Source organism: Rhinatrema bivittatum, chromosome 3 (assembly GCF_901001135.1).
Source record: "Rhinatrema bivittatum chromosome 3, aRhiBiv1.1, whole genome shotgun sequence".
In the NCBI taxonomy this organism is placed as follows: domain Eukaryota; kingdom Metazoa; phylum Chordata; class Amphibia; order Gymnophiona; family Rhinatrematidae; genus Rhinatrema; species Rhinatrema bivittatum.
Genome location: NC_042617.1, coordinates 225922232 through 225994320, shown reverse-complemented (window position 1 = coordinate 225994320; position 72089 = coordinate 225922232). Strand labels below are relative to the sequence as shown.

Below are 72089 nucleotides of genomic sequence, written 5' to 3'. Positions count from 1 at the left end.
GCTCTGCTTCTATGGTGATCTTATTCCAGCCACTGGTGAGACTGCAATTTCGCTGACTGCAGCTCTTCCTGCTCATTCTCTACAGCCAGATGAGCCAGTCTCTGCAATAAGTCCACTCCAGAAGTACTCTGGTTCAGCAGCTCCATTCCAGATGAGACCCACTTCATCAGATCTGCTTCTGAGGGACTCTGGTCCACTAAGTTCTTTCCAGAAGGACTCCAGTCCAGTAGCTCTGTGCCAGAAGGAGTCCGGTTCATCCGATCCACTCCAGGAGTTACCCAGTCCACCAGCTCTGCATTTCAGAAACAGAGTGACCTGATCTAACATGCCAACTCCAGAAGGACCCTGGTTCAATATTTCAGTGCCAGAGAGGCTCTGGCCCAGAACTTCAGAACTAGAGAGAATCTGGTCCAACTTTTCAATGCCAGTGAGGCTCTGGCCTAGCATCCCAGTGCCAGAGAGTCTGACCCAGTGCTTCAGTGCCAGACCCTGATTCAGTACCTCAGCCCCAGAAGGACTCTGGTTCTGCACCTCTGTGCCAGCACCTTGACCCTAGAGAGAGCCTGGTCCAGCACTTCAGTTCCAAGTGGCCTTTTCTCCTTTCAGGCTTTGGACCAGGCTGCCTGAGACTCCAGAAAACCCAGTACCTGGAAAAGTGGCCACAGCCACCATGGCAAATAGAACCCAGGAGGAGGGGTCTTAAAAGGGAGGTACAGCCATGATTCTACCTGCTACACAGTCTCCCCACCAGCAGAGGTCATCAGCACCCTCACAGCCCGGTCCTACATCTCCACAAAGAAGGCTCAGCAAAAAGTTGAGAAGAAGGATTCCAGGTAAGAACTTCTGGGAAGTGCAGAACATTAAAGAGGGGAAAAGAGTCCAACAAACCTGGGACCAGGATACAGGAAGGTGCTGCCATGAAAGAATCACCAGAGTCAGATTCTGCTACAAGCAGCCCAAGACTGTAAGGAGAGTCAACATAAACTATGAGGTAAATATTTCAGCTTACATCTACTGGGTGGGCCCAGGTTGGAATTGATACCTGATTCAAAGAGCTGACCAGTATAGTGGGTTATAAGGTGACAAGGAAGTGCTTTAAAGTAGTTTCTGAGTTCATTCAGATACAATAGCAACACTATACAGAAATGTTTCATGGTTAAACATTCATTTCCCTGCCATCAGTCAGTAAAGTATTTTATTTTCTACAACAGCACAGGTGGAGTGATTAATGAGCAGGAAAATTCTCTGTGGGTAGAACATCATAATGGCACTGAAAATACTCTGGAACCCTAGGAGGACATGAAGCCTTGCATGGTCCATGGCCCTTATATAAATGTGTGGTACCAAACATAATTATAGTCATTACATACCTGCACGTTATATGCTTTCCTGTATAAACTTCTTACTTTGATGGCTGTCAGAATGCAAGGTGTTCAGCTCTCCCATTACTCTCACAGCTGCCTCAAAACTGGTGCTGAGCATCAGTTCTGCCACAGAGATTGTAATCTGGTGGCAGGCACTTCAGCTCTCATCCTGGCCTGCTTCTTCTTCACCAGATGTCAGCGGTCCCGCCACTTGTGGCTCAGGTCATTCACACTGTGGTTGTTGTGAAACACCTCATTGAGATGGTGATGAATCTTTTCCCACTTCCTCTCCTTCCTGTATGAGCCCATTCACCTAGACTCCAGCCCATACAGGATATTCTAGACCTTCATGACCTCACGAACAAGAAAGTCCACCTCCATTGGTAGAAAGTTAGGCTTCCTCAGTAGAATTCCACTCCGTCCAGACATAGTGCAAGTACAAAGGCCCTTTTTATTTGCATATGCACGTAAATGGCACATATTTGAGCATATAAAGGGGCAGAATTTGTACAAACAATTATTATTATACATTAATGGCAAATGTATGCATGTTTGTTATTATTTTTGTATATTGGTTTATTATATGTATGCATTGTAATGTAGTGGTATATGCATATGTTTTCTATTGGGAGTGTGCAGATTGCAGCAGAATCCATCTCATCAGGGACTTTCAAAGATGGTCCAGTATTATCCCTATAGCTTTCAATCTGGATAAGACCTGGACCTGCACTGCTTGTCCCAGATGAGATGGAGCCTGCAGCTATCCTACCTGCAGAAGTTATATCGTGAATAGGAAAGCAAGGCATGTGTGGATGATCTCATCCTCAGAATCCTGGGTGAAATGTATTTAGGACTTGGTTATTATTCTGTAAACTTGCTTTTTTCTCTTTAAGGAACAGAATCTTACATCAGCAGCAATCTAGCTCTTAGGAATTTTTATATGCCCTGTGTATTACTATGTATAAGGCAAATAGTTTCTACTGGGTGTCTTAGCTTCATCTACACTATTAACTCTTTGTGGTGTACTTATTTTGGGATGGGAAGCAGCTGATGAAGTGACAGTTGTGACCCCACTTCAGGTGATAGCCAAGCTCTGATGATTGGCAGCAATTAGTGCAGTTTGAGGGTCTTTATGGATTATAAGTAGTGGAGCTAGTTGACAGGGGCAAAATCATGGAACCAGCAAGGAGGCTTTGATAGCTCACAACTGGGATAATTTGTGTGAGAGCTCTCAAATAGCAAATTATTCTCCATGAATTGTAAAACACAGGGCATACCAGACTTCTTGCAGACAAATCTCCATTGAAGAGTGGATCTTTTTCAACTATAAGTGTGGGAAAGTTGATGAAGAGATTTGCAGATTGAAGCAAGGAGCCTTGTGGAGTTAAGCTGGCTCCTACCAGGGAAGATAGCTAGTGTGAGCTGGAAAAAGGTTTTGATTGTACTTCTAGATATATCAGACACCTGTAATCATCCAGGTAGGCCTTCATCTCTGTGGGGTAAATGTGAAGGAAATGAAAAATTATCATTTCCTTCACATGTACAGCTTTTGGGACATAGAATTGATTTAGTCAAACTTGCAGCAGCAGGCGGCTTCAGATGAATGCATCTCTTACCAGCACATCAATATGATACCTCTTTTATTATGTAAGTTGTAATGTAGTAGAGCGGGCCATGTGTGCTCCTTGTGCTGTGCTTTTAGTAATGAAGAAACATACACAAATTCTCTCTATAGACAAGATCTGTGTTTGCGGCTAGATTGCACTCATTTTTTTTAGCCCTTTAAAGAAATAAAATACCTCTTCCCAAACATGTTCTTAATGTTACCCCATTTTAGCATTTTCTAAATCACATGACCTCAGAGGAAAACCAAATTAAATAGCTGGGGTACCATCTCTTCCCATAAATCTCTCCACTCTGAGTCTCACCACTATCTAGCTATCCTTTCTCTTACTCTACCCTCTCTGAGCAATCCAATCCTTCCAGAGGAATTCCCCTTTCAGTATCCCTGCTCTCTGAACTTCTGTTCCTTCAGCTTAGAACTCTAACTTTCTGTATGCGGTGGTCAAATGATATATTTATATTATGTCATAGAGTACACAAACAATATTGAAAAAGAAAAACTTAGTTTACTAAATGTTGCTAATGGATAATTAATCAGCAAAGATAAGTAATATAAAAAATGAATACAGTATCACAATAAGCTGTGCATAAATCAATACAGGTAAATAGAATTCAATTACTATAGACAGAAATAAAGAAGATATTATTCAAAGGACACTTCCCTCATATGTCTTCCTTCTACAAGACAGTGTCCCTGAAAAACCTGGAAGACTGAGCCAGGGATCCCAAAAAGAACCAGCTGTTTCACTCTTTGCTCTTTTGGACCATCCAAAGAAAATTGGCAGATACAATGCCTTATATATCTTTTTTTAAATCTGACTTTTAGTCCAATGTCTGTAAGTTAGGAGTTTCAATTCCAACTTTAACAATAGGTTTACAACCAGCTCGTTTGGAAGGCATTTCAGTACTAGTCTTTGATGAGGCACCAGTTGTCTTATGAGGCTATCTTAATTCTTTATTGGCTCATTGTTGCCAGGAAGTCTCAGGAATGTGTTAGGATTCATGGGTTTCATGGACCATTGGCCCGAGGTGGAGGTTGATGCTACCTGAGGGGTAAAGCCCCACAGGGAGCAGGGAAGTGTAGAGTCAAAGTCTCTAGTGTGGTAAGGTAGAGACTGCCCCGAGGAGCGGGGAAGCATAGAGACAGGATCTCTGGTGAGGAGCGCAGGAGCCACCCCGAGGAGCAGGGGAGCCTGGAGACCAGGTCTCCCAAAGGAAGCGCAATCAGGACCCCAAGGAGCGGGTACCCAAACCAGAGTCCAGATTAGCAGGTGGAGATCCAAGGCAGGAACCATGGGTCCGGAGAGACAGGAACAAGCACCAGTGAGGCGAAGAAACTCATTGCCAAGTCAATTTTCATAGGCCAAGGGAGATGCTTAAATATCCCAAGGTAATGATGTCATTAATAGGGGACAGCCCAGGGATTCCTGCCATTGGCCCTATAAATAGAGAACAGATGGTGCACGCGCAGGCACCTAGGAAGACCCAAAGTCAGAGCATGGGCCGGCAGTGTCCCAGCCACTATGTGGAGTGAGGAGGGTCAGGACAGCATGGCAACAATGGCTGGCCAGAGCCGCGAGTTCCCTGGAGTGGAGGGCCAGGCATGGCAGGATGGGTTTGGGTTTTGAAGGATGTGTAGTATGAAATTATTTGATAAGGTCCTTATCCAGGATATTGGTGGCAAGCTCCCAACTATTTTCTTCTGGGCCAACACCCTCCCAAGACAGGAGGTACTCCCATTTCTTTCCACGTTTTCGTACATCAAGAATGTTTTGAACTTGGTAAATCACATCCACTTTGGTGGACAGAGGTTGAGGATCCGGAGCCTTCTTGAGAATCTTGACAGTACCAAAGGTTTTAGCAAAGATACATGAAAGGCGTTATGGATCTTGAGAGGCTGGGAGCCATAGTTTGTAAGTGACTGGACCCAAACAGTGGACCACCGGGAAGGGACTGATGTACCTGGGAGTGAAGCTTGAAGAAGGGAGTTTGAACCGAGTACTAAGCCACACCTTGTCACCTGGATCAAACTGGGTAGCTTCATGGTGACGAGTGTCAAAGAACCTTTGGCTGTGTGAGCCGCTTTCTGTAGCAACTGCTTCGTGCTGTTCCATAATTGGTGCAACTCCTGGGTGGTCAACTGGGCCGCTGGTGAAAGGACAGAGAACGGAAGCAGTAGAGGAGGGAGAGGCTGATGTCCATAGACTACTTGAAATGGTGATGAGCCCGTTGAAGAAGACAGGTGAGAGAGTTCAAAGCAAACTCAGCCCAGGGAAGTAGATCGGACCAATCATTTTGCTGAAGATTAACATAGGCCCGAAGAAACTGTTTAAGAGTCCTGCTAGTTCTCTCCATTTGCCCATTGTTTTGGGGGTGATAGGCAGAGGTGAAATCTAGAGAGACATTGAACTTCTTGCAGAGGGATCTCCAGAATCGGGCAGTGAATTGGACTCCTCGGTTTGAAAGTATGTGTTTAGGCAGTCCGTGGAGCCTGAATAATTGTGCAAGCTGGGGAGCCGATGGGAGGCCAAGCAGGGCCACAAAGTGAGCCATTTTAGAAAAGCTGTTGACGGTGACCCAAATGGTGTTTTTACCTCCAGAAGGGGGGAGGTCCACAATAAAATCCATCGTGATATGGGTCCATGGCTCACTTGGGACAGGCAGAGGTTGCAAGAGACCCCACGGGCGTCCCACTGGAGGCTTATGGCATGCACAAGTGGGGCATGACTCCACGTCCGCCTGTGCATCCTTCTTCATGGTAGGTCACCAATAGAACCAAAGAGTGGTTAAGGCCCTGGACTGACCTGGGTGTCCTGCGGTAAGGGAGTCATGAGCCCAGCAAAGAACCCTTTAAGTTCAGAGCCCCCGCGCGTGCCTAGGGGGTGGGGCCAGACGCAACGGATCGCCGGTGTCTCCCTCGAGGAGGGAGCGCCGCAGCTGAAGACAGGACAGGCCTTGTGTACATCTCAGCGGCCTGGGCCGGCCTCGAGGTAAGTGGAGGACCCAGGGCACGGCCCGGGGCCGTAACAAAGTGGCTGTCTTGGGTATTAAAAGCTGTCTTCCATTCATCTCCTTTGCAGATACGAACCAAATTGTAGGCTCCCCTGAGATCCAATTTGGAAAAACATTTTGCTCCCTGGAGCCGGAAAAAAACTTCAGAGATTAAAGGTAGAGGATAGCGGTCTTTCAGGGTGATCTCATTCAAACCCCAGTAATCGATGCAAGAGCAGAGAGATCCATCTTTTTCCCCTACAAAGAAAAAACCCGCACCAGCGGGAGATTTGGAGGGTCGAATGAACCCCTTGGCCAGGTTCTCATGGATGTATTCAGACATGGCCTGAGTTTCAGTGAGCGATAATGGGTAAATCCTTCCCCGAGGAGGCTCGGTGTTGGGTAGTAAGTTAATTGTTCAATTGTAAGCTTGATGCGGAGGCAGAATGTCTGTGGCCTTTTTGGAGAATACATCTGCATAGGATGAGTATTGTGAAGGAAGGCCAGGAGGCAATATCGAAGTACTCAGGCAGGGTAGAGGCGAGACAGGCTTTAGGCAATTGGCATGGCAAAAGGATTCCCAGCGAGAAAGCTGTAAGGTGGCCCAATCAAACTGGGGAGTATGTTGTTGTAGCCATGGTAGGCCTAGAACCACCGGATGTAATGCCTTGTCCAAAATGTGGAAGGAGAAGAACTCCACATGCAGGGAACCAGTGCGGAGAAGAATAGGAGCTGTGGTGTGAGTAAATTGACCAGGCAATGGCTCTCCATGAATGGACGAAAGAAGTAGAGGAACTGGGTGGATGGTGGGAATCTGGAGGTGTTCTGTCAGTTGTTTTAAGATAAAATGTCCATTAGCACCAGAGTCCACAAGAGCCAGGGTGTGGAACTCTTGGTTATCCAGCTTGATGGATACAGGCAAGGTCAATGAAGGAGAAGGTGAAGTTAGGCCTAGGAGCTGTCCTCCTGCTGAACCTAGGCCTGGGAGTTTCCCGGTCAGACAGGGTATGTGGCTAAGGCATGGCCATACTTGCCACAGTATAAACAGAGACCTGATTGTTGGCGGTAATGTTGTTTGTTAGGTGAAAGCTTGCTTCGACCCATTTTCATGGGTTCTTCCTCAGGTTTGTTTTGGGCCGAGTCTAACCTGGAGGAGGAAGAGCATCAATGGGACGAGCTGGACGTAGATCCTCTGGAGGACTGGATCTCCTTTGAATGTTCCTGGAGGCGGTCAATTCGCCCAGCTAGGTTGATTAAGGAGTCCAAGGATGAAGGGCAACTCTCGAACTGCCAGCTCATCTTTCATTCGAGAGCTCAGTCCTTCATAAAAAATGGAGCGGAAACAATCAAGGTACCAATGGAGTTCAGACGCCAGTGTCTGGAATTCTATGACGTAATCTGCCAAGGATCTGGTGCCCTGACAGAGATGAAGAAGCGTGGATCCGGATGCAGATTTTCTGCCTGGGTCATCAAAGACAGAGCGAAATAAGGCAAGAAACCTGGGCAAATCTCATAGGACCGGGTCGGCACGCTCCCATAGAGGAGAGGCCCAGGCCAAGGCCTTACCATACAGGAGAGAGAGGATGTAAGCGGTCTTGGTAATCACGTCTGGAAAATAAGCTGGATGCAGGCAAAAGTGCATGTTACATTGGTTCAGGAAACCTCTGCATATCAGGGGATTCCCAGAGAATTGTGGGGGTGCCAGCAGTGGACCAGCATGGAGGTAGAAGCGTGAGCTTGGAAGATGTCATGGTCACTGCGGAGTCCAAGCGGAGGCTTAGATTATCAATAGTTGCTGCTAGTGCTTCCAAGGTTTTTTGTTGCTCGATGATCTTTTCTGCCGGGCCAGGAATGGCCTGTATAGCTGAGGCCTGTGCCGGGTCCATGGACTTGGCAATCTGTTAGGATTTGTGGGTTTCGTGGACCCTTGGCCTGAGGTGGAGGTTGATACTACCTGAGGGGTAGGGCCCCACAGGTCCTCACCATGGGGAGGTGAGGTCAGCTGCAGCAGGGACACGACTACAGTTCAGTAGAGTGAGAATGTCCTGCAAAACTGACACATGATCGCAGGTACCTGCACTGAGATATACTGTGAGGCACCCTGAGGAGCGGAACGGAGAGGCACAGTTCAGAGGAATCAAAGGCAAGACTGAAGATATGAGGTACCAGAGGGGAAACCTCTAAGGCAGAGGCGTGCCAGGCAAGCCCCGGGGAGCAAAGAGCACGGAGACAGGATCCCTGAAGGAGTAATGCAGAGACTGTCCTGAGGACTGGGTCAGCGTAGCAACAGAGTCTCTGGTGTGATGACGTAGGGGCTGCCCCGAGGAGCGGGGAAGCGCAGAGTCAAGTCTCTGATGTAGTGACTTAGGCTGCCCCATGGAGCGGGAAAGTGTAGAGTCAAAGTCTCTAATGAAGTGTCGTAAAGGCTTCCCCGAGGAGCGGGGAAGTGCGGGGTCAGAGTGGTGAAATGACGTAGAGGCTGCCCCGAGATGCAGGGAAGCATAGAGAAAGTCTCCGGTGTGGTAAGGTAGAGACTGCCCTGAGGAGCGGGGAAGTGTAGATGGGATCTCTGGTGAGGAGCGCAGGAGCCACCCTGAGGAGCAGGGAAGCCTGGAGACGAGGTCTCCCAAAGGAAGTGTAAGCAGGCCCCCGAGGAGGGGTACCTGAGCCAGAGTCCAGATCAGCAAGTGGAGATCCAAGGCAGGAAGCACAGGTCCAGAGAGAGAGGAACAGGCACCAGTGAGGCGAAGGAACTCATTGCCAAGTCAGTTTGCATAGGCCAAGGGAGGTGCTTAAATATCCCAAAGTAATGATGTCATCAGTAGGTGACGGCCCAGGGATTCCCGCCATTGGCCCTTTAAATAGAGAACAGATGGCGTGCGTGCGCGCGCCTAGTGAGGCCCGGAGTCAGAGCGTGGGCCAACGGCATCTCAGCCACCATGTGGAGTGAGGAGGGCCAGGGACAGCACGGCAACAATGGCTGGCCAGAGCCACGAGTTCCCTGGAGTGGATGGCCAGGCATGGCAGGATGTGAGTTGGGTCAGCCACGGGCAGCCGCGGCCGACAATCATAACAGAATGAAGGAAATAGACGGTGATAGTTTCATGCCTTCACAATCCTTGTACATGAATCATTAGGGCCTGTTCTGATCTGGCACAAGGACTTCCAGGGTTCTAGCTAAGCTGCCTAAAATTATCTTCTTATACATTCCCCACCTCTACCTTCTCCAGCTCATTTCATCACTTTTCACATCCCATTGCGGAACCTTTCAACCTCAAAGTCTTCTTAGAACCCCTAATGGTCATAAGAACATGCCATACTGGATCAGACCAAGGGTCCATCAAGCCCAGCATCCTGTTTCCAACAGTGGCCAATCCAGGCCATAAGAACCTGGCAAGTACCCAAAAACTGTCTATTCCATGTTACTGTTGCTAGTAATAGCAGTGGTTATTATCTAAGTCAACTTAATTAATAGCAGATAATGGACTTCTCGTCCAAGAACTTATCAAATCCTTTTTTAAACACAGCTATACTAACTGCACTAACCACATCCTCTGGCAACAAATTCCAGAGTTTAATTGTGCGTTGAGTGAAAAAGAACTTTCTCCGATTAGTTTTAAATGTACCACATGCTAACTTCATGGAGTGCCCCCTAGTCTATTATCCAAAGAGTAAAAAAAAAAACGATTCACATCTACACTTTCTAGACCTCTCATGATTTTAAACACCTCTATCAATCCTCCCTCAGCCGTCTCTTCTCCAAGCTGAAAAGTCCTAACCTCTTTAGTCTTTCCTCATAGGGGAGCTGTTCCATTCCCCTTATCATTTTGGTAGACCTTCTCTGTACCTTCTCCATCGCAATTATATCTTTTTTGAGATGCGGCGACCTGAATTGTACACAATATTCAATGTGTGGTCTCACCATGGAGCAATACAGAGGCATTTTGACATTTTCCGTTTTATTCACCATTCCCTTTCTAATAATTCCCAAAATTCTGTTTGCTTTTTTGACTGCCGCAGCACACTGAACCGATGATTTCAATGTGTTATCCACTATGACGCCTAGTTCTCTTTCTTGGGTAGTAGCACCTAATATGGAACCTAACATTGTGTAACTATAGCATGGGTTATTTTACCCTATATGCATCACCTTGCACTTGTCCACATTAAATTTCATCTGCCATTTGGATGCCCAATTTTCCAGTCTCACAAGGTCTTCCTGCAATTTATCACAATCTGTTTGTGATTTAACTACTCTGAACAATTTTGTATCATCTGCAAATTTGATTACCTCACTCGTCGTATTTCTTTCCAGATCATTTATAAATATATTGAAAAGTAAGGGTCCCAGGCCAGTACAGATCCCTGAGGCACTCCACTGCTCACTCCCTTCCACTGAAAAAATTGTCCATTTAATTCTACTCTGTTTCCTGTCTTTTAGCCAGTTTGTAATCCACGAAAGGACATTACCACCTATCCCATGACTTTTTACTTTTCCTAGAAGCCTCTCATGAGGAACCTTGTCAAATGCCTTCTGAAAATCCAAGTACACTACATCTACTGGTTCACCTTTATCCACATGTTTAACTCCTTCATGTTTATTAACTCCTTCAAAAAAGCAGGTCCTCTCATCTCCTCCATCTCATCCTCCATTCCTTACCACCCCCTTCTTGTCCTCTAGCCCTTCTCTCACATCCCTAAGTAGGTCCCCACTCAGTTCCCTAGCTCATCTCATATCTCCTGTCATGCTTTCATTCTCCTTCTCTCAGTCTTCACAGACAATGTCTGCCAAGCTTACCCAACCCTCAAACCCCTTGAGCATGTGATCCCTCCCTTCAAATAGCCCCTTCTCTAAAAATCCCCCTCTCTATGGTCAGTGTACCAGTGGCTACATTTTACTTTGGGCCCCTGGCCACAGATGGATAACAACTGGTAAGAATAGAGGGCAGACTGAGATTAGGAACAACATGTATTTATTGAGTTGGTTCAATAGTGGATGAGAAGAGATGAATCACAGCAATCTTCATGAGTCCATGTACACTCAGCCAAACCTTCCCATCATGGCTGGTCATGAGCCTGACAGTGATCTGCTACTAATTTTGCTGGTGTCAAAACAGTGTGTGACGCTTTCACCTGGTCCGTACACCTTCTACTTGCATCCGTTCCTTGGTCCAAACCTTGACCAAGCTTCCCTGGACCCTTGGAAACTCAAATAGTAGTTTAAACATATTTATCTTAAAAGTCCCCAGGTGGGATTTGAACCCTCACCACCTGGATGAAAGGCAGATGCCTTCCCCACTGAGCCAGCAACTCACTTTCCATCCACTGGCTTCAGAAGTCCCTCTCAAAGTTCATAGTTCAAGAGTCCGGCCCCACTGGGCTTAACTGCCACCTCCCTCCGTACCTCTAGGACCTCAACCGTTCCCCAGAGGTGCAGCCACCCACTGGCAGTTCTCCAGGCAAAGTATCCTTGTCGTGCGTCCAACAGCAGAAGTCCCCGCGCTCACCTTCTCTGTGATAGTTGCGGCAGTCTTTCACACGGTTGGGGAATGTCCAGCCTCGAAGTCTCCCAGAGCAGTGGGTTTTATATGTGTAAATGGGCTTTTGGAAATTTCTACTTTTATGCACATAGGGCTGGATTTTAATAGGTATGCGCGGGCATAGATTTGTGCGCGCAACCCAGAGCGCACAAATCTACTCCCAATTTTATAACATGTGCGCACAGCCACGCACAGTAAAGTTCTGCTACCAAACATACATATTGTTGTGTTCCATGGCCGTGGACAGCCGTGGTCGCGGCCCCCTACCTGAACGCTGATGGCGGCCCGCCACGGCAGCGTCGAGGGAGGCCGCAGGATTCTGATGCCCGTCGTTCCCGCACACGGCGCGGGTCTCCGAGGTAGCCACCGGGCTGGGAGCCATCCCTGCTCCTCCCTTGCAGCATCGGGAAGCCTTCCTCCGCGGCCGGGGATCCAAGATGGCCACCGCCATCTTAGGCACGAGGCCGCGCCTCCTCACAGAATTTAAAGGGACCTCATCCCTTTAATTGCCTGCACCTGTTTCCAATGAGCCAGAGCAGAGGAAGTATATAATGTCTCCTCCATCAGATTAATGGCTTAAATTAATTAAATGACTATCATGTTCTTTCTCTTATGTTAAACTTTATTGGTTGATTATAGTTACAATAGTTATATTTTGGTATAGGGAAACCTGATTAATGTAAAGCTTAAAGCTGCTAATTGTTTACATATTCTTTAAAACGGTTAATTGTAAAATCGGTTACTAATTTATTTTTTTGACTGTTTAATTTTTGTATAAACGGTTTAATGTAAAGCCTGTTGCTAAAATTAATGTTGTCTGTAAACCGAGGTGATGTATTTCTATACGTACCACGGTATATAAGAATCTCGAAATAAATAAATAAATAAATAAATATAAGGAGACTTCCTCTGCTCACTCCTTGACTTGGCAACGTCTTCCTTCAGCGTTGTTTGCTTGCTTCGGTGAGTCTTCTTGTGCTTCGGACCCTTGCTTCCTGGTTCCTGCCTCATCTCATTGATTCCTTGGTACCTGACTTCGGATTGGCAAGCAGGGATTCTTGTTGTGTGACTTCAGACTGGCAAGCGGTGATTCCTGGTGTGTGACTTCGGACTGGCAAGCGGTGATTCCTGGTGTGTGACTTCGGAACCATGGACCCATCTTGCGACGGACTTCGTGGTCGATCTGCCGTCATCCAGTGGGAACACTGTCATAGGGGTGGTTATCGATCAGTTTAGCAAAATGGCACACTTCGTGCCCCTCCCAGAGTTGCTGTCCGCACCACAGTTGGCCCAGCTGTTCGTCCAGCACATTTTTAGACTGCATGGTCTACCCAGAAGCATCCTCTCAGATCGAGGCCCCCCAATTTACTGCCAGATTCTGGAGGGCCCTCTGTCAGACGTTCGACGTCACTCTGGACTATACTTCTGCTTACCACCCTCAGACCAACGGTCTAGCAGAGAGGACGAACTAAACCCTTAAGCAGTTCCTCCGTATCTACGTAAATGAGAAACAGGACGACTAGGCAAGCCTACTCCCATGGGCAGAATTTGCACTCAATTCACACCTTTCTACGGCCACAGGATCTTCGCCATTCCAGATAGTCCATGGGAAGCAGCCACATCCGCCGCTGCCGGTTCCCATTTCCGTCACGTCTCCTGTGGCCCAACTCTCAGTGGACGAACTGCACCATCTATGGGTCTCCACACGGCGAGCACTGATTAAAGCTAGTCAGGTGGCAAAAAGGTATGCCGATCAGTGACGGAGACCGTACCCGCCTCTGAGACCTGTTCAAAAGGTATGGCTGAGCACCCAGTTTATTCACCTGAAGCTGCCATCAGCGCGATTGGCCCCTCGATTTATTGGACCATTTCCCATCCTCCATCGGATTGGTGCAGTGTCATATCAGCTTTGATTACCGCCTTCACTCAAGATCCACAACACATTCCATGCCTCCCTTTTGAAGCCTCTGGTCCTTTCTTGGCCTTCCAGTATGCCTCCGACTCCCCAACCTATTGCCTCTGAAGACGACCTCCCCAATCAGGTCCGTGAAGTGTTGGACGTGCGAAAGCATAGAAAGAAGTGGGAGTATCTGCTAGCCTGGGAGGGGTTCGGCCCTGAAGAAAACACCTGGGAGCCATTGGCCAACATCCTAGACCGAGGCTTGCTTGATCAGTTCCACAGAAACCATCCATCTAGACCCAAGCCTCTGAGGAGGTGGCCTAAAGAGGGGGGTATTGTTGTGTTCCGCGGCCGCAGACGGTTGCGGTCGCGGCCCCCTACCTGAACGCTGATGGCGGCCCACCACGGCAGCGTCGGGGGAGGCCGCAGGATTCTGATGCCCGTTGTTCCCACATACCGGCGCGGGCCTCCGGGGTGCCCGCCGGGCTGGGAGCCATCCCTGCTCCTCCCTTGCGGCATCGGGCAGCCTTCCTCCGCAGCCGGGGATCCAAGATGGCCGCCGCCATCTTAGGCACGAGGCAGCGCCTCCTCGTCCCTTTAATTGCCTGCACCTGTTTCCAATGAGCCAGAGCAGAGGAAGTATATAAGGAGACTTCCTCTGCTCATTCCTTGACTTGGCAACGTCTTCCTTCAGCGTTGTTTGAGTCTGCTTGCTTCGGTGAGTCTTCTTGTGCTTTGAACCCTTGCTTCCTGGTTCCTGTCTCATCTCATTGATTCCTTGGTACCTGACTTCAGATTGGCAAGTGGGGATTCTTGGTGTGTGACTTCGGACTGGCAAGCAGTGATTCCTGGTATGTGACTTCGGACTGGTAAGCGACGACCCTCTGGCACTTGACCTTGGACTTCTTCTGGACCATAGTCTCCAAGGGCCCACCTAATTCCCAGTGGCCCGGGTCCCTATGGGCTCCTCCCGGGGGGACCGCGGGCTTCCAGTGGCGAAGACACAGTTGGCTTCTTCGACGTCACGATTCTTCCTCAGCCTCCACGGTCACCTCAGTCTCCAGTGCCGAGGGTCAGCCAGTCGCATCTTCTGTTCCGCCTCGCCACCCGACGGGAGAACCTAAGGATCCACCTCCTAAGGTATACCATCCTCCCGTTGGCCCAAGCGTTCACAAGCCTGAGCATAACACATATTAAGGTAAAAATTTACACTTCTAGCTTTTCCGGCAGTGTTCAATCTGTGGACAGTCTCGCCAGATGCTCCAACAATACTCAGCTATCATATGTACATCCCATCTTCCCTGATACCGTGCCTCCATGACCTTCAAATCTTGGTGGAATCATTCACCTTGCTCATCACTGACTGCACCAAGGTTTTTCGGGAAGTCAGCAAGATGGCTATGCAGAAAATGCACCTTGATGCTCATGTTGCAATGAAGCATTTTGAAGCTCTCCAAGAGTTTCTGGATAATTTCGGTGTAATTCTGTGCTCATGTATTTCCAAGAAAGTCCTTGACAAGGTTTTTGAATAACAACCAAGCATTCTTTTGGAGTTCTGACATTGTCCCGATGAAATGTTTGCGGTAATACCTATGCGATGCGCTAAGATAGCGCACTTTGCAATAAGCAGCCTATTACAAAAAAACACACCCCTTTTCCTATCGTATGTGATATTTAGTCCATTTTGATAAATCCAGGCCTAAGATAGGCTGTAGAGAAAAAACTTGACGTGATAGAAGAAAACTAATTGCAGTTTTGAAATCGGCATGCCTATTTAAGTCTATAACAGCTGAAAAATTGAACTCAACTGGAATTATGTTAAAAATTGTTCCCCAGTTATTATGTTAAAAATTGTTCCCCAGTTATTAAAAGATCCTAACTTGCCTGAGGCTGACCTAATGAAATTATGCTCTATTTCAAATTTACCATCTTTGGGCATAGAAACATAGAAACTTAGAAATGACTGTAGAAAAGGACCAAATGGTCCATCCAGTCAGCCAGCAAGCTTTTACCGTGCCGTGCAGATTACCTCCATGTTTCTCTTGAGGGTAGCAACTCCTGCTCCACGCAATTATCCCCAAGCCTTATGCTTGACATGCTTTGCTTATGGACTTGGCCATAGAAGCAGTCCTGTGTTTTTTCCCATCTGTTTGTGCTTCAGTACCCCAGATTATAAAAAAAAGTCAGGGCTTATGTTGATTGTCTCTGAATCCAATTTCTCTTTCCCAGCTTTGTTGAAGCAGAGAGTGATGTTATTGGAGAAGTGGATTTTAATGCAATTGAACATCTGGAATATCAGTTTTTGTTCAGAAGAGCAAGGGGGACAGAATTATTGTCTCTCTTACAGATTCTATACCATGGGAAATAGGTTATGGGTCCTTATTGTTATTTATTCAGTTAGACATAGTCACAGCATTTGATACAATTAATAATAAAATAATGCTGAATCATATGCAAAGATTAGGAATAACTTCTTCAGTGCTTGCATGGTTCGCTTCTTATTTATCAGGAAGAAAGCAGCAAGTGAGCATAGGCAATATTTGCTCAAGTTGTAAATTGTTAAATTTAGGAATACCTCAAGGTTCTGCATTATTCTCAGTGTTGTTTAATATATATGTTAATGTATTATATTTACATTTATATATTTCATTTATATTCTACCTTTCAGGCACTTCAAAGTGGATTTCATTCAGCTACTAAAGGTATTCCCCAGACCCCAGAAAGCTTAAAATCAGGGAGGATAACTTTCATACAACTACACGCAGCATCATATATGTGCATTTATGGCCATATAGGTCTACAATAGTATTTTATAACCCACATGTATCATAAAATATGCATATCTTTACCCTGGAACATATGAGTTTATGTATGCTTATGCATGAATACATGCAATGCATTGAAAGCACGTACATAAGAACATAAGATATGCCATAATGGGTCAGACCAAGGGTCCATTAAGCCCAGTATTCTGTTTCCAACAGTGGTCAATCCAAGTCACAAGTACTTGGCAAGTACCCAAACATTAGATAGATCATAAGCTACTATTGCTTATTAATTACCGTCATAGCAGTTTATGTATTTTTCCTCTAAGAACTTATCCAAACCTTTTTTAAACCCTGTTACACTAACTGCTGTAACCACATCCTCAGGCAGTGAATTCCAGAACTTAACTATGCACTGAGTGAAAAAGAATTTTCTTCAATTTGTTTTAAATGAGCTACTTGCTAACTTCGTGGAGTACCCTCTGGTCCTTCTATTATCTGAGAGAGTAAATAATCGATTTACATTAACTTGTTCAAGTCCTTTCATGATTTTTAGACTTTTATCATATCCCCCTTCAGTTGTCTCTTCTCCAAACTGAACAGCCCTAACTTCTTTAGCCTTTCCTCATAGGGCAGCCATTCCATCTCCCATATTATTTTGGTAGCTCTTCTCTGCACTTTCTCGAGTGCAGCTATATCCTTTTTTGAATGCGGTGACCAGAACTGCACAAATATTCAAGGTGTGGTCTCACCATGGAGAGATACAGAGACATTATGATATCCTCTGTTTTATTTTCCATTTCCTTCCTAATAATTCCTAACATTCTGTTGCTTTTTTGATTGCCACAGCACACTGGGCCGACTATTTCAATGTATTATTCACTATGACACCTAGATCTCTTTTCTGGGTGGTAATTCCTAACATTGTGTAACTTCAGCTAGGGTTATGTTTCCCTACATGCTTCACGTTGCACTTGTCCACATTAAATTTCATCTACCATTTAGAAGTCTAGTCTTCCAGTCTTGCAAGATCCTCCTTCAATTCATCACAATCTGTTTGAGATTTAACTACTCTGCATAATTTTGTGTCATCCACAAATTTGATCACATCATTCATTGTACCCCTTTCCAGATCTTTTATAAATATATTAAAAAGTACCGATCCAAGTACAGATCCCTGAGGCACTCCACTGTTTACCTTTTTCCATTGTGAAAACTGACCATTTAATCCTATTTTCTGTTTCCTGTCTTTTAACCAACTTGCAATCCACAACTTCCTACCTAGATAAAAAATATATGTGTGAATATTTTATGTGCAAAAATAAAGTAGGACTTACTTGCGCAAAATGCCATATTTTAAAATATGCATGTGTAATTGAAATTAACTAGGTTACCAATTATTCCATCAATTTGCCCAGTCCTTCTTCAGATCTTTGAGACCAACCTGAACTCCCCCACTTCACGCAGACCTCCCACCCAGTCAGTGCTACACAATAAACAAGTCTGATATCAATTACACTAGATAATTATCAGGTGTAAAACTGCATGAGCAAGTTGCCATATTTATGCATGTGTCTTTTAAAATAGCAACTTACACAGGTAACTGTTGACCTCACCTTGGAACACCCCTAGATGGCCCCTTTTTTACATGCATATATATGTGCATGAAATATAAAGTATTTTTGACTTTTATAAATATCAATTACATGAGTACAGGTTTCTTATGCACATACATGCTAGATATGTAAGAGTACTGTAAATGACCCAAAAAATAGCTTGAAAAGTTGAAATAAACCACAAAAATATCAACTCAGCTATATTATAAGAACTCTTTTTAGAAAGATGTCTAGCAACCGTCATATTTTTCCACAAAATGCTTTCTGGCTTATATTGTGAAGCCCGTGTAGCACTGGGCTTGTCTAATCATAGGTTGCGTAGATATCCAATATTCTCCCTTGGGGGCTATATTGCAAGAGCAGGCACTGTATGATATGAAACAACTAATGCATGCACTTATCTCAGTCCACAAGAAAATTAATGGCATGTGTAGTCCTGAAGTCCATCCTCTGACACAGCAGTGTTTCGGAGTGTATTACTCCTTTTCAGGGAGCTCCAGGAAACGACATACTGTCAATGCAATTCTATGTAGAAAACAAACACAGAGTTCTTGTAAGATGCCATATGGCTAATATGCTACAAATGGCTCTTGACTTGGAAGGCTAAACTTACCTAATAGCTGTGTATGATCAGTCCATAAACAGGTAGCAGCGTCTGCTTGAGCGCTAAAACAATAATAATTCAAAAATTTGAGATATATCTTTTTCTCTGAGAGAGCACAACAATGTGAGCTGCTGACCGATAATAGAAGTACTTACGTGCGCTTCCAGAGTGCAGCCTGCCAGCAATCTGCTCCGTGACTGTCAACTGGCGTGGCAAAAACGCCGTACTTAAAGGGAAATTCTCCGACTGCTGAAGGTAACAACAGGAAATGACGTGCACAACCCCAAATTTGGTGAATGCCATATATAGAAAGTGACGTTTGTGGGGAGTTCTTCCATTGTAATAAGATCCATATATAGGAAATAATGTCACGATTGCGGCCATTTTGAAGGTGCCGCTCAAATAAGGGTAAACCACTCAATTTTTTCATTCAGCCCTTGTGGTTCCATAGAATGCAGTCGAAATATCCATTGATTTTCTTTAAAATTCAGCAGCGCTGATCTGTCACCTCCTCTCCAATGTGGCGGAATGTGCTCGAGTATGATCCACTTAAAGTCTTCAAAAAAATGTGTGTATTTATTTGATACTGTGTTGTACCATAGGTGCTTTGACATCTTGGTTATTAATTCTACTTCGATGCTCGGTGAGCCATGTGCAAATTTTATGCCTCGTACGCCCTATATAAATTTTCTCACACAGACATTGTAATGCATATGTTGTGACCTTACCGCTGGTCAGGGTGGGTTATGCCAGGGCCCGGGTGGGTGGTTATTGTTCCGGCTCATCACTGCATCGTCCGGGAGGTTTGCTGGCGTTGCGTGCTGTGATGACCCGGGGCTGTTGACGTCTTGACGTCGGGAAATGTGCGTGCATGCGCGAGCATGCTCATACGTGGAGTGAGTGCGCATATCATCTCGGGGACACTTGTTGCTGCTCTGTTTAATTGTTATCCCAGCACATGCCTCTTTAATTTAAAAAAGGCTTAGAATGGGGGACTCGCGCTGCTGAACCATCAGATATGTTTACTGTTATGTGTTGCTTAGAATTCTCAGGGTTCGTGCTGTTTAGAATCTTTGTTTAACATTTGTTCCTTATATTCTCTGCAGTGAGGCGTTTTGGTTGTCTTGGCAACTGTCTACAACCGTGAATGCCTCGCTGCAGCTTGAGCTCTGCCTTATCTTGCTTGTTTGGATGTTACCTGCTTTTTCATGTATTTGCTCATTTAAAGTTTTCAAGTTATGTTCTGAACCATGATATTTTAGAATAAATACCTTAGGGGCGGATTTTAAAAGGAGCGCGAATAGCCTACTTTTGTTTGCGCTCCAGGCGCAAACAAAAGTACGCTGGATTTTAGTAGATACGCGCGGAGCCGCGCGTATCTGCTAAAAACCTGGATCAGCGCGCGCAAGGCTATGGATTTTGTATAGCCGGCGTGCGCCGAGCCGCGCAGCCTACCCCCGTTCCCTCCAAGGCCGCTCCGAAATCGGAGCGGCCTCGGAGGGAACTTTCCTTTGCCCTCCCCTCACCTTCCCCTCCCTTCCCCTACCTAACCCACCCGCCCGGCCCTGCCTAAACCCCCCCCCCTTACCTTTGTCGGGGGATTTACGCCTCCCAGAGGGAGGCGTAAATCCCTGCGCGTCAGCGGGCCTCCTGCGCGCCGGGACGCGACCTGGGGGCGGGTCCGGAGGGCGCGGCCATGCCCCCGGGCCGTAGCCACGCCCCCGGGCCTGCCCCCGGAACGCTCCCGACACGCCCCGAAAACGCCGCGCGGTTCGGGCCCGCCCCCGACACGCCCCCCCTACACGCCCCCTCCGAAAACCCCGGGACTTACGCGAGTCCCGGGGCTCTGCGCGCGCCGGTAGGCCTATGTAAAATAGGCTTACCGGCGCGCAGGGCCCTGCTCGCGTAAATCCGCCCGGTTTTGGGCGGATTTACGCGAACAGGGCTCTGAAAATCCGCCCCTTATTGAGAATGAATTACGTGATCAAATTCACAGCATCTTTAAGGTCAATTTTAAAGACTGTTTTTTTAATCCACCTACTGACTTATCTATCATAAGTCAGACTAAGAGTCCACATACTGAGAGTTAACAGATTGCCAAGACCATGGACTCGGTGGATTTATCTGGCCTTCAGGCTATTCCAGGTTTAGCTCAGCAGGTTCAACAACAACAACAAGGCTTAGATCTGTTAGCGGCTACTGTCGAACGTTTAGCGAATCATCAAGATTCTTCTTCTGCTGCAACAAGTTCCTCATTTACAGCAAATCCTGCTTCAAATTCTACAACGCCTATTTCTATGCCTCCTCTGCCCAGATATGCTGGTGATGTAAGACAGTGTCGAGGATTTTTGAATTTATGTTTCATGAGATTTGCCTTGCAACCTAGTCAATTTTGTTCAGATCAAATCAAGACAACATACATTATGTCATTGTTGGATGGCAGAGCTTTGGCTTGGGCATCTCCCTTGTGGGAGAGAGGAGATCCATTACTGGGAGATTTACAATTATTTGTTCGTACATTTAGACAGATTTTTGATGAACAGCACGTCAATCTACAGCTGCTACTGAGATTTTAAATTTGAAATAAGGTTCTCGTCCTTTAGTGGACTATGTAGTGGAATTTAGAACTTTAGCTACAGAATTGGGTTGGCGAGACGACAGCTTACGCAGCATTTTCTTAGAAGGTTTATCTTCTCGCGTAAAAGATGAATTGGCGGCTAGGGATCTACCTGATAATTTGGAAGAATTGATTGATCTCACGGGACGAATCGATCGGCGCATTCAACAAAGACTTTGTGAAATAAAACCTTTCAGAAAACAAGTTTCATTGGCTCCTTCCTTTTCTCGTCCTTTGCTTCCATCTACTGAGAATTCTACTGTTCAAGCTGAGGAACCAATGCAATTAGGACGAAGCTCTCTTACTCCTGAAGAAAGAAGAAGACGTCGTTCTTTGGGACTTTGTTTTTATTGTGGGAGTAAAGATCATATGTTAGCACAATGTAAAGAGAAGCCGGGAAACACTCAAGCCTAGGAATTTCAGGGGAGCTGTTCCTAGGCTGCACTACTTCTGCTCCTCTACTTATACTTCCAATAACTTTGGAAAAAGTTGGAAAAGATGAAGGTTCTTTTCCAACTCAAGCATTTGTAGATTCAGGATCTGGAGGTAATTTTATTTTAATGGATGTGGTTAAAAAATTGCAAATTCCATTGATACATCATTCGAATATCCTCTATTTATGGAACTCCATAAACGTCACTGTTCCAGTGACGTTACGTACTGGGATATTACATAAGGAGAAAATTTCTTTTTATGTTTTGGAAAAATCCATTCATCCAGTAGTTCTAGGATTACCTTGGCTGCAAAGACATTCACCATCCATCTCTTGGAATACTTTACAGATAACTGCTTGGAGCAAAAAATGTTTTAATACTAGTTTGCTTGAAAGACCTCAAGTAAATATTCAGTTATGTAATACGTTTTGGACTTTATCCTCACAGTATATGGACTTCGCTGATGTATTTTCAAAAGAAAAGGCAGATGTTCTTCCAGAACATAGAATTTTTTATTGTGCTATAGATCTATTTCCTGGTACCATTCCTCCTCATGGAAGAGTATATCCATTATCTCTACCAGAGACACAAGCAATGTCCAAATATATACAAGAAAATCTGGACAAGGGGTTTATTCGTCCATCTACATCTCCAGCAGGAGCTGGTTTTTTCTTTGTGGAAAAAAAAGATGGATCTCTTCGACCTTGTATTGACTATCGTGGACTCAATTCAATTACCCGAAAGGACAGATATCCTTTACCTTTAATTTCTGAACTTTTGGATCGTTTGCAAGGGGCTCAGATTTTTACTAAGCTTGATTTAAGAGGAGCTTATAACTTAGTTAGAATCAAATCGGGTGATGAATGGAAGACAGCTTTTAACACTCGAGATGGACATTATGAATATCTAGTAATGCCATTTGGATTATATAATGCTCCAGCAGTATTTCAGAATCTTATGAATAAAAATTTGAGAGATTTACTTCATTTTCAGTGATAGTTTATTTAGATGATGTACTTATTTATTCAAAAGATATTACTAAACATCGTTTCAATGTATGTCAAGTTTTGCAAAGACTTTGTGAACATTTTATTTATTTATTTAAAAGTTTTTGTATACCGACATTCGTTAAGAAAAACATCACCGGTTTCCATACAACATGAACATAGCCAACAGGGCTTTACAGTGTAACTAATAATAGAACTGGGGGGAGGGGAGGGGAGGAGGGGGCGGGGGGAGGGTAGTCAGGGTCTTTTGCTATACATACAGTAACGCGAAATACACTTAAGTATATATGTACAAATTATATACAATAAGAATACAAGGAAGGATGGGGGGCATTAATTACAGGAACTAAGGGTGATGGATCTGGAGGGTGAGGGAAAGGGCTGGGAAAGTAGGGAGAGGGTGTCTTTTCGAAAAAGAATCTTTGCCTTTTTTGGGATATATAGTTTCCACTACTGGTATTCACATGGACCCTGAAAAGGTATCTGCTATCCGAGATTGGCCTCAACTGTTGGGTCTTAAAGCCCTTCAACGTTTTTTGGGATTTGCTAATTTTTATCGCAGTTTTATCCCTCATTATTCTTTATGTGTGGCACCATTAACAGCTTTGACAAAGAAGGGAGCCAATGTTAAGGATTGGTCATCTGAGACTATCAAAGCATTTCAAGATCTAAAACAAGCATTTTTGGATGGTAGTTGTTTACGCCACCCAGATCCTACTAGACCATTTGTGGTAGAGGTGGATGCTTCCAATTTGGCTGTGGGAGCAGTTCTCAGTCAAGTATCCAACAAAGGAGTATCATTACCTTGTTCGTATTTTTCCAAAACGTTTTCTTCTTTAGAAAGGAATTATAGTATCGGAGATAAAGAATTTTAGCCATTAAAATGGCTTTTGAAGAATGGAGGCAATGGTTAGAAGGAGCTTTACATCAAGTAATAGTGTATACTGATCATAAGAACTTAGAATATCTATGTCATGCACAACGTTTGAATCCCCGACAAGCTCGATGGTCTTTATTTTTCAGTCAATTTAATTTTTTATTAAAATATCGTCCAGCTACAAAAAATATTAGAGCTGATGCTCTTTTGCGCAATTGTGTAATGGAAGATTCAGACAATATACCACAATATATTATTGATCCTGCTAAAGTTTTAATTGCAAACAATAACATTTCTTTTGATGGTAAGATGGTAGTATCTTCACGATTGCGAAAACAAGTTCTTTCATAGGCTCATGATTCTTTAACTGCTGGACATCCTGGTAGGCTTCGAACATTAGAGCTGATTTCTCGTTATTATTGGTGGCCAAATATTAAGTTGGATGTAAGAAGGTATGTTGAATCTTGCCCTACATGTGCTAAACAAAAACCATTGCCAGGACGACCATGGGGATTGTTACAACCTTTACCCATTCCAATAGAACCATGGACTCACATTTCCACTGATTTTATTGTGGATTTACCTTTATCTGAGGGAAAACAAGTTATATGGGTCACTGTGGATAGATTTTCCAAGATGGCTCATTTTGTGGCACTTAAGAAACTTCCATCTGCACCTGAATTGGCACAGCTTTTTACTGAACACATCTTTCGGTTACATGGTCTACCGCAACATATAAATTCAGATTGAGGAACGCAGTTCACTGCAAGATTTTGGAAGGCTTTATGTAAAAAATTTAACATCCAGTTGGATTTTACTACTGCGTATCACCCCCAAGGAAACGGACAAGTAGAAAGAGTTAACAGATCTTTGAAGACGTATTTGCAGTTATTTATAGGTGAAAGACAGGATAATTGGGTATCCTTGTTGCCTTGGGCGGAATTCTCTTACAATCATCACATCCACTCTGCTACTGGATTTTCACCTTTTCAAATTGTTTATGGAAAACAATTAAAACCTCCATTACCTCTCTCATTAACAGTTAATTCACCTGCAGCTCAAATTACGGCCCTTCAACTTAAATCAATTTGGGATTCTACACGAGTTAATTTACTTCTGGCTACTTCTATAGCAAAGAAAACAACTGATAAACATCGTAGGATAGCACCTGTTTTTCAACCAGGAGAAAAAGTATGGCTTAGTACCCGAAATATACGTCTTAAACTTCCATCGATGCGTTTACCTCCAAGATTTATTGGTCCATTTGCAGTTGTGGAGCGGATTGGAATTGTTTCTTATCGGCTAAAACTTCCATCCAATCTTCGGATACATAATGTATTCCATGTTTCATTACTCAAGCCATTTATAAAATCTAAATTTCATCGTAATTCATCAGAAACAATTGGTACATCAGCGGATGCAGATGTTATTTACCAAGTGCATGAGATTCTAGATGTTCGTTTTCATCAGCGACGCTGGGAATATTTGAATTCATGGGAAGGATTTGGACCAGAAGAGAACACGTGGGAACCAGCTTCCAATATATTGGACAAATCTTTGTTATATCAATATCATCAGGACAATCCAAATAAACCCAGACCTTCTGGGAGAGGACGTAAGAAAGGGGTTACTGTTGTGACCTTACCGCTGGTCAGGGTGGGTTATGCCAGGGCCCGGGTGGGTGGTTATTGTTCCTGTTCATCACTGCATCGTCCGGGATGTTTGCTGGCATTGCGTGCTGTGATGACCTGGGGTTTTCGACGTCTTGATGTCGGGAAGTGTGCGCACCTGCGCGAGCGTGCGCATGCGTGGAGTGAGTACGCATATCATCTCAGGGACACTTGTTGCTGCTCTGTTTATTGTTATCCCAGCGCATGCCTCTTTAATTTAAAAAAGGCTTAGAATGGGGGACTCGCGCTGCTGAACCGTCAGGTATGTTTACTGTTATGTGTTGCTTAGAATTCTCAGGGCTCGTGCTGTTTAGAATCTTTGTTTAACATTTGTTCCTTATATTCTCTGCAGTGAGGCATTTGGTTGTCTTGGCAACTGTCTACAACCGTGAACGCCTCGCTGCAGCTTGAGCTCTGCCTTATCTCGCTTGTTTGGATGTTACCTGCTTTTTCATGTATTTGCTCATTTAAAGTTTTCAAGTTATGTTCTGAACTATGATATTTTAGAATAAATACCTTATTGAGAATTAACTACGTGATCAAATTCATAACATCTTTAAGGTCAGTTTTAAAGACTGTTTTTTAATCCACCTACTGACTTATCTATCATAAGTCAGACTAAGAGTCCACATACTGAGAGCTAACAGCATAGATCACGAAGTCAGTGTTACAATTGACTGCATGTTTACTTATGACTTGAACTCCAGATTCTGGATCTTTCCATGTAGAGCCAATGTATGCTGAGGAACAAAATGAACAATTGCCTCATGGTGTCTGTCCAACTTGTACTGGAGTTGAATGAACCTGAGAAGCTGCCCTTACCATCCATTGTTTGATGTTTTGGCCTCGAGAGTACGCAAACATGGGAGGATCATGGAATATCGAATGTGGGCTTAATACATGCCAGTTTTTTTAAGATAGCTTCCTTAATTTGAGATGTAAGCTCTGTATACTGCAGAACACAAATTAAACTTGGGGCTTCATTTTTTTGTCTATATTGAAGAAGTTACTCCCTATCTGAAAATGTGGCCCTCTTATATGCTCTTTGAATGATACATGCAGGATACCCTCTTTCTAAAAATCTACCTCGTAAATGATCAGCTTGTTTGTGAAACTCACTAGTGTCAGAACAAAGCCTCCGAATGCGGAAGAATTGGCCCACTGGTAATCCTTCTTTAAACTGTCGAGGGTGGTGGCTCTCATAGCGGCGAAAATTATTTCTGTCGATGATTTTTCTAAAAAGGGTTGTACTAATACCCTGATTGTTCTTTGTAATTTGAATGTTGAGAAAAGATAACCAATTTTGATTGTAGGTGAGACTACATTTGAGATGAGAATTGATTTGATTGAGCCATTGATGAAACTGCAGAAGTTGTTCTTCCGTTTGGATCCAAATGAAAAATATGTTGTCTATGTAGCGTGACCACAATTTGACAAATTGGTAATAAGGTGACTTGTAAACATATTCTTCCTCAAATTTGGTGACGAAAAGGTTAGCAACATCTGGAGCGATGGGAGATCCCATGGCCACCCCATGGATCTGGAGATAAAATTATTGTTCGTACGAGAAGAAATTGTTGAATAATATCAACTCTGTGAGATTGATTAAGAACTCCAATGGAATACGTTGTGGCCTCACTCTGGATTGAATAATCTCTTTAACCAATTGAAGGGTGTCTATTTGTGGAACATTTGTATATAATGCCTCAACATCCAGGCTGACCAAAAAATGACTGCTGGAGACATCACTTACAGTGGAAAGCTTTTTGAGCATATCCAAAGTGTCTTGAATGAAAGACACAGCATCCTTGACAGCTGGCTGAAGAAATAAGTCCATAAACTTGGCTAGTGGTTCCAAGATGGAACCATTAGCAGAAACGATTGGTCGACATGGAGGTTTTACTAAAGTCTTATGGATTTTAGGGACACCGTATATGACCGGAGTCCATGGTGAAGAAATATTTTAAAAAATGTATTCTTTGATAGTTAGAAAACCTTGTACTTGTGCCTCATGTAATAAGACTTGGATCTTATTGTATAATACTGGAGTGGGATCTGTATCCAACAGTTGGTAATATTTCTGGTCTCCAAGTTGACGTAGCATTTCTATACGGTAATCTTTGTGATCCATAATGACAATGGCCCCACCTTTGTCGGCTGGCTTAATGACAGTTTCCTTATTGTTTGCTAATGTTCTTAACGCACTGTTTTCTGCCATAGAAAGATTATAAAATGTGCGATGTAATCTTGATTCAATATCGGTGATATCTTGGAGAACTAGCGTCTGGAATGCTTTAATCTGCTCATCTACTGCTCCTGGCGGAATCCAACAAGACCTTGTCTTTACGATTGATATGTCTTGTGACATCTCTGGAAATTTAGAAAAAAAATGTTTAATCATTAGAAGTCTGAAAAACTTATATAAGGATATCTGGCAGGAGAAGGGGTTGTGTTTATTGGTGGGAACAAAGGATAAGCCACGGGTCAAGACCTGTTCCTTATGTTTAGTGAGAATGTATGCAGATACATTGATTATCGACGACTATTTGTGTTCTGGGACCGAGTAAACAGCTTGTGCCATTGTGAATCCTCTTCGTTTATCTGTTGCTGATTGGTCTTTCTTCCGTAAGATCGAGGCGGTCGGGACGGGTATCGGCGTTTCTCTAAAAAAGCTGAAGGTCATTGTGAGCGTAGTTCCTGATGATCATCGGATCCGCTTGATGAATCATCAGACGAGGCGAATGAGGAGTAGCATATGTCATAGCAATTTTTAAAAGTCTATTTTTGCATGTAAATCCTTTTGAAAATTATCTTTTTAGTTTGTACCTGAGATAATGGAGGGTGAAGTGACATCACCAAGGTCATAACCAGTGGCAGTGGGATTTGAACCCTACTTTCCCTGGTTTATAGCCCACTGCTTTATGCAGAGGCTATGCCTCACTAGATCCACTAAGAATGAATAGGTTAGTTTTAAATGTTAAGAAAATTGTTTTAATGTAAGCTTTTTCAGTACTTGACCCAGTAATGTGGAACAGCTTGAATAATGATTTAAGAAGGGACACAGAATATTTACATTTTAGAAAGGATTAAGGCAGAGTTTTTAGGTGTGTCTATGTAACCCTTAGTTGGGGTTTCAAACCCAGGGCACACAAACTTATTTATTCCTCTTTGAGGCTGCTCTAGCTAGCAATGTACTCCCATGCTCAAACTCTTAATTGTGGGGTGATTCTTTTAATGGGGGGGAAGCTCTCACTTATGGCCCAGACCATGGTGTCTTGCTTTCGGTGTGTTTAGACTCTATGGGCATTCTATGAAGTGATATGCTGGGACAAATCAAACAGGACCAAAGTGTTAAAATAAAGTTTACTGATTTGTAATCACCTGGACCAGATGGTATACACCCCAGAGTTCTGAAGGAACTAAAAAATGAAATTTCAGACCTACTAGTAAAAATTTGTAACTTATCATTAAAATCATCCATTGTACCTGAAGACTGGAGGATAGCAAATGTAACCCCAATATTTAAAAAGGGTTCCAGGGGCGATCCAGGAAACTACAGACCGGTTAGCCTGACTTCAGTGCCAGGAAAAATTGTGGAAAGTGTTCTAAACATCAAAATCACAGAACATATAGAAAGACATGGTTTAATGGAACAAAGTCAGCATGGCTTTACCCAGGGCAAGTCTTGCCTCACAAATCTGCTTCACTTTTTTGAAGGAGTTAATAAACATGTGGATAAAGGTGAACCGGTAGATATAGTATACTTGCATTTTCAGAAGGCGTTTGACAAAGTTCCTCATGAGAGGCTTCTAGGAAATGTAAAAAGTCATGGGATAGGTGGCGATGTCCTTTCGTGGATTGCAAACTGGCTAAAAGACAGGAAACAGAGAGTAGGATTAAATGGGCAATTTTCTCAGTGGAAGGGAGTGGACAGTGGAGTGCCTCAGGGATCTGTATTGGGACCCTTACTTTTCAATATATTTATAAATGATCTGGAAAAAAATACGACGAGTGAGATAATCAAATTTGCAGATGACACAAAATTGTTCAGAGTTGTTAAATCACAAGCAGATTGTGATAAATTGCAGGAAGACCTTGTGAGACTGGAAAATTGGGCATCCAAATGGCAGATGAAATTTAATGTGGATAAGTGCAAGGTGATGCATATAGGGAAAAATAACCCATGCTATAATTACACAATGTTGGGTTCCATATTAGGTGCTACAACCCAAGAAAGAGATCTAGGTGTCATAGTGGATAACACATTGAAATCGTCGGTACAGTGTGCTGCGGCAGTCAAAAAAGCAAACAGAATGTTGGGAATTATTAGAAAGGGAATGGTGAATAAAACGGAAAATGTCATAATGCCTCTGTATCAATCCATGGTGAGACCGCACCTTGAATACTGTGTACAATTCTGGTCACCGCATCTCAAAAAAGATATAATTGCGATGGAGAAGGTACAGAGAAGGGCTACCAAAATGATAAGGGGAATGGAACAACTCCCCTATGAGGAAAGACTAAAGAGGTTAGGACCTTTCAGCTTGGAGAAGAGACGACTGAGGGGGGATATGATAGAGGTGTTTAAAATCATGAGAGGTCTAGAACAGGTAGATGTGAATCGGTTATTTACTCTTTCGGATAGTAGAAAGACTAGTGGGCACTCCATGAAGTTAGCATGGGACACATTTAAAACTAATCGGAGAAAGTTCTTTTTTACTCAATGCACAATTAAACTCTGGAATTTGTTGCCAGAGGATGTGGTTAGTGCAGTTAGTATAGCTGTGTTTAAAAAAGGATTGGATAAGTTCTTGGAGGAGAAGTCCATTACCTGCTATTAAGTTCACTTAGAGAATAGCCACTGCCATTAGCAATGGTAACATGGAATAGACTTAGTTCTTGGGTACTTGCCAGGTTCTTATGGCCTGGATTGGCCACTGTTGGAAACAGGATGCTGGGCTTGATGGACCCTTGGTCTGACCCAGTATGGCATTTTCTTATGTTCTTATGTAATAATTAAAGTCCATTTCTCAATAAGGTTGAAGTTACATCTGACTGCTGGTACATGAGTGTATTTCTCTGAAGGTACATGTCCTTTTATTTCAGGCATCTGTGTAGAGAACCTATGGTGATTTTAATTGTGCAAAGCTCACCCAGTGGCTAACTGGGAATTCTATTGGAGGAGTCCCTACATTCACAGCAAAAACAGTTCCACCTGACTTCATCTCTTTCCCTTACACAGGTTGGGGTCTCACAGTTTTGTTCTTTCATCCTTAATTGATATTTCTGGGGACTTCTCTTGGGGAAAAGTCAAAAGGGATCAGACTACATCAGCACTGCAATCCTTGTGGGGAGGGGGGAATCAAAAAACCTCCCCATACTGTCTGTGTCCAAAAGATACTTCTAAATACAAACACTAGATAGACATTCAGCCTTCACTGTCTCTCAAAGCAAGATCTGTCACTGATGCTTGCCCTTAGGGTTTAGAGTGGATTCACAGGTCTTTGGTCCTCTGGTTAAGAGTACTTTCTCCCCAAAAGGGAATCAGACATAAAAATCTATCTCATTTGTAAATTAATGGAAGAAGGACCCTCTGGCAAGGAGTGCACAGTGAATTATCACTTCTAACTGAGACTCCTTCTGAGTGAAGTTGGGAGGCCTCACCAAAGTGTAAAACTTAATAAACATCCTTACTGTTCCAAGGTATCTTAAAACTGATCCCAAAGAGTCCTAAAATGACTGAGCTAAATAGAAATGAGTCATCCAATCCAGACCCTCCAGGTTGGGAGGAGCTGTGTGGGATGGAAGGCTCCTTGATAGTGTGTTCTATACAGTGACATCTAGTGACCAACCCGGGGGGGGGGGGGTTGCCACATATATAAAGATCCTTAATTTTAAAATTAAATTATGTGTTTATATTTTGAGGGATTTTTAGAAAATACAATACATAAATACCTTTCATTCTATATATGTGAATTTGTGAGGGAGATTAAACAATGTGTTTGGTAGCTGACAGGTTCTGCTCCCTGTTTAGAAAGACAACTGCTGAGGTTTTATGTTTTTAAAAGCACCAGACCATTAAGAATTTACAATATGCAGCCAATAAGTGGCTTTCATCATGTTTGAAAGTAGTGAAAACTTTGAGTTGCAACCAACTTGGGCCTCCCCTTTGTAGGTTAGGTATGCCTTATCATGATTAAGCATTAAGCATTCTGAACTTATCTGTCTAGAAAAGTTAGCCAGATAAACATGGACTCTATAACAGGGAACCATCAAGCGAGGGTGAGATAACATAGTAGAAATTTCATTTTTGTGAGACTTTTCTCATTCCAAATGATGTCAAATCTTCACCAAGGTGTACTGTGCTGTTTGTACATCTTACTCTGCATGTGAAACTGGTCCCTAAACCCTAAACCACCACCAACACCTCACCTCGACTTATTAGATGGCCCTTCTATTGAGATATAAATCCTTCACTACTATGAGGGCCTTGGAGCTAGGTACTCTCTCTCTCTCTCTCTCTTTCTGCCAAAATGCAATATTGTCCCTCATTTTACTAAATCACGCCCTTCTCAAAAATTTGCATTTGCACTGTGCAATATTGTTCTTAACGCATGCATTATGGCATTAACGCATGTGTTAACGCGTTATCATGAACGCCGTAACGCATTTTGATGAATGAACCTATCAGCCGGATAAGTCTGAATATTGCCACTTATCTGGATAAGGCCTAGATTCATCAAAATGCAATAAATATAGCAGAAATAGCACCCACGATAAAAATGGGCATTGTTAGGCTGATTTCCTGTGTATCGCCTTGCAGAGCAAAATATCCCGTAGTGCATTGGTTCAGCGAGCTGTGTCAGCATGTCGCACGTCTTTTTAAGTGGCAGGTATTTTTTTTTTTTTAATATATACAGGCTTCCTGCAGCTTCCTCTTTGAGGGTATGTCAGGCATTATAGAGGGAGAAGAGGAGGTATGTTTTTGGATAGTGGTTAGAGTAGGAGTTTAGCTAGCGATTCTGCAGTGTCTTGTGTTCTGATGTCATCTGTTTCCCTGTACCTTGGTCTTTAGTCTTCTTTGTTGGAATGAAAGTTTTTGTCAGTTTGTCCTGTTTGTCTGTGTTTGTGTCAGGTGGAGGAGTGGTGAGGTGGAGGAGAGGGGTGAGGCATGGTGGTGAAGCAGAAGAGGAGTGGTGAGGCATGGTGTGAGGCGGAGGAGGAATGGTGAGGTGTGGTAGTGAAGCATAGTGGTGTTGAGTGGAGAGGATGGAGCATGAAAGGCAGGGGGAGAGAGGAGAGGCATGAGGAGGGTAGGAGGGAGGAGAGGAGGAGGAAGGATGAGGGCAGGAGTGCTAGGGAAAGGAGGAGGAGTAGGAGTAGGGACAGAGACAAGAGTAAGGAAAGGGAGGACACCTCTCCGGAAGTGGAAGTGGCAACCCCCTCAGGTTGCCAGGCAATAGGGCATGCTCGTCTCAGGGCCTTGAAGTTCAGCCCGGGGGACAATGACATGTTAATTGCTGGGGTCCTGGAACATTATGCCATGTTGTTTGGGAACTGTGTGCTCAAGACCTTGAACGCAGCCAAGGGCCAGATCTTTCGCACCATCACCCTAGGCAATCTCCAGACACAGCGGCGTGAGACACAGTGGGCAGCAGGTAGCCCACAGATACTGGGACATAAAGGCACAGTTAAAGACTAAGGTGGCAAGCCATAATAGTTACATCTGGTACACTGATGGAGGAGTCCTGTATCCAATAGTGCTGATGCCCATGGAGGAGCGCCACATCCAACGGCTGGGACAGGATGTGTTTGAGAGCATGGCTGAGCAGCTGAACACCACGTGAGCTGGAGCTAGTAAGTTCACCTCACCTGTAAATGGCAAGGCTGCTACAGTTGTGCATATCTTTTGGCACAAGAGTATTTATTTATTTATTTATCTATCTATTTATTTATTTCAATTTATATACCGGTTTACATTCTAAAACAATAAATAGAGATGATCATATTGATTGAAATCAAAGTGTGCAGCTCATGTCAAACGTATCTCTTGGCTTTGGTACTTATATGTTCTTCTTGTTTCCACAGCTCTCACCCATGTCTCCACTGGTCCCGGCTGGCCAGCTACAGGGACCAGTAGTGGAGAGCTAAGGACCAGCCATGAAGAGACAGGGACCAGCCATGCAGCAGCCTTTTTCTGAGCCCTTTTGCTCATGGATACTGAGACACAGTACAGTGAGGAGTAGGAGGAACAGCAACAGTATCAGTCTTCTCAGCACAGCCACATCCTGCAAGGCCTTGGCTTAACCAGCCCTCTGAATGTGAACCTAAATTTTTCCAGCTTCATGGAGGAACCCAGCCTGCAGTGGCATACCATTGACCCAGCACAATCTCACTCCAGCACACCATATGGCTAGCACAAGGTGGCACACATAGAGCCGCAGCCACCCACCTCACTCATGCCACTTCTAGAGCCTTAACCCTCCACTCTACCTACGACCAGCACTGCACCAGCTCCAGGACCATCTCCGGCACCAGCTCTGCTAGCAGCACCAGTACCGAACGAGTTGGATCGGCTGGAAATGAGCCATGGTGTTCACCTGTACCAGATATGGGCAGAGCTAGTGCACCTCAGGAGGGCAGTCAACAGGAAACCCAGGCCATGCATGACCAGATGGCAGCCCACACAAAAGATCTTACTACAGTGTCAATGTCAATAAATCATGTCAATAGTGACTTCATACAGATTCTTCAAAGAATGCCGGAGCCTGCACCAGTGCCTTCCTCAGCATCCCAAGACTCTATGCTTTGTAGCAGTCCCTGGCCTGACAGATGAACAAGGGGTAGACCCCCAAAGAAATGCCACCCTCAAATGGCAAGCCATAGTGTGGCAAAGGCCTATGAACATTTGCCACTGAGGGCCTGTTACGCTGAAAAACAAGACTTGTTGAACAGGCCTGGCTGGGCCTCTCAACAGAGTTCCTGTGCCAACTAGATGGAAAAAGACTCCTGGACCCATCCTCACTACAGAGTTCCTGTGCCGGCTAGATGAACGAATTGTCTACTTGTCTGCTACTGTGGTGCTGCTGCCTATCTCTAAAGCCCTCCTCAGTACTCTATCCATACTTGAGCCTCCTTGATGTGGTCTCCAATCATGGTCCAGCTGCTGTCTCTTCTCATCAAGTCTCATCTCCTGCTCCTGAACATGGTGTCTGACTTATCTACTACTACTACTGTTACTACTATTTAACATTTCTATAGTGCTACATGACATACGCAGTGCTGTCAAACATACAAAAAGACAGTCCCTGCTCAACAGAGCTTACAATCTAATAAGTTAAACATAGAGGACAAGAGACTTGGTTAAAAGAAAAGAAAGTTAGTCAAGACTAAAAGCAGACATTCAGGCATAAGATTTAAAAATGTTTTCAAAAAGGTAGGTCTTTAGATGGGATTTAAACATGGCAAGAGAGGGAGCATGATGCACCAATTCAAGAAGATTATTCAAAGCACACGATGCAGCCAGGTGGAAAGCACGGTGTCTGGAATTGACAGTAGTGGAGAAGGGCACAGATAGGAGTGACTTATCCGATGAGCAGAGTGCACAAGGAAGGGTGTAGAGAGATAAGAGAGGAGAGGTAGTGAAGCGCTGCAGAGAAGGAATTTGTAGGTGAGAAAGAGGAGCTTGAATTGTATGCGGGAGCAGATAGGGAGCCAATGCAGTGACTTCAGAAGAGGGGTTATGTGAGCATAGCGACTACAGTGAAAGATAAGCCCCACAGCTGAATTTAGGGCAGATAGCAGTGGAGAGAGATGGCTTGCCGGGAGACCTGTGAGCATCAGGTTGCAATAGTCTAAGTGGGAGGAGATGAGAGAGTGGATAAGGGTTCTGGTAGTGTGTTCAGAAAGGAAAGGATGGATTTTGGCAATGTTATAAAGAAATAAATTACATATTTTAGCAGTGTTTTGGATATGCGTAGAGAAGGAGAGAGGAGTCGAAGAGGATTCGACTCCTCTCTCCTTCTGATGGGACAGGGATGACAACCATGTTATCCATAGAAACAGAGAAAGGAAGAAGAGGGGAGGTGGGCTTGGGGGGAAAGATAAGGAGCTCCATCTTGGCCATGTTGAGTTTAAAGTGGCGGCGGGACATCCAGGCAGCAATGTCAGACAGGCAGGCCGAGATCCGGGATTGGATTTCTGGTGAAATTTCTGGTGTACATAAGCAGATCTGGGAGTCATCAGCATAAAAATGGTATTGAAAGCCATGAGAGGAAATAAGAGCACCAAGGGAATTAGTATATATTGAGAAGAAAAAAGGGCCCAGGACTGAGCCCTGAGGCACACCAATTGATAGTGGAATGGCAGTAGAGAAGGAACCACCAGACGAAACGCAAAAAGTGCAGTGGGAGAGGTAAGAAGAGGACCAAGATAGGACAGAGTCCCGAAATCGAAGCGAGGACAAAGTATCAAGGAGTAGGTGGTGATCAACAGTGTCAAAAGCAACAATCAAGTCAAGGAGGATAAGGACCTTTGGCTTTAGCCATAAACAGGTCATTGGAAACTTTGGCAAGGACTGCTTCAGTTGAATGTAGTGGGTGAAAACTAGACTGGAATGGATCAAAAACAGCTTGAGGTGATGAACAGCATGTTCAAGTAGTTTGGAGGCAAAAGGGAGAAGGGATATGGGATGATAGTTGGCAGGTCAGGTAGGATCCAGTGAGGGTTTTTTAAGGAGTGGTAAGATTATAGCATGTTTGAAGGCAGCAGAAACAGTGGCAGTGGAGAGTGATAGATTGAGGATGTGACAAATAGGAGGGATGACTGCAATGGAGATGGGGCTAAGGAATCGGGTGGGGACAGGTCAGAGGAACAAGTTGTGAATTTGGAGGAAGAGAGAAGATGAGCAGTTTCCTCCACTGTGACTTCAGGAAAGGTGTAGAGAGTGGCAGAGGCTAGGGGAAAGGTAGAAGAAAGAAGTGGGGGAGAGGCAGGTAAAGGTGAATAGTTGAGAACTCAAGACTAATTTTGTGAATCTTGTCATGGAGGTAGTCAGCCATAGTCTGGGCAGAGAGAGAAGGGGAGGAGGGAGGCGAGGGAGGTTTGAGGAGGGAATTGAGAGTGCCAAAGAGACAGCAAGGGTTGTATGTAAGAAAGTTTGTCAGATGGACATAGTAGTCTTGTTTGGAAAGTGCAATAGCATCCTGGAAAGTGGTCAGCATGAATTTGAAATCTGCATGGGCACAAGATTTTAGCCAGAGATGATCTGCAGTAACGAAGGTAGCAAATTGTAGGTGTAAGCCAAGACTGGAGTTTAGTGTACCTTACAGGATGGGTAGGAGGAGAGGCAAAGGTGTCTAAAGCTGAAGAGAGTATAGTGTTGTAAGAAGAAACTGCTTCATCAACAGATTCAGACAAAGTTGTGGAGGAAAGGAAAGATGAAACTGCAGTGGAAAAGGATCAACAGCTTGGAGATTCCTAAAGGTGTAAGTGGTGGGGGAGGGTGGTTTAATGTGAAAGTTATCAGGTGATAGTCTGAGATTGGAAGAACGGAGGTGGCAAAGTCTGAGAGACTTGCAGTTGGAAGCAAAGATTAGGTCAAGGCAGTGGCCATGCTGGTGAGTAGATGTGGTAGAGTCAGAGATCAAATAGAAACATAGAGATGACGGCAGAAAAAGATGAAATGGTCCATTCAGTCTGCCCAGCAAGCTTATGGTAGTAACTACTGGCCATACAAGCCATCTTTATAATTATCAGTTTCCTAACTGTCAAAGTCAGGGCCCTTGTTGGTTACTGTTTGAGTTCAATTCCTCGTTACCTCTTGCAATTGAAGCAGAGAGCAATGCTGGAGTTGCATCAACCCGCATGCACAAAAAACTCTTTAAACAGAAAAAAATGTTTTTCTTTTTTTTATTGAAATTTACTCACTTTTGTTAATTTCTTATAAAAGACACAAAAAATGTTTTTGAGGTGTAAGGGGGTCATTTCATAAACGAGCACAGGTCCCATCCAGGTTAACCCGAATCTTACTTTTAATCATGAATGAACCACCTTCCACCCGCTTATTTGTATCACTTTTAATCAAGAAATTCAAAAATTCTCAAAAAATTTCAAAGATAATAGATTAAAAAATGTTTAGTGAGAACAGCTCACCACCGCATTCTTTTAAACACACAGTTTCTTCATAGATGAAAAAATCAAATCTTTGTATCAATCTTAATAATGACCTAAAAGAGAACACTTCGTTATGTCAACTGAACAAGAGCACATATGGCTATAGAAAATGACGAATTGAAAGAGCACTTAGCTTGATCAACTGAGCAGGAGCGCTTGAACCCGACATGGCCAGGTTTCAGAAATGAATTCTTCATCAGGGGTCACCGCTCACCCACATGTCATCTCAGTTCTTATCCTTCATTGTAACCTTACTCCAAGGTATTAATCCATAAATGTTTTCTCTCTTGAACCGGCTCACTCGCCATTTTGAAAAGTTTTGAGGCAGCACTTTCTGAGTGAGCCAGTTTAAGAGAGAAAACCTTTATGGATTAATATCTTGGAGTCCTCACTTGAACTCTGATGCCTTGGCCCTTAGGTTGTCCCATCTTTGAATGTGCTTTTTCTCCATGGACTATCTGGGGCTTTTTCTTGCCTTCACATAGTAAGACTGCTATCATTTCATACATTAGAGCTGTACTATAGCTAATCGGGGTGCCACTTCCACTTTCTATGTTCTTTGCTGTAATCATGATTGTGCCAAAAATATAAGATGCTAAGCCTATATATGTAATGATGCCATTTCTAACAATGTATGTACAGGTCTACATTGAATGTGCTATTCAGTTCATTTACAATGTAACGTGTTAATTTGCTATATTGTCCTTGCAGAATGTGATTATCAAAGACGTTAACTTTATTTGAAACAGTTGACGATATTTGTTCACTAATAAAGTGGTCACTGGTTTGAAAAATACACTTTCTGGTTGGGTCTTGATTGTGTGATTTTTGACTAGGTACAAGGTTTGCTCTTCTCATGACCTTGCATGTTAGAATGCCCTTGCATATTCCAACTAGCCACTTATCTAGCAGGCAAGACCATATGGGATAATCCATACAACTCAGTATATGCTCCTAAGGAAGACAGCAAGAGCTAAACAGGAAGCTCCCTACTGGCGAGCTTCAGTATTGGCTCCTGTTACCATAAAACCATGGAAAGTTGTGGAGTGACCTTGGAAATGGACAAATCTGAAAGCTGTTTGCCCCAGGAGTACTCAGCCTATATGCTTTAAGAGTGTCCACAGATAGCATTAGGACTGTAAATAATACTGTCTATCGCTACAAACTACTTTGCATTTTTTCTGGGTACATACATACATATAGCAGCATCACATGACTATCCATGAGCTACAATGGCAAAGGGCCTTGCAGCACCCTGACAACTCCATAACTGACTAAGGCTACCTGTGACAAGTCAGTCAACACAAAGAGCTTTTAACACACCTTACCGTTGGGTTCTATGATGTGAACCTTTTCTTAGGAGAGATATGGGTGCTCTTAGAATCATTAAAAACTATTCTGTGACTGACATTTCAGAGGTGACTGGAAAATACAGGTGAAGGCAGGACACCGTCTGACCTGCATCCTTGTCTAACCTCCCCGAGAAGCTAACCTAACCAACAGGACATCCCATCAGCCAAGGCCTTCACCTTCTGCACATGATCATTGACAAATAGCCTAAGTAAGTATAGCAGGGTGCATCAGTGTATGGGTGTATGTAAAAACAAAGAGGTATGCTAGCTTGGAAGGGCCTGTGAGCAATGTGGGAATGGCACCATGTAGCACACGTGCTTTACCCAAGGCTGTAAGTGAAGGCTTGCTAGATGAGCACTCTGATGTCAGCAGTAGGGTTGTCAACTGACTCCTGATTTTTAGGAGAGGTTGATCTAGTCCTGGTTTTAACCTATTACATACTGGGACTTGTTTTGTTTCTCCAAATGCATTTCCTAGAAAATGCAAGACTAAAAATACTTGCATGCAGGGGAGTAAAATCAGGACTAGATCAACATGTCCTATAAATCTGGAGCCACTTGGTAACCCTAGTCAGCAGTGGCTCTAAAACTGCTGAGGCAGTGCTATCAGCTGTGTTTTGGCACACCCATGTGACACCAAGCCTCCCCAGTATAGGTGCATAACTTCACATGCACATGTGTGTCAGCTATGGGATGAGGCTGTAAAAAGGGAACTCTGTCATTTCTGTCTACTTGCACCTTTAGGCAATGCCTTTAAGCTTCAGAGCTAATTGTGATTTATAGCATTTGTAGAGCAGTTGCTCTCCATGCTTGAGGCCCAGCTGGAGTCCCATCACACCTATGGCACTATCTCACCCACATGTGAGGGCTAGGACAGGGTTCGATGGAGAGGCCCACCAAGCCAAACACTGCTAGCTAGGCCAAGCTATGTACAGTATGTTGGCAGTTGTACACAAACTTTTGTGTGATACATGCCTCTTTTAGTGTCACTATCAGGCAGAAAACATCATGCCAGCCACATGTATTTGATGTTATCTTTACTGTTTTTCAAGTACAGTCAAATGCTCCATTGTGAAGAGGAATCCTAAATAGGCATATGTGTTTTCTGTTACACACTGACTCAGACAGAGGAGCAGTTAGTATAAGACAGATGATAGAGAGGAGAGCATCAGCAACATTTTACAGGCCGCCGTTCCCTGGAAGGGGATGGGGTAAGTGAGGCCTAACAGCAAAGCAGTGCTCTATAAGGTTTTGCCGAAGCTGGCTGCCACTCAGAGTGGTGTCCTCGGCTTGTGTGGGTGTACATGGGGGATCCTGCGGTAGATCTGGAAGTATCTCCACTGGTATTCTATGGCGTAGAGCGAGATGATGGAATACACAGCAGAACAGCACTATATCTCCTACTTTGAGTGGGGCATATATTAAAGCTCCATCCATTTTGTCCAAACAGTGAAGTCTACTTTTGAGAACTCCGAAGGTGCATTCTATGACAAAGCAGGTAGAACATAAGGTCTTGTTGTACTTCATTTCCGCAGCATGTTGGAAATTGCCATGGGATTGAGAAGCCAGGTCCTGCAACTGGAGCCAGAATCTCCTGTGGCAAAGACAGATTTAGGGCATCAATCACAACACAGTCACTTGGAGGACTGCTGCCAAACCACAGCATGCTGTAAGACAGTAGAAGCTAGTCTATAGCTTAGCCTGAGCCTTTAAAACCTATTTCCCTACCCTAAGTGCATGCCACATTCTCCTGGGACAGTATATGTCCAGGACAGCAGTAGCCAAATCTAGTTCAGATCTTCTGGACTACTAAATCACATCCGGGGATTACAACAAATGTGTGCCAAGCCCTCACAACCAAGCTAAGGTTACTCTTTTGTAGCAGTCAGCCAACCTTGAAGCACTACATAAGAGCTGCCACACCTGTCCTAGCAGAAAAACCACTACCTCATGGTCTGATTGGACAAGTCCCCCCTGCGTGTTCTGCAGGGATACCAATTTGTGAGCCCTGACACAGGGAATATGCCTGGCCCCCAAAATGCACAGGCCACTGCTTCTGGTTTAGCTGTCTGATGGCCAAGACAAACTATGCCTGACATCCTAGCTGACCCAACAATAACAGGCCACACAAGATCTGGCAGTATCAGCAGTGTGGATTAGGGATGTGAATCGTTTTTCAATGATTAAAATTATCATCCGATAATTTTAATATCGTCTTAAATCGTTAAAGAACACAATACAATAGAAATTCTAACGATATATCGTTAAAAATCGTTAAATCGTGTTAGTGCATACTAACGGGAGTTAGTGCGCACTAACAGAAAATGATACAAATTGACACTTTCCAGGTCAGTAAAGGTCAGTTAGGAATGAATATGTATTCCTATTGGCTGGCTGCCCTCTTATCTATTGATGTTACCAAGGTTCCCACTGAGGTGATGGTTGGGGGGAAGGGAAATGGAAATGGAAATGGAAACTCAGGAACACTAACAGAAAATGATACAAATTATTGACACTTTCCAGGTCAGTAAAGGTCAGTTAGGAATGAATATGTATTCCTATTGGCTGGCTGCCCTCTTATCTATTGATGTTACCAAGGTTCCCACTGAGGTGATGGTTGGGGGGATGGGAAATGGAAACTGTTGGTAGTTGACAAAAAAAGTAATGTGATCAGTCAATGTGACTAGAACTGTGCCCTATTCCTGATACCAGGGGTGTTGTGATCTTCCTGCACTCAGTGCCCTATCCCTGATACCAGGGGTGTTGTGATCTTCCTGCACAGTGCCCTAACCCTGACACCAGGGGTGTTGTGATCTTCCTGCACACTGTGCCCTATCCCTATTAATACCAGGGGTGTTGTGATCTTCCTGCTTGCAGTGCCCTAACCCTGATACCAGGGGTGTTGTGATCTTCCTACACACAGTGCCCTAACCCTGATACCAGGGGTGTTGTGATCTTCCTACACACAGTGCCCTAACCCTGATACCAGGGGTGTTGTGATCTTCCTACACACAGTGCCCTAACCCTGATACCAGGGGTGTTGTGATCTTCCTGCACACAGTTCCTTAACCTTGATACCAGGGGTGTTGTGATCTTCCTGCATGCAGTGCCCTATCCCTAATACCAGGAGTGTTGTGATCTTCCTGCACACAGTGCCCTATCCCTGATACCAGGGGTGTTGTGATCTTCCTGCATGCAGTGCCCTATACCTAATACCAGGAGTGTTGTGATCTTCCTGCACACAGTGCCCTATCCCTGATACCAGGGGTGTTGTGATTTCCTGCATGGAGTGCCCTATCCCTATTAATACCAGGAGTGTTGTGATCTTCCTGCACACAGTGCCCTAACCCTGATACCAGGGGTGTTGTGATCTTCCTGCACTGCATGCAGGAAGATCACAACACTCCTGGTATTAGGGATAGGGCACTTTGTGCAGGAAGATCACAACACCCCTGGTATCAGGGTTAGGGCACTGTGTGCAGGAAGATCACAACACTCCTGGTATTAATAGGGATAGGGCACTGCAAGCAGGAAGATCACAACACCCCTGGTATCAGGGTTAGGGCACTGTGTGCAGGAAGATCACAGCACCCCTGGTATCAGGGTTAGGGCACTGTGTGCAGGAAGATCACAGCTCTCCTAGTATTAGGGATAGGGCACTTTGTGCAGGAAGATCACAGCACTCCTGGTATCAGGGTTAGGGCACTTTGTGCAGGAAGATCACAACACTCCTGGTATTAGGGATAGGGCACTTTGTGCAGGAAGATCACAACACCCCTGGTATCAAAGATAGGGCACTGTGTGCAGAAAGATCACAGCACTCCTGGTATCAGGGTTAGGGCACTTTGTGCAGGAAGATCACAACACTCCTGGTATTAGGGATAGGGCACTTTGTGCAGGAAGATCACAACACCCCTGGTATCAGGGTTAGGGCACTGCATGCAGGAAGATCACAACACCCCTGGTATCAGGGTTAGGGCACTGTGTGCAGGAAGATCACAGCACTCCTGGTATTAGGGATAGGGCACTTTGTGCAGGAAGATCACAGCACTCCTGCTATCAGGGTTAGGGCACTTTGTGCAGGAAGATTACAACACCCCTGGTATCAGGGTTAGGGCACTGCATGCAGGAAGATCACAGCACCCCTGGTATCAGGGTTAGGGCACTGTGTGCAGGAAGATCACAGCACTCCTGGTATCAGGGTTAGGGCACTGTGTGCAGGAAGATCACAGCACTCCTGGTATCAGGGTTAGGGCACTGTGTGCAGGAAGATCACAGCACTCCTGGTATCAGGGTTAGGGCACTGTGTGCAGGAAGATCACAGCACTCCTGGTATCAGGGTTAGGGCACTGCATGCAGGAAGATCACAACACCCCTGGTATCAGGGTTAGAGCACTGTGTGCAGGAAGATCACAACACTCCTGGTATTAATAGGGATAGGGCACTGCATGCAGGAAGATCACAACACCCCTGGTATCAGGGTTAGGGCACTGTGTGCAGGAAGATCACAGCACTCCTGGTATTAGGGATAGGGCACTTTGTGCAGGAAGATCACAGCACTCCTGGTATCAGGGTTAGGGCACTTTGTGCAGGAAGATCACAACACTCCTGGTATTAGGGATAGGGCACTTTGTGCAGGAAGATCACAACACCCCTGGTATCAGGGTTAGGGCACTGCATGCAGGAAGATCACAACACCCCTGGTATCAGGGTTAGGGCACTTTGTGCAGGAAGATCACAACACTCCTGGTATTAGGGATAGGGCACTTTGTGCAGGAAGATCACAACACCCCTGGTATCAGGGTTAGGGCACTGCATGCAGGAAGATCACAACACCCCTGGTATCAGGGTTAGGGCACTGTGTGCAGGAAGATCACAACACTCCTGGTATTAATAGGGATATGGCACTGAGTGCAGGAAGATCACAACACCCCTGGTATCAGGGATAGGGCACTGTGTGCAGGAAGATCACAACACTCCTGGTATTAGGGATAGGGCACTTTGTGCAGGAAGATCACAACACCCCTGGTATCAGGGATAGGGCACTGTGTGCAGGAAGATCACAACACCCCTGGTATCAGGGTTAGGGCACAAGTTCTAGTCACATTGACTGATCACATTACTTTTTTTGTCAAGCTACCAACTGTTTCCATTTTCCATCCCCCATATATTGTCAGTGGGAACCTTGGTAACATGAATAAATAAGAGGGCAGCCAATAGGAATACATATTCGTTCCTAAACTGACCTTAACTGACCTGAAAAGTGTCAAATTGTATCATTTTCTGTTAGTGCGCACTAACTCCCGTTAGTGCGCACTAATCAGAAAAAACAATTTTTTAACTAAAAAATCGTGACAAACACAATTTTCTTCTCCTGCCAGACGATTTCGATCGTTAAGACGATAGGGCACATGATTCACACCTCTAGTGTGGATACTTCAAGCTTATGATTAACCAGTGAGATTTCAACTGCTCCAAGTGGGAGGATATGAACTTTTAAAGTGAATACATAGAAAGTGTATAGTGCCTGCTCACACACCAAGCATTATGGCAAGTGCATTGTTTGCCCTCACAAGATTAGCAAGCCTCTGCAGCATGGGGTGAAAAAGGCAGGCCCTGGGGCAATGGCCTGCAGGCATAAGTGTACAAGCCACTTGTCATGCCAGCGATGCTGTTACATCCCCCATGGCTGCCCCCCACTATGTCCATGTCATTTGCCACAAACACATAGCCAGAGATGGAATAGAGAAAGAAGCATCTCTCTTACCTACCAGCCAACCATTACCATAGAGCCCGTCCTCAAAAATTTTACACAAGTCCAATTGCCTAAGTATAAAGGAATCCTGTGTGGGTCCCAGGTACCTGGCCACCACGTTGAGGATGCGCATTTGAGTGTCAAAGACCACTTGCACATTGAGGGAGTGGAAGAGCTTTCTGTTGTGGAAGATCTCCTCCCTGTCACGGGGTAGGATGATGGCCTCGTTAGTGCAGTCATGAACTCCGAGAACATTGGGAAAGTTTGCGACTTGTCCTGCGACTTGTCCTGCAACTTGTCCTGCTTGTCCTGAGTAAATGCTATGTAGCAATTAATGTGGTCAGATTCAGCTGTTATGACCTGGTCCAGACAGTGGGAAAAAGTGGTTTGGGACCTTCCACCCATGACTCCTACTGTCGTTTGGAAGGAGCCAGTTGCCATGAAATGCAGGGTGGTCAATAGTTTGGTGAGGCCAGGCATAGCATGGGACTTTTCTGTGACCAGATTCAGATCCCCTCAGATTTCTTCACATAATTCCATGTTACTCGAGAGCTTAGGCATGCCCTCTGGCATGCCCAGCAATAAGGCTCGGGGAGGTAAGATACGCTACCTGTATCTCCACCTGTGTGCTAAGTGTTGCTGTGGGCCCGGACCCTCTCCCTGTGGGGCCAGTGGTTCAACCTCTGGTGCAGGGACTTCCCTAGGAAGGGTTGGAACTGCCTTTGCCTGTTCTTGTGCTTGTTATTATCCTTCATGTTGTCTGCAGCGAGCCTCTGAAGCATACAGTATCCCCTAACAAATAAACTTGCCACAAATATTATGGGTTTACAAAGACTGGTCAGGTAAGAACAGATGTTTTTATTGGGCCAGGAGGCCCTGGTAGGTGTGTCTGATAGAATACCTCTTTTTATCACGAGCAATAATCACCACAATAATAGTTGTGTTCTGAAATAACTGCCACGGATGCACAATAAAGTTTTATTTCTGACATTAAATCCCACACTACTTTGTGTTACTCTACCACATTCCGCGCTAGAAAACCATCATTTCCATTAGTTCCTCCCACTTGCATACTAAATGTAAATTTTACATACTATCTGGCATTCCGCTATTTATTGCATGCATAAATAGACCCATTTAATGCACATTCAGGCCCTAATGTATTTTGATGAATGACTCAATAAATTAGCCGAATAAGTGGCTCCTACCCATAATGACACGGTCCTGCCCACCACTTAGATGGATAACTATTTAGCCAGATAAATAGTTACCTGGATAAATGGCGACCACTGAACATGGCCTTAGAACTACATAAAGGAAAGGATATAGGATCACGCTATCAGTGTTAATTATAGGTAAATAATTACCTGTGGCATGAGGAGTTCACTGCTCCTCATCTGTTCTGAAGGTGATTTTTGAAGAACCGGCTGCATTTTATCTAGCAAGAGTGTTGCATCTCTATTTGCCTAATAGAGTTGTTAATATGTACCCTCACTAATGATTTCTTCAGATTCTATTTGGTGGGAATGAGAATTGATGACATACCCCATTCAGGAAGATAATGTCAGTTAACTTTGTTTCCTGGTGTACTGCTGTGGGTTTTGGAAAGCATTTGAGGCATGGCAGTCAGAAGGTCTTCTGTCAATAGAGGCAAATTATATTAGTATACATCTCCTAGTTCATACTTGTTCCCTGCCTTCTCAATGAAGTTTGTTTGTACATGTGTTTGTATAATAGTAAACCCTGAAAGAGGTAGAGTAAGGGGCAACATGTCACCTAGCATGTAAATGAAAATCAATACTGAATAACTTTTCCAAATGAAAAACATATATATTTTAGCAATTGTATACAACTATGGGAGGGATGAAAGAACTAGTGAGAAAAGTATTTAAAAAAGAAAAAGGACTGCAGGAACCTGACGAGGAGAGGTCTTGCTGGACTTAGGGAAGTGGGTGCCCAGGTAGTAGTTGTGAGCCTCTCCTGAACCTGTGCAGTCAGATCTCCTGAGGTTGGCACGCATGCTGGCCACATTTTGACACAGCCATTACAGAGTTGTACCCACAGCTCCATAACAGCTTGTACTGGAGTAGATGCTCATGGCACAAATCCAGCCTCAGAAGCTGTAGGTATCACAGAAACTGTCTGTGCCAAGCTATGAGTGTTAACCTTTCCCCTCCTCCAAAGAGAGTTCATCCTCAGGTCCTGAGGTAAATAGGAGAGGTGACTAATAGGGGGGGGGGGGGGGGAGGATCTGAATAAGAGAAAGGCACAGCTGCTCCTGGTGGTGCTTGTAAGGTAAAGGCAGGCCATCATCAAGAGGGCCAGGCCCAGTTTCTCCAGGGGGAGGACTAGTAAAGGGCTGATGGCTGTTGGCGGCAGTGGAACTGCCAGAAGTGCAGCTGCTGCAGCAAGAGGGATCAGGTTCTTTTCCTCCTCCTCTGAGGTGTCTCTGAAAAGAGAAATATGTGTAGATAAGTAAGCAGGTAGTTTATTTATTTATTTTATTTATTTATTTAAAAACTTTTCTATACAGTCGCTAAGTTATATACCATCGCAACGGTTTACAAATAGGCACATAGACAATGGTATGTAAATGTAGGTTATCGTACATTCCAACAGGTGCCAATAAAGTTCGGTTACAATTTCATCAATAAAATCAATATTTGAGTAATTTTGGAATCGTCTGGGTGTAGTATTGAGTTACTCTCTATTTGTAGTATTACTTCTAAGTTGTAGGATTGAATACATTAATATCATGCACTTTTTAGTATTGCTGTTGTGTTCATTCTCATCTGCATTTCCCTGTACTTTCATTCTCTACCCTCCAGACTCTTTAGTGAAGGCTTTTAAAAAGAGCCATGTTTTTAAATTTTTCTTAAAGGTTTTGAGATCACTCTGTAATCTGATTTCAGGGGGCATCGTGTTCCATTGTATGGGCCCAGCCAATGATAAGGCCCTTTCTCTCACTTGGGTTAGTTTTGCTGACTTTTCTGAAGGGATTGTTAGTGGTGCTTTGTTTGCTGAGCGAAGGTTTCTTTGTGGGACGTGTACTCATAAAGCTGTGTTTAGCCAGTCTGCTTCTTTGTCATATATTAGATTGTATATGGTACACAAGGCCTTGTATTTTATCCTGTATTTGATGGGCAACCAATGTAAGTCTGCTAGAGTTTCCGTTATATGGTCCCTCCTCCTTTTTCCCGTCAATATTCTGGCTGCAGTATTTTGTAGTATTTGGAGTGGTCTTATCGAAGTACTTGGGAGTCCTAGTAAAAGTGCATTGCAGGAGTCAGTGCTGGAAAAAATAAGTGTTAGTAATACTGTTCTGAAGTGGGCAGGTGTGAGTAATGGTTTCAATCTTCTGAAGATCATAAGTTTTGCATAGCCTTCCCTTACTTGTATAGATATGTGTTGCTTCAGGTTGATTTCTGGGTCCATTATTACTCCCAGATTCCTTACTTTTTCAGCTAGCTCAATTGTCTGGTTATTTCATAGAGTTATCGGTGTTTGAATGATTTCAGTATGTTTTCTCTCAAGGTAAAGGAATTCAGTTTTGTCAATGTTAATAACCAGTTCCATTTGGTTTAGTAGTTGTTTAATTATATCTAGGTACATGTTTGCTACACTTAGGGGCGGATTTTAAAAGGCGCGCCAATAGCCTACTTTTGTTTGCGCTCCAGGCGCAAACAAAAGTACGCTGGATTTTAGTAGATACGCGCGGAGCCGCGCGTATCCACTAAAATCCTGGATCGGCGCGCGCAAGGCTATGAATTTTGTATAGCCGGCGCGCACCGAGCCGCGCAGCCTACCCCGTTCCCTCCAAGGCCGCTCCGAAATCGGAGCGGCCTCGGAGGGAACTTTCCTTTGCCCTCCCCTCACCTTCCCCTCCCTTCCCCTACCAAACCCACCCGCCCGGCCCTGTCTAAACCCCCCCTTACCTTTGTTGGGGGATTTACGCCTCCCAGAGGGAGGCGTAAATCCCCGCGCGCCAGCGGGCCTCCTGCGCGCCGGGCCGCGACCTGGGGGCGGGTACGGAGGGCGCAGCCACACCCCCGGGCCATAGCCACGCCCCCGTACCCGCCCCCAAAACACTGCCGACACGCCCCCGAAACGCCGCGACGACCGGGCCCGCCCCCCGACACGCCCCGACACGCCCCCCTCCGAGAACCCCGGGACTTACGCGAGTCCCGGGGCTCTGCGCGCGCCGGGAGGCCTATGTAAAATAGGCTTCCCGGCGCGCAGGGCCCTGCTCGCGTAAATCCGCCCGGTTTTGGGCGGATTTACGCGAGCAGGGCTCTGAAAATCCGCCCCTTAATGTTTTTTCAATTGTGTCGTCTATTGGTAGAATTAATTGAATGTCGTCTGCGTAAATGTAATATATTATCCATAGGCCTGCCAGCAGATGGCATAAGGGTAGCATATATATGTTAAAGAGGGTAGCAGACAGAGCTGAACCCTGAGGTACACCTGTTTAAAGTTTAAATTTTCCTGAGCATGTGTTTTTTATCTGGACTTGAAAGAACCTATTGTTGAGGTAGGATCTGAACCAGTTTATTGTTTTGTCACGTAATCCAATTTCTTCAAGTCTTTTTAGTAGTATTTTGTGGTTTACTGTATCAAAGGCTGCGGATAAGTCAAGCATTATAAGGATATAGGGGCGGATTTTCAGAGCCCTGCGCGCCGGGAAGTCTATTTTACATAGGCCTCCCGGCGCGCGCAGAGCCCCGGGACTCGCGTACGTCCCGGGGTTCTCGGAGGGGGGCGTGTCGGGGGCGTGGCCGGAGCGCGCGGCGTTGCGGGGGCGTGTCGGCAGCGTTTTGGGGGCGGGTACGGGGCGTGGCTACGGCCCGGGGGCGTGGCCGCGCCCTCCGTACCCGCCCCCAGGTCGCGGCCCGGCGCGCAGCAGGCCCGCTGGCGCGCGGGGATTTACGTCTCCCTCCGGGAGGCGTAAATCCCCCGACAAAGGTAAGGGGGGGGTGTAAACAGGGCCGGGTGGGTGGGTTAGGTAGGGGAAGGGAGGGTAAGGTGAGGGGAGGGCAAAGGAAAGTTCCCTCCGAGGCCGCTCCGATTTCGGAGCGGCCTTGGAGGGAACGGGGGGAGGCAGCGCGGCTCGGCGCGCGCAGGCTATACAAAATCGATAGCCTTGCGCGCGCCGATCCAGGATTTTAGTGGATACGCGCGGCTCCGCGCGTATCTACTAAAATCCAGCGTACTTTTGCTTGAGTCTGATGCGCAAGCAAAAGTAGGCTGATCGCGCTTCTTTTAAAATCTACCCCATAATGTTTACTGTTATCAAAATCTCTTAAGATGTTGTCTGTTAGTGAGAGAAGTAATGTCTTGGTGCTGTAGTGTTTTCGGAAGCCGTGTTGTGAAGGGTACAGTATGCTATTATTGTCTAGGTGTTCAGCTAGCTGTTTCTGTACTGTTTTCTCTATTAATTTAGCTATTAAAGAGAGGTTTGAGACTGGGCGGTAGTTATTGAGGATTAGTGGGTCACTGTTTTTCTTTTTGATGATTGGTTTTATGATTGTCCCTTTCAGTATATCTGGCATTAATCCTTCTGTTAGGGATAGGTTTATGATATTGGTTAGTGTTGGGGCTACTACATTGGTAATCTTTTTTAACTCAGTTGTTGGTATTTATCAATTTTATGTGGAGCTGGGTTTATATTCTTTATCATTGATTCTACTTCTTGTTCTGATATTTCTATAAATGAGGACCATAGGTTAACATCTCTTTTTTGCATTATGATTGCTTGTTTGGTGTTTTTTGGAAATTTGTTTCTTAAGTTTAATATTTTGTCACTAAAAAATGTGGCTATTTCATTAAATTTTGTTTCAGGAAGACTTTGAGGTAATTCTTGCTTGTCGTTTGTGAGCTTTGTTACTATGGAGAATAAGGTTCTTGGGTTATTGGCAAACTTTTCTATTTTATTGCAATAGTATTCTTTTTTAGTATTAAGGATTAGTTGTTTGTAGAAAGCTAGATGTTTCCTGAATTTGGTTAGGTTTTCAGTTGTTTTGTGTTTTCTCCAGTTTTTTTCAAATTTTCTGAGCTTTCTTTTTGCATCTTTTATTTTTACATTATGCCAGTGGTTATTTTGTTTTGTTTCTTTGATAAGTATTGTTTTGATGGGGTTTATTTCATCGGCTATCTTTTTGGCTCAGTCTAACCAGAGTTCCATAGCTGAGTTACAATCATTAAGTATTATGTCTTTTAGTTCTTCTTCTAATTTGTCCTTTAGTTCATCATTGTTATAGGGTGGTCGATATTTAAATTCAATGGGATTATGATTTTGTATGGTCTGAGAATTGAGAGTTTTAATAATGGACTGAATAAGGAGGTGGTCAGACCAAGGAATTTGTGTGTAGCTAGTTGCTAAGTGTTCTAAGTAACTGTTGTTTATGAATGTTAGATCAAGGGAGTGTCTGGCTCTGTGTGTTGGTTTATCGGTAATTAGTGAGAACCTTAGTGCTGTCATGGCATCCATTAGTGACTATCCAAGAAAAACTGTGAAATGGTGATGTATATAATGATACTTAATTCAAAAGGAACATCCCAAGTGAAGCTGTTTTCAGGCTGTGATACCTCATAAATATCTATAGCCTCTCAATATTTATCGGAGGGTGCTCTCATAAAGTCATATTTCAAGCGTTAACTGCAATATGTAGGCAGAGTTATAAGCTGTATGGACTTGTTTATAATCACTGGTATCAACAGTCCCTTGATTTTGAACAATACTTTTGCAATTTTTTAATAAATTTTTCGTTTAAGGTTAAAGATAAGATGGAAAACGATCACTTATCATTATATGCTGAGCGTGCCAGGGTGACAGCTTTTCTAAAGAACACCGACATGAACCCGACACGTCCGTGTTTCGTGGACTTCTTCAGGGGTTTTAAATTTTCAGCGGTGTCTACAATATAAACAACAGAGGTTAAAGCATTTAAACCATGACTTTTAGTCAAAAACAGTATAGAAACATGCGTCATCCAGTGCTAAAAGCATACATTATTGAAAGCTTGTCCCATCATATAAATGCTTCGTGCGTGATCACAGCTTAAAGAAGCAGGATCCGCCATCACTCTACCGCGCTTTATTTAAAGAGAAACCTCAGAGTTAGATGCAGACCAATCAGAATGAAAACCGGAAATGACGTTAGTAAGCGCAGGCTAAAATAATGATGACCACTCAATGTTGTCATTAAGTCCTGCTGGAGCTTCAGTTGCCAAGGTGAAAATCCACCACTGTTCCCTGTAGTTGAGGTGATTCATGACGTCACCGCCCCTTGAGTTAATTTGTACCTGCTCTAAAATGGTCCATTGTAATTGATCAAATGATGAGAATATTGGGAGCAGTGTTTGACAATTGGGGCTTCAATATTAGCTGTATTGATGCGACTTCGATGTTCGCGTAGTCTGACTTTTATTTGTCTTTTAGTGCGGCCCACATATAGGAGGGGACATGGACATTGAATGAGATAAATTATACGTGTGGACTCACAAGTAGTATTTGGGTTTTTGTAATATATTTTCTGAGTGATAGGATGTGTCCATTCATGTCCTTCAATAGTAAGCTCACATACATCACATTTGCCGCATCTGGTGTGTGTTCCATTGGTTACTATGGGTCTGCTGTGTAAAACTGATGCATGCACCACCTGATCCTTAATGTTTCTACTGCGTTGGTAGGATATCAAAGGGGTTTCAATAAACGAGGGGTGAAGTTGTAAAACATGCCAGTGTTTTCTGATGCTTTCAACTATTAAATAGGATTTGTCTGTGTGTGGTAATACACAAATACTGGCTGTAACCGATCCTCTCGTACGATACTGTAAAAGAGACTCTCGGGGTGAGTAATAGGCTCGTTTGTAAGCCCGGTGTACAACTGAAAATGGGTATCCCCGTTCAAAAAATCTTTTTGCCAAAATTTGTGCTTGAATCTTGAAATCTTTATTGGAAGAACAGAGTCGACGTATTCTAAAAAATTGGCTCACTGGAAGGCCATTTTTGAATGCGCGCGGGTGAAAACTGTTGTAATGCAGAAGATTGTTTCTTTCAATATCTTTACTATAAACGGTGGTATGGAGGGTGGTGGCTTGTTTATTGATCATGATATCCAAAAACGGAAGATGTGTCTTACTGGATTGTAGGGTGAATTTTAAATCAGGATCCAAACTGTTTATCCATACTAAAAAATGTTGTAATTCTATTTCTTCCACTGTCCAAAAAAATAATAGATCGTCAATGTACCGGATCCAAAAATTAATGTGTGAAAACCAGGTTGAAGAATAGATGAATGTGCGTTCAAAGCGATCCATGATTAGGTTGGCTATTGATGGGGCCACCGAGGACCCCATAGCGATGCCATGGATTTGCAAAAAGTATTCACCGTTAAACTGAAAATAGTTATGTTGGAGAACAAGTTGTGCTATTTCAAAAATGAATTTGAAAGGAATGCGATGCCCTTTTTGCTTTTTTTTGAGACATTCTTCCACAATAGACAGCGCTGTTAATTGAGATACATTAGTGTACAGGGATATTACATCCATGGTAACTAATATTGTGTCAGATGACAAAATTTCAACTTCTTGCAATTTTTTTAAAACTTGGGTGGAATCTTTGACAAAAGAACGCATTTCTTTAACAAAGGGCTGTAAGGAGTCCAAAAAAATGGCTAGTGGTTCCAATATGGACCCGTTACTCGAGATTATGGGTCTGAGTGGAGGATTATGCTTGGACTTATGGACCTTTGGTACCCCATATAATATGGGGATACGTGGATGGTCCACTTGGAGAAAGCGCCGTTCTTTGCGTGTCAAAAAAGGGGACATTTTTTCATCCAAAAGATCTTTAATCATGTTAAAAAGCTGTGGCGTAGGATCCTCTGAAAGACGTTGGTAATATTTTACATCTGTTAATTGAGTGAAGCAGGATACGCCATCACTCTACCGCGCTTGATGGCGGATCCTGCTTCTTTAAGCTGTGATCACGCACGAAGCGTTTATATGATGGGACAAGCTTTCAATAATGTATGCTTTTAGCTCTGGATGACGCATGTTCCTATACTGTTTTTGACTAAAAGTCATGGTTTAAATTGCTCCATAAAGCTATCATTTATTCCATCCAGGAATGTTATCTCTCTAGCGTGTCCCAATGATACATTTACCCAGTCAATATTGGGGTAATTGAAGTCTCCCATTATTACTGCACTACCAATTTGGTTAGCTTCCCTAATTTCTCTTAGCATTTCACTGTCTGTCTCACCATCTGGCATAAATGATATTAAGCATGTTAATTGCATAATACTGACTGTGTGGGAAGTCTGAGTGAACTGGGGATAGTTCAGGCTGAAGAACCAGGAGGGTCTCAATGACCTGGAGAAGGACTGAGTGAACTGGTGAACTAATTGCTAAAAATGCAATTTCCTTGGCGCAGGCATGTTTTAAAATACACTTGCTTACACACATAAATCCTGATTTACCTAAGTCATACTTTATTTTCATACATAAAATAAACATGCATTGCATGTATTCATGTGTTAGCCTACAAACATGCATATGTTGTGGGATAGAGTTATGTTTATTTTATAAAACTCATGTATATCATACATGCAGGTTATAAAATATTAGTATAGATCTGCTTTTGGCCATACATGTGCTTATTTGCTGCTGTGCACATTTGTTGAAAGTTATCCTCATATTTTTTACTTTAAAAAAATTTCAGGTGAATTTTCAAAAGAGTTATGTGAATGTAACATACTATCATACCAGTTTTCAAACGCCATTTACCTGCATTAAATATACTTACATGCGTAAACCCTATTTACAATTCAATGGCATATATTGTAGCAATATTCAAAAGTCCACTTATATGAGTGAAGTGCATTTATATGTGTAAAACCCAGATTTAAGCATTTAAATGCTTTTGAAAATCAGGCTGTACATGTGAAAATGTATAAAGGAAGTTTTATGAGGATAGTTTTCAAAGTGAAAGTACACATATAGTTTTGCTTTGAAAATTCTTGCAAAGTTTTTGGGTACACGTCCCAAATAGAAACCTGAGATCAGCCAACAAAGCACTTCTTACTATCCCATCAATCAAAACAGCAAGACTAACACAAGTAAGAGAAAGAGCACTATGGGCCTTATTTTCTAAAGTATCGCAGGCCTGCGATACTTTAGGAAATGAGGGGCGGGCGGACGAAACGGGGGGCGGGCCTGCGCTAGCTGGCAGCGATCGCACCGTCGCGGTGCGATCGCTGCTGGTTTCGTACCCAATAGCGCCACCATAGGAGATGTAGCTATTGGGAGCGAAAGCGGACGCGAAAAGGGCCTTACCTTTTCGTCATCCACGGTGGCTTCGCGGAGTCGGCCCCGGTGACGCCCCGACTCCTCCTCTTCCGGGGCCGACTCCACCCCCATTTTGGTATCACACGTGAAAAGGGACATTTCACGTGCGAAACGTCCCTTACCGCGTGCGATACTTTTAGAAAATAAGGCCCTATCCTTGGCAGGACCCATACTATGGAACATCATGCCCTTGGAGTTAAGACTACAAAGTAACAACAAAACCTTTAGAAAAAAATCTAAAAACCTGGCTCTTTAAACAAGCTTATCAAAAAGAGAAAGGAGAATAGTACCCAGGGAAAAGCAGGTACAAACAAACAATTGAACAACAAACACATAACCAATATCAATTTGTGTATAATTTTATTTGTTATTTAGTTTAAGTTTCATTTGTAAGTTCATCAATAAAGGATAAAAGTACAATGATAAAGCCAATCCGTATCCCAAACTGATACAATGAGAAATGGACAGGATTCATTACACTTACCATTTAATTTTGTTTACAAACTATGGGCCTCATTTTCTAAAGTATCGCAGGCCTGCGATACTTTAGAAGATGAGGGGCGGGGGGCTAAAATGGGGGGTGGGCCTGCGCTAGCCGGCAGCAATCGCACCATGGCGGTGTGATCGCTGCTGGTTTCGCACCCAATAGCGCCACCATAGGAGGTGTAGCTATTGGGAGCAAAATAAGCAGCAAAAAGGCACCTACCTTTTCGCTGTCCGCGGCGTCAGCGCAGAGTCGGCCCCGGTGATGCCCCGACCCCTCCTCTTCCGGGGCCGACTCCGCCCTGACTCCGCCCCCATCCTGGTATCGCACGCGATAAGGGACTTTTCGCATGCGAAAGGTCCCTCATCGTGTGCGAGCGGCTTGGAAAATGAGGTCCTATGTTACCGATCCTTACTGGCACCTATGTAATTTATATTTTTTAGTATCATTTTTATGTGCCTTAATGTAAACCTTTGTGATGGTCCCCACTGAACAACGGTATAGAAAAATGTTAAAATAAATAAATAAATAAATAAATAGAACTACCTGCAGACTTTGCACTCTTCAAAATTACTCAAAATAAGTGAAGTAGGGCAGTGTTGTCAATCATGCAGAATAGAATCATTACTACTGGTGGCTATTATGGGAAGAAATATCAGTTTTATTCTTGTCTCTCTCATTCTTATGCAGTACACTGGAAAAGTTATTCCATGACAGACTGGCACTTTGAAGAAAAAGACTTGAGGCCGCTAGTGTTTCGTCTCCAGGACAATGCACCTGAGGTGGTGCGGGAGGTTCTGTTGGAGCGAGGCTGGATAGAGTTTGATAAGCATGAAGAAGAAGAATGGAACTTGTACTGGGGCTCTTCATTCCGGACTCCTGACTATGATAGCATTAAACCATGGCAGAGGCTCAATCATCACCCAGGCACAGTCAGAATTTTAAGAAAAGATAGTCTGGCAAGACATTTGAAACGCATGAAAGCAGTTTATGGAGTGTCCCATTATGAGTTTAGTCCAGTGGCATTCATTCTTCCTAATGATTATATAAAGTTTGTAGCAGAGTATACCCAGGAGAGTCTCTCACATGGTAGGAGAAGAAGCTATTGGATTTGTAAGCCTATTGATTTGTCTCGTGGGAGAGGCATATTCATTTTTCATGACATTAAAGACTTGACTTATCACTCTGCTGTCATCGTACAAAAATACATTACAAACCCTTTGCTGATATCTGGCTACAAATTTGATCTGCGCATCTATGTCTGTGTTACCAGTTTTTGCCCTCTCACAGTATATGTGTATCAAGAAGGTCTGGTGAGATTTGCAACAGAAAAATTTGATCTTGACTCATTAGATAATATTTATGCCCATCTGACCAACACAAGTATCAATAAATATGGTATATCATATAGTAAAGGTAAAGAGAGAGTTGGTTGTGGGTGCAAATGGACACTTAGTCAGTTTCGTTCCTATTTGTATAGCCTTGATATAGACAATGTGCTGCTATGGCAGAGAATTCACAACATTGTGATAATGACATTACTTGCTATTGCCTCACAAGTGCCACCTACTCCCAACTGCTTTGAACTTTTTGGTTTTGATGTTCTCATTGATGAGAACTTGAAACCATGGCTTTTAGAAGTGAACTATGGCCCAGCATTGTCTTTAGATTGTTCCAGTGATGTGACAGTGAAAAAAAGCCTTATCCATGATATTGTTGAACTTCTAAATTACAAGGCAACTGATGGTTTAGGGCACAGTAGTGACTGCAAGAAATTGGCCAGTCAAACTTCCTCTTTAAATAATCATTCTCTTGGGACATTAAACAGATGTGCCAATAGACAGTTGTCTTATTCTGAAACAACAGAGAAATTCACAGACATTTTACGAAAAATGCCTTTTCATCAAACTAAAGATATTCTGAGCAACCCCATTGGTGTTCTACAACGATCCAGGGAGAACAATCAAAGCTCTTCATACACTGGTGATTCCAGAGATAATGGTAGATCTACTAACCCTTCCTTGAGAGATACTGCAAAAAGCCCAGCAGCTGTCCAGAATAATTTTACCTGTCAGCAGACTTTTGAGTATACTTCTTCTTCAGAACAGTCTCTTAATCAGCTTGAGAATGGTTCGTTAAATAATAAGGTAGCAATAAATGATAAAATATTCACAACTCATCCTAGGAAGACACTAACATCAAAGTTTCGGGAAAAGATAAATCTGTCCCAAAATTCACTGCAATCAAAAATGGTGTCAAAAAACAAAGAATTGTTTACCACTGTAAGACCTAGAAATGCAACCTTACAAACTACTTGTTGTTTGCCATCAATTGAATTCCCTAACCACAACCTGACTTTTCCTCTTTATTTTATCTCACACATAAACAGAAAGCCCTTTCGTCAAGTAGGTGATTTTGTCCTTATATTTCCATTTAATGAAGCTACTCTTGCTGCATCTAGAAATGGGATAGATGTAAAAAGCATAATACGCGAAATAAACAAGTTAATGAATAGAATGATATCAATAGAACATCAAAAAGTGAAGAGAAAAAAAGATGATGGTTAGCTTATAGACTATTTTTGTAAATATCTGTTACATATTTCATATTATTTACTATTTCAGAATGCATTGTCCATTTCAATTGTTAGATCAATTGCCAAATAAAATGTTTCTCTATTTAATGACTTTTTAGCAACTGACTAAGAAAATATCCACATTTAATTTGATTTTATGTGAAATTATGTTGATACATAGCCAACTCAGAAGGCATGAGTCCATAGTAAAGAAGATGTAACAATTCCTGATGGCATGATTATGTAAAACTTAATATTTTCTTGTTTTAAAGTATCGGTAGTTGTACATTTGGGAAGACAATTTTCAAGTTGGCTAAATAGTTAGCTGGCTAGATTCCCCTGGAAAAACTGTCCTCCTCATGGCAGATAAAAGTATGTGCATGTTTTCACAATATGCATACTTTTAACTGGATCAAAAAGGTATGTTCTAGGGGTAGGGTGGTTAGGTTGAAAGAGGAAACAACACTCATAGAACTGAATTTTCAAATGTGCATACATTGTTTTGTTCCTGTTCCACCACCAGCAGAAATAATATGTGTAAAGTATGTAGGAACTTTGTACCTGCAAACCCTGTAGGCAGGGTTTTTTTTCAAAATTAACTACAGGGTCCATGGATATTAAAGTACCTGCATTCTTTGCAGCAATATGGGCAACTGAACATTTCCCCCATATGCACTATGCATTGTTTTAGCAACAGATTTAAGCACACACAGCTCACTCTCCATCAATATTAGACCTAATATTCAAGAAGCTGGTGAACAGGATTGAAATCTGGCTACATTTTGCTGAATATACTACATAAAGAGGCCATTACCGAACTTGACTGTTTGGCCATGCGTTTTTGACGCGCTATTATTACCTCTTATATTGTAAGGGGTAATAGTGCGTGGAAAATGCACGGCCAACCCCCCAAAACTAATAGCGCTCATCACATGCAAATGCATGTTGATGAGCCTATTAATTAGTCACCCGCAATACAGAAAGTAAAATGTGCGGCCAATTAATTTCAGATGGCACCAGGAAAGTGTACAGAAAAGCAGAAAAAACTGCTTTTCTGTACACCCTCCGACGTAATATCATAGCGATATTAAGTCGGAGGCCCCAAAAATTAAGAAAAAAAAAACCTATTTAAAAAAAAAATCTGTCCGTGGCCCGCGGCTTGGAAAACAGACGCTGAACTTTGCTGGCGTATGTTTTCCAAACCCGTGTCTGTCAGAGGGTTCAACAACTGACTCTGGTAAAATTAAGCATCAGCTGTCAGACCCACTGACAGCTGCCGCTTCCTCCAATAAGGTGGCGCTAGAGACATGTTAGTGTCCCTAGCGCATCCTTATTAGCGCAGGCCCTAATTTAAATAAAGAATCGCGAGCCCAGGAGAGGAGCCTGGGCATGCGTTGGGAGAGCGGGCGCTTGCATCGGAGCTCCGGCTCTCTCGTGGACTTTATTGAATGGGCCTGATAGTCGGATAACTTTTAAAACCTAACCATCTATATTTTAATATAACCAAAAAGTTTCTAATGTTATCTGACCTTTTGCAACTTAACTGGATATCTTCAAAAGTGGCACTGTTTACAAAAAAAAAGTTAAGTATGGTCCTGTAGCTCATTCCTCTTTCCCCCAAAAATTTAAATAGATGATCCTGTTAGGTTAAGACACCCTACCCCCTCGATTCTCTTTGATGCTTGTAAAATCTGTGTTGGTGGGGCCATTAGTTTAGTTGTTTTTAAAATTCTGGCTCCTTCCTGTTTCCACTTCTCACTCTCTACTCATCCGCAATCACTTTGAAGATGGCTGCCCTCCCCCTGTCGTTTAGAACGTCTGCTGGAAGCAAGGTATTTTTGTACCTGCTCCTGGTGCTTCCAGGATTGAACCAACTGCAGCCATGCTGGAAGCATTGCTGTCAGTTCACATAATGCTGGAAGCATACATTCGCTTAGTGGCTGCTGTCAGTTCAACACTGGAAGGTCTGGAAGCAGGTAAGAAAATACCTTACTTCTGGCAGGTGCTCTAAAGATCCAGTGGGGGGGTGGGGGTGGATATTCAGGGTGGTATGTGTGTGTGTGAGGGAGAGTTTGTTGACAGGAGGTGATTGAATGGTATTAGCGTGATCTTGGTGAGGAATGAAAGTGTCAGGAAGGGAGAAGAATCACATTGAAGGGGTTATTGGGTGATTATTGGGGTGTTATCTGCTGACGGTAGTAGGGTTATACCTACCTGTAAGGATAGCCAAGCAAATCTTCACCGGCTGGAGCAGGAATCACATTGATTCCAGCCTTCCTTCATGCAAATTAAACTTTATTATCACATTCAAATGCAAACATTAGTAGACTGCCTAGCTCCTTAGGAGTGTACTTTACAATACCTTCTTCCAGAGTGGGTCAGGAGCTCCTACTCCTGGAAAAGAGGGGCTTTATGATTCCAGGTGGGCTTCACACTTATCCCTCTCCCAGCAGAGTCCCGCCCAAAGAGCTCTCTCTCCCTGTAGGACTTAAGGTGGACCAGGTTAGATGTCTGCTCCCGCACAGGTTAAGGAGGGTTTTAGGGCCACTCCTTCACACCGCCATACTTCAAAATGGTGCTGACTCCAGCACAGCTGGCACCACTTTGAAATTTGACACCAGTATAGCAGGTGTGGCTGGGATTGCTCCTACTCCATTTAGACTCCTACTCCATTTAGACTCTCAAAAAAGATATAATTGCGATGGAGAAGGTACAGAGAAGGGCTACCAAAATGATAAGGGGAATGGAACAGCTCCCCTATGAGGAAAGACTAAAGAGGTTAGGACTTTTCAGCTTGGAGAAGAGACGGCTGAGGTGGGATATGATAGAGGTGTTTAAAATCATGAGAGGTCTAGAACGGGTAGATGTGAATCGGTTATTTACTCTTTCGGATAATAGAAACACTAGGGGGCACTCCATGAAGTTAGCATGTGGCACATTTAAAACTAATCGGAGAAAGTTCTTTTTTACTCAACGCACAATTAAACTCTGGAATTTGTTGCCAGAGGATGTGGTTACTGCAGTTAGTATTAGAGATGTGAATCGTGTGATCGATCGTCTTAACGATCGATTTCGGCTGGGGGGGGGAGGGAATCGGATCGTCGCGGTTTTGTTTTTGTAAATATCGTGTAAATCGTAAATCGGGGGAGGGCGGGAAAACCGGCACACTAAAACGTCCCTAAAACCCACCCCGACCCTTTAAAATAAATCCCCCACCCTCCCGAACCCCCCCAAAATGCCTTAAATTACCTGGGGTCCAGAGCGGGGGTCCCGGTGTGATCTTTTACTCTCGGGCCTGCGGTGCGTTGTAGAAATGGCACCGGCGCTACCTTTGCCCTGTCGGCCAAAGGTAGCGCCGGCGCCATTTTGTTTTTTGTCCCCCGACGTCAGGAGCATGGGAGATCGCTCCCAGACCCCCGCTGGACCCCCAGGGACTTTTGGCCAGCTTGGGGGGGGCCTCCTGACCCCCACAAGACTTGCCAAAAGTCCAGCGGGTGTCCGGAACGACCTCCTGCAGTCGAATCGTGTTGCCGTACGGCCGGCGCCATTTTGTATGGCAAAATGATTCGAGTGCAGGAGGTCGCTCCCGGACCCCTGCTGGACTTTTGGCAAGTCTTGTGGGGGTCAGGAGGCCCCCCCCAATCTGGCCAAAAGTCCCTGGGGGTCCAGCGGGGGTCCGGGAGCGATCTCCTACGCTCCTGACGTCGGGGGACAAAAAACAAAATGGCGCCGGCGCTACCTTTGCCCTGTCATATGACAGGGCAAAGGTAGCGCCGGCGCCATTTCTACAACGCACCGCAGGTCGGAGAGTAAAAGATCACACCGGGACCCCCGCTCTGGACCCCAGGTAATTTAAGGCATTTTGGGGGGGTTCGGGAGGGTGGGGGATTTATTTTAAAGGGTCAGGGTGGGTTTTAGGGTTGTTTTAGTGTGCCGGTTTTTCCGCCCTCCCCTTCCCCTCCCTCCGATTTACGATTTTTGACGATAAATCGGGGGAATTCCTATTGTATCGCGCTTCTAACGATTTTTGACGATTTAAAATATATCGGACGATATTTTAAATCGTCAAAAAACGATTCACATCCCTAGTTAGTATAGCTGTGTTTAAAAAAGGATTGGATAAGTTCTTGGAGGAGAAGTCCATTACCTGCCATTAATTAAGTTGACTTAGAAAATAGCCACTGTTATTACTAGCAACAGTAATATGGAATAGACTTAGTTTTGGGGTACTTGCCAGGTTCTTATGGCCTGGATTGGCCACTGTTGGAAACAGGATGCTGGGCTTGATGGACCCTTGGTCTGACCCAGTATGGCATGTTCTTATGTTCTTATTGGTAAGGTGGTCAAGAAGTCTGGAGAGAAAATGAAAGGGGCAAGGCTGGCACTTCTATTAGGCAAATTAGGCAGTTCCCTAAAATGTCCACCCTTAGAGGGCGGCAAAATTGCCAACATGAGAATCTGGCCAGTAGCTGAAGACAAAAAGGAGAGACACCAGTGGACTCCATCCCACTCATAGCTGAAGATGAGAAGAGTGGTCAAACAGGCAGAACCCATCCCACCCAGAACACCCAGAAGAGCTACAGGTAGAACTGAATCCATCCTGCAGTCAAAGATGAGGACAGTGGCCCACTGGGGCCATGGGTGGGGCTCAACCCACCCGCAGCTGAAGACAAGAAGGCCTGGGAGGATTACAAGAGAAGGAGAAATGTCAGGTCGAGCTGTGGGTAGAAGAAGAGAGGCCAGAAAGAACTGTGGGCAAAGCCCATTTCACACATGGAGGAGAATACAAGGAGAGATCTGGGAGCGAAAACAAGGGACCCTACGTGTTTGTATTTTAATGAGAGAGAGAGAGCCTGTTTGAGGGAGTGGGGGTGTGAGTGAGAGAGGGAGGAAGGGAGGAAGGGAGATATCCTGTTTGAGGGAGTGAAAGAGCATGTGTGTGTGTGTGTGTGTGTGTGAGACAATATATTTGTGTATGTGTGTATGTATATATGAGAGAGCTAATCCACGATAATCTCAGAGCATCTGGAAATAAAAAATTCCCAATTATGGAGAGCATGTGATTTTTTTTTATCATTGTTAATTTTCATCATTGGGTGTTATTTGATGTGTCTGCTATTTTCCAATATTTTTGGTATTTGTAACATTTTTTTAATTTTTCATATAAGGTTTTGTAACATTTGTAACAATATTTTTGTATTTGTAACATTTTTTAAATTTTTCATATAAGCTTTTAATTATTGGATATTACTCAGGACTTTTCAGCGTGGAGAAGAGACGACTGTCTATATGATAGAGGTGTTTAAAATCATGAGAGGTCTAGAACGGGTAGATGTGAATCGGTTATTTACTCTTTCGGATAGTAGAAAGACTAGGGGGCACTCCATGAAGTTAGCATGGGGCACATTTAAAACTAATCGGACAAAGTTCTTTTTTACTCAACGCACAATTAAACTCTGGAATTTGTTGCCAGAGGATGTGGTTAGTGCATTTAGTATAGCTGTGTTTAAAAAAGGATTGGATAAGTTCTTGGAGAAGTCCATTACCTGCTATTAAGTTCACTTAGAGAATAGCCACTGCCATTAGCAATGGTTACATGGAATAGACTTAGTTTTTGGGTACTTGCCAGGTTCTTATGGCCTGGATTGGCCACTGTTGGAAACAGGATGCTGGGCTTGATGGACCCTTGGTCTGACCCAGTATGGCATTTTCTTATGTTCTTATGTTCTTACTCTGTCAGCTGTTTTTGAAATATTTTTTTTACTAATGTAGTGGGTTGGCAGGTTAGCTGGAACAGGGAAGCTACATAAAAGATGGGGTTCATCTGACAGGGGGGTAGATAACTTTCTGGGCCCTAGGTGCTATTGTAGGGATACCTTCCTGCTTCTGATGCCTCTAAGCCTTGATAGCACTGGTCAAGGGGTATTCTCAGCTGCTAACTAGGTTCATCAGAGGATTCCAAGTACCAAAAAGAACCACAGACTCTGAGGATGGTGTTCAAATTAGAAGTTTACTTATAATATGAAAAAAAAAAATACCACAGTCAATGCCAATGCCTAAATAAATAAATAATAGATAAAATAAACTATATGGCAAAAATAAAACAGCATCAGAAAAGCAAAGTCTCTTTATCCATGGTTCATCCCATGGGTGTTCTTTCACTAAGTGAACCAGTGTCCCTTCAAATACTTCTTCCCTATTCAAACTCCAGCATAGAGTAAGGACTGGAGAAGTGAAAATCCTCTTGTCCAAAAAAATAGATCTCAAAACATTTTAACTCCAAAGTCTGTACAAAAATCTCAAAGTACAAAAAGTATAAAAATCTCAGCAATCTCCATCTGTGGTCAACTTCCATTTCCATTTATTAAATGGAAATGGAAGTTTCCATTTCCATTTTGCTTAACACAAAAGGTCTAAGTAATAAATAAAATGAAACAGTCATAATTTCCAAATGTTGTGTATAGCAAAACATTTAAAACTTTATAAAACAAAATATATTTACATTAGTTTGTAGAGATGTGAATCGTGTGATCGATCGTCTTAACGATCGATTTCGGCTGGGGGGGGGGGAGGGAATCGGATCGTCGCAGTTTTGTTTTTTTAAATATCGTGTAAATCGTAAATCAGGGGAGGGCGGGAAAACCAGCACACTAAAACAACCCTAAAACCCACCCCAACCCTGGCAATATGGCCATACGGCCGGCGCCATTTTGCATTACGGCAACACGATTCGAGTGCAGGAGGTCGTTCCCGGACTCCTTCTGGACTTTTGGCAAGTCTTGTGGGGGTCAGGAGGCCCCCCCAAGCTGGCCAAAAGTCCCTGGGGGTCCAGCGGGGGTCCGGGAGTGATCTCCTACGCTCGTGACGTCAGGGGACAGGAACCAAAATGGCGCCGGCGCCATTTCTATCAACCTGTGGCCCGAGAGTGGAACATCACACCAGGACACACCCCCCCCCACCACTGGACCCCAGGTAATTTAAGACATTTTGGGGGGTTCGGGAGGGTGGGGGATTTATTTTAAAGGGTCGGGGTGGGTTTTAGGGTTGTTTTAGTGTGCCGGTTTTCCCGCCCTCCCCCTTCCCCTCCCCTTTCCCCCGATTTACGATTTTTGATGATAAATCGGGGGAATTCCTATTATATATCGCCTTTATCGATTTTTGACGATTTAAAATATATCGGACGATATTTTAAATCGTCAAAAAACGATTCACATCCCTATTAGTTTGTCATAAGTCCTGAGCTGAAAAGAGTACCTTCAAAATAGTAGTTAATAATAAGCCTTTTTAAACAAGAAGGTTTTCAAAAGACCTCTGAATGTTTTTATACAGTCACTGAGTCATAATTCCAGAGGAAAGGAGTTCCATAAAATTGTAGCTGCAGTTGAGAAAACAGACTCCCTAACTAGGTACAAACGTAAAAGATCCAGAGCCCAAACCCTTTGAGATATCAGGGGCATATCCTTCTCTGAGGTAACTTGGCCCAAAAATCCACAATCGGCAAATTCTTCCAAAAATCTCTACTTCTCCTACTTTCCCACTCTCCAAAAAATTCTCTTTACATTCTCTTCACCCTTGCCTTAGACTTGTAGCCTTTCTGGATAAGAGGGGGGGGGGGGGCAGACTTTCTTCCTTCCAGACTGGTCAAAAATCAAAAATCTCTTCAGCAATCAAATTAAAATCCTTCTCTTCTGATCAAAAATCTCCAGGGTTGAGGCAATGAAAAATATAAAAGCTCACTCCCTCTGCGTATACTAGAAAAATCCAGGACAATCTTAGTGTAACACCATGCCGGCCATGACCCCTGTACCTTACCAGGATGACCCTGGGATGCTGTCTTCCCCATTACTGCCATCCCCCCCCCCCCCCCAAGCTTCTGGCTGTTATGGTTGAGCGGTGTTTGGGTGGATCCTTGGGTACTGTGGCAGATGACCATGCCCACGGGGAGGAGCCCCGTGAGGAGCCACAGTACTAGGCTAGACTCAGGACGCACACAGTTAGATCTTTATTATACAGCTTGAAGAGTACCACCAGAGGTGGCAGTAGTGAGGCAGTCTGGTAGTTGCAGTCTCAGGGATCTCGGCAGAGGAAGCCCTTCTCACCCCGTTGGTATTGGAAGGTTCCGAAGCAGGTCTCCCAGCAAGGAAGTACTGTGGATGAGATAGACTGAGAGTTAGAGAACTCACTAGGTGTTTGCTGTATATATGCGATTCCACCAGGTTGTAGAAGAAAGTACAGGCACCGAGGCAAGGAAAGCAGGCCCTCGAGGAGTGAGTACCTGTTCCCTGTATGGCACCTGAAATAAAGCAGAGGGCCCCCGAGGAGCAGGTACCCAGGTTAGCAGTTACCCCAAAGGGCAGAGAGAGAGCTTCCAACGGCAGCACGGAAGTGGCAGAGTAGCGTAGACAGGAATGGATTTGAGTCCTTGCTAACTCAACGAGATAGCAAATTAGAATAGGTTATATACCCGGATGGCGTGACGTCAGCAAGGGGGAATGCCCCCGAGGTTCACGCCAAGGTTGGAATAATGACATGGGTGGCACGCGCACGTGCACCCTAGTAGGTACCTGGGAGGAGCTTGGTGGGAGGCTGCACCATAGCCATTCCAGGGACGCTGGAGAGGTCGGCTTGTAGACGCGGCAGTAGCCATCTTTCCTAGATAAGCGAGAGAAGCTGTGAATAATGTGAGGCAAACGGGGCGAAGCCATCTAGCACCAACGGATGCAACACTGGCCTGCTTTCCCATAGGCATACATGTGTGCACTTTACCAATACTTAAGGGGCCCTTGATGGGAATAGCTCCGTGGCATGTCATCTTGATATCAGCAAGCCATGAAGGATTTAAGCATTTATCTCGCACCAGTTGGATGCCTCAGCAACAGTTATCCTGCCATGCCTTGCCAGCAGTGCATGTTGCTTCTCCAGCCTTTCCTCAGCCCAGTCCTACTCCAGCCCTGCCTTGTTCCATTCTTCTCTAGTCTTGTCTTGTCCCAGTCCTGCTTTTGCCTTGTTTCATTCCAGTTCTTCTCCTATCTCCTTGTTAATTGATCACTCAATCTTGACTAGTTCCTGGATTTTTACTTGCCTGACTGCCACCTGCCTGGATCCTGATTCTTCATGATTGCTGCCTGCCCTGACCTCCACCCTGATCGGGATTCTGTCTGATCACCACCTACTCTGATTCTTCTATGTTCCAACTCCACCTGACCACTCCCTTGCGGGACTCTCACCTAAGTCCTGCTGGCCTCAGAACCCAAGGGCTCAACCTGTGGGGGAAGAGGTTGGTAAAGGTACAGCCTATTCCTAGTCTCAGCTTGAGTGTGTCTACCTTATGTTGGTATGGGCCCAGCTGATTCACCTGATTGGCTGCACCAATCATGCCACAGTCAAAGTATTCACACTACGTGACAGACTGCTGAGGCCATGAGTTTGGCAGACTCAAGCTATTCCAAACCTGGTCCACTGGGTCCAGCAGCAGCAGGGACAACTGAACCAAATATTGGGTTTATTGCAGGTATTCACCATCTGCATGGATGCCTTACAGGCATGACTACAAGTGCCCACTCCATGTCTACCCCTTTACTCCCATACCACTTTTGGCTCCACCACCCAGCTACAATGGAGACCCAAAGACCTGCTGAGGCTTCATTAACTAGTGCCTCATGCACTTTGAGCTATAGATATCGAGTTTCCCTTCTGACCGGATTAAAGTAAACGTCATCCTCTCCCTATCAGTCTATCCAACCTTAGCCTTGGCGTCACCCCTCTGGAAATGTAATGAACCCCTTATGGGAACCTAGAAGAGTTTCTCATGCAGTTTAGTTGCACATTCAACGAGCCTAGATGCTCCTCTTCCACAGCTGTGGAGCTACTTCATCTGAAGTAAGGTAACAAAACTGTGAATAAACCATCTAGCTCAGAACTCTTGTGTCAGAGCTTCAATGGAATGAGACCATCCTAGTGTCAATTTTTGGCAAGGCCTTAATGACTGCATTAAAAACAAGTTTGCAGGACAAGATATATCACCCAGTCTGGAAGCCCTTATTTTTCTCTGCATCAAGGTCGATTTCCAAATCCAGGATCATGATCAGGAGAGGGATTCTTCCCAAAGGCAGCTGAAGTTGGCTCCCAGATTCCAGCACCCACCAGTGCTCCCATCAAGGAATACACAGCAGTACCCACAATAAAGGAACACATGCAGCTCAGAAGATGTGAATCAGTTATTTATTCTTTCGGATAGTAGAAAGACTAGGGGACACTCCATGAAGTTAGCATGGGGCACATTTAAAACTAATCAGAGAAAGTTCTTTTTTACTCAGCACACAATTAAACTCTGGAATTTGTTGCCAGAGAATGTGGTTAGTGCAGTTAGTATAGCTGTGTTTAAAAAAGGATTGGATAAGTTCTTGGAGGAGAAGTCCATTACCTGCTATCAAGTTCACTTAGAGAATAGCCACTGCCATTAGCAATGGCAGTGGCAGTGGTAACATGGAATAGACTTAGTTTTTGGGTACTTGCCAGGTTCTTATGGCCTAGACTGGCCACTCTTGGAAACAGGATGCTGGGCTTGATGGACCCTTGGTCTGACCCAGTATGGCATTTTCTTATGTTCTCATGTTCTTATGTTCAGAAGAATTAAATTGATGGCCAAAGAAAAGCGGAAGTGCAGATACCTCAACCTGTGCCTGTATCATGCCAGACAAGGGCACTGTGCAACTAAATGCCCAGAGAAGTTAGGAAACTTCCAAGCCTACGGGTGGTCAGAGAGGCAACCCTAAACCATTCTTCCTTGTTCTCCTCTCCACAAATGCTGGTTCCAGTCATCCTGAAAACTGAAGAATTCACCACAGAGACCTTTCTGGACTCAGGTGCTGCTGGGAATTTAATTGAGGAAGCCCGGTACTAAACTACAACCTACCCTTGGTTTCCTTGGTGCCCCTCTTGAAAATTTCCTCAGTATATGAAGAGCCACTACTGGGCCATCTAGCCATGACTACTGCTACTCTGACTCTACAGAATGAAGCACTGCTTCATGAGCAGATTACCTTCCTCATCCTACCAAAGGGCTACCTTAGTTGATTAAGCACAATCCCATTATTAATTGGGACACTCTCGAAATTACCATTGGGGGTCCAGGTGCCAACAAGGATGTCATCTACCAGTAATACTACCATTGATTGCTGCTCTGTCAGATATCCCAATACCACAAGGACTCCATCGGGCTTATGCAGCCTATACTGATGTTTCACTAAGCAGGAAACCTCATAGATCCTATCATTGTGCCAACAACCTCCTGCCAGGCCAGACTCCACCCAGAGGCCACATCTTTCTCTTTTCCATTTCAGAGACACGAGCCACGTTGGTTCTATATCAAAGAGATCCAGATCCCCAGAAACCATTTATCCTGAAAGTGGATGCCTCCTTCACTGGGTAGGAGCCATGTTATCTCAACATAATGATAATATTTATTTATTTATTTATTTATTTTTAATTTTTATATACCGATCTTCTTGCATAAAATGCAAATCAAGCCGGTTTACAGTGAAAGCTGAACAAGCAGGAAATATAATTCCTTAGTCTAATACATTGAACATCTAGAACTGAAAAAATATAAAAGCAAAATTTTTAGACAGCTTAATAAAGGTTAATTAAATAACAAACATAACTAAACTTATTTTACAAGAAGCACGAAGGTGAGCACAAAGGGGAGAGCCCCTTCGGCGCGCGACGTCCGGCGCCCGATGTAACGGCGTCGTTTACCGGCTCTGCCGTTAGCGTGATGATGTCATTGTGGGCGGGTCTCATTCTCTCTGAGGACTCCCTCCTTTGTCAGTTTCATGGCGATTTTTCATTTTTATTAGGTTTTTTCAGCCCGGGATTGTCTCTCAGGGTACCCGATGTTAGTGGGTTGCCCTCACCTTCGTTGCCCGATGGAACGGCGTCGTTTACTGGCTCTGCCGTTAGCGTGATGATGTCATTGTGGGCGGGTCTCATTCTCTCTGAGGACTCCCTCCGTTGTCAGTTTCATGGCGATTTTTCATTTTTATTAGGTTTTTTCAGCCCGGGATTGTCTCTCAGGGTACCCGATGTTAGTGGGTTGCCCTCACCTTCGTTGCCCGATGGAACGGCGTCGTTTACCGGCTCTGCCGTTAGCGTGATGATGTCATTGTGGGCGGGTCTCATTCTCTCTGAGGACTCCCTCCGTTGTCAGTTTCATGGCGATTTTTCATTTTTATTAGGTTTTTTCAGCCTGGGATTGTCTCTCAGTCCATAATAGATTGCTCATCCCATGTTTTTCCTATTCCAAGAAGTTCACATCTTCTTAAAGGAATTATACAATAGGCAACCAGGAATTGCTAGTCATTAAACTCGCTTTTGAAGAATGGAGACATCTCTTGGAAGGAGCTCTCTACCCTGTTACCATCAATATAGATCTTAAGAATCTCCAGTATCTTCAGCAAGCCCAGAGGTTGAATCCCCCTCAAGTTGTTTTTCAACCGATTTAACTTTATGCTCAAGTACTGTCCTGCTGAAAATAATTTACAAACTAATATCCTTTCATGTTCCTTTGTTCTTTACTCATCTGGAATCTTGTGGCAGCAGCCACTATTCCGGTATCCTCTGGAAAAACTGTGGTACCTAAGCAATTACGAGAGAGGTTTCTCCACTGGGCCCATGATTCTCTATTAGTAGTGCACCCAAGTGTCTGGGAAAACTCTTGAATTTCTATCCCAGTTTTACTGGTGGCCACAGTTATCTCACAGTGTTTAACACTATGTTGAGACTTATCCCAATTGTGTCCCCAACAAGCCTTTTCACTCCTGCTCTTGGGGGTTCTTACAATCATTGCCAAATTCTGAGAAGCCGTAGTCTCATATAACAATGGGCTTTGTAACAGACTTACCTCTATCTAATGACTGCACAGTAATTTGGGATATAATGGGTGGCTTCTCCAAAATGGCCCACTTCATGCCTCTCACAGGTCTACCTTCTGTATCAGAACTGACTCGTCACTTCTTTCAGAATGTGTTTCATATCCATGGCCTACCAACACGTGGTTACTGATTGAGGAGTCCAGTTTACAGCCAAGGGTTCGTGTTTCTATTCCTCTGACAGTCCAGTGCCCCACAGCTCAGAAATTTAAGGGACTTTGGAAAAGGATTTGCCAGCTACTCACCCAAGCCATCAAGAAATTTAAGAAGCAGGCCAATAAGAAACACCACCCTGCACCCCAGTTAAAACCAGGAGAGAGAGTATGGCTTAATACTAGGAACCTCTGCCATAAGACCCCCTTGATGAAGTTCTCCCTGTCATTCATTGGACCATTTTGTATTATCCGCTGGATAGGTCCGGTGAATTACCAACTCTGTTTGAAAATCCACAGTACATTCCATGTGTCGCTGTTAAAAGCCATAGCTACTGTCATAGCCATCTTGACCTGTTTATAAATCCACAAATATGGTCTCTGAAGAAGACACTGAATATGAAGTGCAAGATATCCTGGATATCAAGAATATATAAGACAAATTGCACTATCTCAGTTCCTGGAAACTACGAAAGGGAGGATAATGAAAATTTTAAATTAAAAAAAATAAAATTAGGACCAGAGAACACTTGGGATCCTGCCTCTAATGTCCAGGCTTACTAGAGAGTTCCATCACCTCTTTCCCCAAAAGCCTAAGCCAAAGGGCCTTAGGAGGGGGCATAAAAGGGGGGGGGGGGTACTGTAATTCCATGCCAGCCGTGGCTCCTACCCTATGGTCAGCACACTTTATCTGCTAGGTCCCAAGATGCCATCTTTCCCACCACCACTGACCCCACCACAGATGCTGGCCCGCTCTCCCTTAGGAATTGCTAAAGGTGTCTGGTGGGGATATAGGCTAGCTCTGTGCTACACGTTGTTATTGTTAAGCAACAGATATTCCATAGTGGGTCAGACCAAGGGTCCATCAAGCCCAGTATCCTGTCTCCAACAGTGGCTAGTGTTGCAAATGTTATGTTCAGGTTTTGAATTGTATTGCTGTAACTATTTCATCCACTCAATAAAGGTCAGTTGTAAAAGTAAGAAAGTGTCATGGTTGTAAACAGGGGCAGGGGGGTGAATTTGTGAGAAATTTTGACATGCCTCAGTTATGATGCTTGCCTTTGTCTCCCTTAGTTTACATAGTTTGCATTCTGATCTAGTCTCCAATAAATATTTGAGCATTTCATATGTGTCCAGCAAGCTACATAATAATATTGCAATTACTTGACCATCTTTCAAATCTTTCCTATGCATAGCAATATTTCTTTTTTTTCTTTAGTCATTTTTTTAAAGTGAGAATTTTAATTATAACATAAACATGTAGCATCATGCAGAATCCTGCTTATTAGCATCATAATTTAGTACAATAATT

General features: G+C 44.0%; 1 protein-coding gene across 1 annotated transcript; it reads left to right on the top strand.

Annotated features, from left to right (window-relative positions):
- The first annotated feature begins 38662 nt into the window (after positions 1-38662).
- TTLL2 (tubulin tyrosine ligase like 2) lies at positions 38663-69127 on the top strand. The gene is made up of 3 exons (XM_029596801.1): positions 38663-38743; positions 55812-57122; positions 69039-69127. Exons 2-3 carry the CDS (start codon positions 55832-55834, stop codon positions 69125-69127), a joined length of 1380 nt encoding a protein of 459 aa, XP_029452661.1. The 5' UTR covers positions 38663-38743; positions 55812-55831.
- Positions 69128-72089: the final 2962 nt, after the last annotated feature.

What these genes read in the sequence shown, in the direction of transcription:
- TTLL2 (XM_029596801.1), top strand. Translation starts at nt 55,832, where the DNA reads ATGACAGACTGGCACTTTGAAGAAAAAGACTTGAGGCCGCTAGTGTTT. An exon ending in TGGTGATTCCAGAGATAATG is followed by an intron (nt 57,123 to 69,038) that starts GTAGATCTACTA and finishes TTTCCATTTCAG; the next exon opens with AGACACGAGCCACGTTGGTT.